General features: G+C 46.0%; 1 protein-coding gene across 1 annotated transcript; it reads right to left on the bottom strand.

The window, feature by feature from the left end:
- Positions 1–12,386: 12,386 nt before the first annotated feature.
- On the bottom strand, positions 12,387–38,038 carry LOC144146431 (scoloptoxin SSD14-like). Its single transcript, XM_077678385.1, has 11 exons — positions 37,890–38,038; positions 36,560–36,682; positions 35,096–35,193; positions 33,336–33,546; positions 31,601–31,764; positions 29,617–29,821; positions 25,058–25,133; positions 23,724–23,914; positions 20,117–20,354; positions 16,764–16,877; positions 12,387–12,533 (listed from the first exon to the last, which is right to left on the bottom strand). The coding sequence occupies exons 1-11, from the start codon at positions 38,036–38,038 to the stop codon at positions 12,387–12,389; spliced, it is 1,716 nt and encodes a 571-aa protein (XP_077534511.1).
- Between the last annotated feature and the right edge of the window lie 18,043 nt (positions 38,039–56,081).

The raw sequence follows: 56,081 nt of genomic DNA, 5'->3' as shown, positions 1-56,081 counted from the left end.
TCAGACTCAACAAAAACTACAGGCAAAGAGAAAACAGCTGTAAATAAAAAAAGTGTGAATGCGGGTCACCACGCGGAAATTTACACGGTCGCATCAAAGGAAACCTCTGCCACAAGTGCGAATAGCAACAGAGAAAAGACGTCGTTCAAAAAGCTGTTACAGCGAGGAGAAATATATAGCTGCACCGAAGCGTTTCCTGTCTCACGAACAATCTCCCGCAGAGTGCCGCAGAGATTGCAAACGTCCGTTCCTTGTATACCTGCAATCAATTTCCCGTATACACGCGTCGCAACTATACACGGAAGACAATGTGCGTATTTTGATCGACGGTTCTTGCAAACAGGTTATCGCTCTCGAGCTCGCGTGGGGCGTGCAGCCTTCAACCGTCAGTCGGCCGGACAATGGGTTCAGCTCAGCTGAGACGAATGAAAAAAAAAAATGATTTTAAAAATTTTCAAGATAAATGAAAAATCGTAGAATGCAGAGACTTGGACAAACGTTACTAATCAGAATGAAATTTTTTCCGCAGAATTATTTCCCGACTGTTGCGGCATCAGTACACTGGACGATTTCCTTTGTCGTACACAACTTCGGTATTGCAGCAAAGAATGGTTAAAATCTCAAGTTCAATTGAACAAATTAAAGGCTCATTTACGTGATTGTTCAGTTACACTACCATGCGATAATCAATTAGCGGGGAAAATAAAGTATACTACTGAAATAAATACCGGAAATATGAATAAAGTAAAGAACGCGACCGAATTTGAAGATAACTCGATACGTAAATAATAAGCCACATTCCTTTCTTCAAGTCTTCAAGTTCTTCAACATGCAGACCTAAACGCGGATTCTGCATTACCGTCTGTGGGCACCAGCCGTGTGCCATATTTTTTTGTATTGTGCAGCTTACCGGCTCATCGCAGTTCTTTTACTACTAAGTATTTTGTAGTTCTTCATAGAATGAAAAATATTTCCAAAATGATAGTATTGAACACGAAAGCTCGTGCTGAGCGCAGTTTCGAATTTAGCACGTACAGCGACCAGACTCCCGAGCAATGGAATCTATCGCATTGAAATGTACGGGGAGAAAACTTTCACGACGAATTACACACAAAACATTCCGAGTCCTGGAAAATCTTTTTAGTCGACTCTTTGCTATATGCGAAATATGGCTTTCGTGCAATGGTTGTACTAGGTGCCTGTGAGGTCGAGATTTAGAGCGAGAAATCTCGGGATGTTTGTACACGGTGACTTCAATCGTGTTATTATAACAAAATGCTTAATGTGCGTGCGTGCGTAAGTAGGCAATTTAACTGTTTTTAAGAAACTAAATTTTAGCGATTTTATTATCGTTTCCCGTGAGGTTTTAGATACTGTTACCCGGCGGGAGAAAGGCTTGTCTTTCACGCATGAAATTCCTTACAAAGGTCACTGGCAGTGTATAGGCGGCACCTATAGAAAGTCCCATTCCAATGATTTGTGGGCTTATAAGTCGCGCTCCCACACACCAACAGCGACGGTGGCCATTGAGCGCCAGAAAGTAAACCACAGGGTATGAATAAAAGAAAAGGATCGCAGCAACACAAGGCCTGGAGCTACACCGTACATTCATAAGGCCGCGCGTTACCCAACGAAAGTGGTGAGTAGGCACAATGCATGTGGCTCTCGCTTTACTGCGCAGCGCAAGCTGTCGCAGTTGTGTGCACGCATCCTGCATGCGACAAAAAAATGTTGCTTGCAGAAAAAAGCACACAAGGCACTACGTGTTTTGTGTGGTTGCTGCGGTGTAGCAGTTGCCAATGAGCACAGGAGAGACCTATATTCGATAAACCCACCTGCGTGTCAAGGACAGGGCCTGTGAGCATGCGTTATCGCCCTCGGATTATACCGACTCCCTGCAGGCTTTGCAGTTTGTAGCTGTTGGCTTTTGATTTCTTAAGCAAAAGTGATGGGCCGTATGAGGCAGGCTGTGATACGTGAAGTGTTGGAGTTTTTTTGCACTAGAAACATTAAAGGCCACTCCGCCCTACGAATGTGGACACCCAGGGCGGCTATATAGGTATATAACAGCTTGGGGTACACGTATGTTCTACCGCTTAGAGCAGAGGCACAGCACCACTCCGTGAGCCTTTCGCTACACAGGCTCTCTGTGATTATCCCCTACCTACTTGCACACTCAGAGTCCTAGAAGTGGACCATGCGTATCAAGGGTTTGCAATTTTTGGTGCAGTGCACACCTTACCCGGCACGGTAAACTTTTGGTGTTCTTGCGCATTGAAAGTCTTTCTTTTCGCGACCCAAATGGCGCTCGACCCCGTTCAAAAAGCGCTTCGATTCCGTTTCTACAACCAATGTCTCAAAGAAAATATCTGGCCATGTTTGTGAACAGGGGCTTGGTCAGCAAAAAATAGCGATGAGCAGTTACTTTTTTTGATGGATGAAGTGAAACAAGTGAAGAAGAAAGAAATGGCGCTCCCCTAACAGCGTGCATCATATTGTCACGAAGCCAAAGACGACGCAGTTGTCTTCAAAGATAACACGTTTATTGGAGCGAACTTGTGCTCCCCTAAAAACTAAAAAAATACACAGGCGGCGAAACAGCACTAAACTCAGTGACATGCGTAGGCGAGCGTCGCGAGTCGACTACCGTGGCGTCTGCTCTGCAGGCTTTTATCTTTTGGCGCTAGTGTTTCTTGTACAATTGATTCACATCTAAATCATTGCAGATGAAAGAATAATATTCTAGGCTAGTGACTTAAGGGCGGAACGCTCTCCTTATCAGAATGAGATAATCCGTGTGGCATAAAAATAAAGAATGGAACCCGCGCTTCGCTTGGGGCACAGATAACGGGGCTTGGGGCCGGGCAGTAAAAACAAAACATAAACCAACTCAATGCATGGTTCGCGGCGATATTTTTAGCGTAGCTAGCTACAGAAAAGTGACACACCAGCGCTTTTCTAAAGCGTTGCCTAATACGAGTACACAATCTGAAGATGCCCTCAGCAATTTTTATTGAAAGGAAGGACATTAGCGAAGCTGGGACAGAACAACCACATGAGTCTAGAGAACTGAAAATCCTGGCATGCTCCATACAAAAGGGCAGCTTGAATTACAAAAGTAAAGCCCGTTCTAGTTGATCGATTGTAGGGTTTAACGCGCCGACGCAACGCAGGTGATGAGGCGCGCCGTAGTGGAGGGCTCCGGATTAATTTTGACCACCTGGGGATCTTTATCGTGCGCCGAAATCTCGTACACACGGGCGTTTTTGCTTTTCGCCTCCATCAGAAAAGCGGCCGCCGCGGCCGGGAATCGAACCCGCGACCTTGTGCTCTAAAGCCCGTTCTACATGGTGTGTATCTCACCTGCGAATTCAGTGGAAGGAATATTCAAATTTGCGGAGTTCGCAACGCCTGGAAATGTCGTCTACATGGCTTGCGGATGTAGCGATTTCCGCATTTCCTAGGCACATTGTCTGCAGACCGAATAACTTTGCCACGAAGAAAGGTTGTTTTGATAAAAAAAAAATAGGTTTTTTTTTTTACTGTCTGGGCAAGGTCTTTCGGACTGTTTTGCAGCAAAGGTGAGTTTATTTGCGGTTTCATATAACAATCTCCAATTATATATCAGTATACGCACACATAGCAGAGAAGACAAACACCGCAAGCAACACTGGCTCGTGTGTTGTACGGCCTAGCACACTTCGGTATACATACGACGGTTTTTCTTGGGTTCTTCTATATTTCTTACTTGCGCGGACACTGATTAAGCATTCGTTGAAAATGGAGCGCGGAGGGCGACATCATGTTGCGAACGCACTCGCGTCTCTTTTGGTCTGCCCGCGCTTATGCCGCGCTCACTCAAGCAGCGCCATCTGGTTGCTAAGCGTGCAGATGGTGATGCCGTAACGTTCACCTAGCTGTGTTCCTAATGGCCGCAGTTCCGGCCACTCTACGACGAACTAGGGACAGTCGCGGGGGATGCTCGGCCGTTCCAAATATTTAGCCCTTTTCCACAGCAACGAAGTAATGTCGTTTTGCCGCACGAGATGCGCCGCATCTGCTAATGCGCAGGGAAAACAGCACCATGCAGAATGGGCTTAAGCTGACGCTTCTCTCGCGTCTCCTATTTTGCCTGTGCTATTATTTCAGATCGGCACAAAACTACGCATTACACCGAATGTGCCAGTATCAGTAAACAAGTTCTTCAAGTTCTTTCGCTGTTATCGGACGTATAAATTCGTTGGTTACATAAAAAGCCCTGCATAAGCGTTTTTCTCGCACATCTTGCTACATGCATGGCAACTGGTGCTTTGGCAGACGAAAATACCACGATTTACGCTCCACTGAGTGGCGTTTGCCGCTTCCCCCACACCGTAGTCACTCGGCTTTAGCGCTACTGCCGTGCCCTATGTTGAGTACAAGCATGCAGCACTCCTACCTTTTTATTAGCAGTTGCATCCTTATCTATGATCGAATACTTCCCGCTTCAGTAGCAGTCAGGTCTGGGTTCAATTTGCAGTCGAGAAAAACATTTAGGTTGAGCTTTAAAATAGATGCAAAATAAGTACAAACCGTTGATTTTTTAGCTCAGAACTTTTGAGGATACCGCCATACGTTCCTCAGTATATTTTGGGTTTTCTTTCTGATTCAAGTTGTCCCTCAGTGATTAGTTTCTTCATGTTCTTGGTCTTTTTATCTTGATGTTTTTAGCTGATTCGCTCTTGTTTTCATTCTAACCGCCAACCTCTAGACTACGGCATGGACACGATTTTCACTTATATGTACTCCCGCACTTTGGCGGCTTACTTTAGGCAGAGTTCCTCAATGATTTTCCGGGGCCTTATTCTTGAGTGCACAAATTCCCAGGGAAGTGGGGAATTGGCCGGAGGTCTTTTCTTATTGGATTTTAATTTTGGTCACGTGCTGCCGGTTGACAAAGCGGTTGTGTGTGCTTTCGTCTTTTTGACGTTTCGCGACGTTTACGGCCAACAGTTTGCCACATTTCTCTCTACGTGAAGTGCACAATCCTTCGCCGGCAATGAAAAACTAGACCCAATTCAACAACAATACTGCTTGTAACACGCGTCCTCTGTGTGATTGGCTGAAAAGGCGTGACGTAAGTCAAACAGTTGGCGGGAATGATCACGTCACTCTTCGGGACGTGATCATTCCGGAATGATCACGTCAATGATCACGAGAGGTGTTTATACCCTCTCCTCCTCCTCGCTTAGAAGAGAGCATTAACTACTAGCAAAGTTATGAATATTTGTCAGGGGTTGCCAAAATTCATCATCATCACTATCAGCCTGTTTGTGTCCACTGTAGGACGAAAGCCTCTTCCACAGATTTCCAGCCGCGCCTATCGAGTGCTACCTGAGCCCATGTTTCTCCCCAAAATTTTAGTAGCTCATCTCATCAACGAGTTCTCGGCCGACCCCTATTTCGTTTGCGGTCTTTTGGCAGCCACTCTGTCAAAACGGATGGTCCACCTGTTGTCCCTCATTCGCTTTACGGGACCAGCCCATGCCCATTTCCTTCGCTTAATTTGAACTAGAATGTCCTCCAGCTTGGTCTGTTCCCCAGTCCATGCGGTCATTATCCTGTCCCTCACTCTGGCCCCAAACATTCGGAATTCCTTGGCCCGCTATGCCGATTTAAGTTTCTTTTCAAGACGTTTGGTGAGACCCCAAGTTTCTGTTCCGTAAGTCATTACTGCATGAACGGATTGATTAAATACAAGCTTTTTGAGTGCATAGGAAGCTTACCAGTCAGGATGTCGGAGCTCGTACCAAAGCCGCCCTCCTCATGCTTATTCTGCGGGTAATTTCCGGTTCATAGTTTGAATCAACAGCTAGGGCTTGCCCAAGATATGCGTATTCGGTGACTGTTTCCAAGTGCCTACCTGGAAGTGATGTACTTTGACGTGCTGATTCGACATTACCTTAGATTTTTTCGTGCTTATTTTTACGCCTGCACTCATACTTGCCGAGCAGAATTGCAAAACCATGCGCTGCAAATCCAGGCGGCTTTGGCGGAACAAGGCAATGTCGTCTGCAAACCTTAGATGGCTGAGAAATTCCTCATTGATGCGCTCTCCGATTTTGCTCCACCTAAGCTGTCTGAAGAGACCTTCCAGACAGACTGTAAATAATGGGGGCGATATTGTGCCCCTTGCCCAACCGCCATTTTGTAAGGGAAATTTGCACGGTCTGTGATGGAGCCGTATAGTTCCCGTACATCTGTGGTATATATCTTTGAATAGCGCGCTGTAAGACTCGCGGACGCCGTGATCACGTAACGCATTTATTACTGCTGAAGTGGGCGCTTAGTCAAATGCCTTTTTTAAATCTGTGATTGCCATATACAGCGGTGGATTATACTGTGAGAACTTTTCGATTGCCTGATGGATAGCGTGAATCTGTCTAAAGTTGAGAAGCCCTTCCTGATAAAGGTTTGTTGTCGTCGCTGTTGAAAGTCCAAGGGAGTACTGGTGGGGTTAAGAATTATCTTGGTAAATATTTTGTAGGTAACAAAGAGTAGGCAGATGGACCTGGAATTTTTTAGCTCTTTGGCACCACCTTTCTCATGAAAAAAAACTAAATTCGCATTTTTAGAGTTCTTTAACACCGATAAGGAGCTGAAGCACTGCGAGAATAGGGCTGCAAGCTTAGTTAGCACAACGTGACCTCCGAGGCACAATATACCTGACGTAATGCCATCCTCTCCTGCAGCTTTGCCTTTCTTCATTTCTTGGAGCGCAGTTGCTACCTAAACTGCGGAACCTGATCCACACCATTTACGGAAAAAGTGTGTCTAAGGCAGGGTAGAAGAGAACAGGTTTCTGTAGAATTCCCGGGCTATTTTTAGTATATGTCATCAATATTGTTCGTTGTGTGACCACTGGCGTCCCGGAGTGCATACATTCTATTTTTGCCAATAGTGAGCGTCCTTCTAGTAGCTTTCAAACACCCTCCGTGTTTCAATGTCGCTTAAATTTTTGCGAAATTGAAAGCACGGATGTCGGCAGTTTTTCTTTTGTTGATCAGTTTGGAGGGCTCTGCCATTTCTATTTGGTCTCGCGTAGTGCGGACTAGTATTTTCCGGCGCTTATCAATAAGTCCATTAGTTTTCTGTGATAAACTTGAATTCAAATGCGAGCTGTTTTTTTCCTATGGCCAGTGCTGACTCCATGACCACATGTGTGAAATGATAACTGACAGAGTCCACATCATTGTTGTCATTAAACAACACAGAGAATTTGTTTTCAAGTAACAAGCGGAATGCGTCCATTTTCGTCCCACGGAGGTCAGGTTAAGCGTCTACCATTTTAGCATCCTTAATCTTTCCCTTCTCAAATTCAGACGGATACGACTACGGACCATTCTGTGATCACTTGTTTCCTGCTGCAATAAAGGCTCTCTCTCTCTCTGTTTTTAATACGACCAATCGCCTGTACATCGTGAATCATGCGGTGAGTTGGAGCTAAAATGAAGTAAATGTCGTTTTTAGCTTCACCATTCGGACCTTTCCGAGGTAATTTTTATGTTCTGCTTTTTCAGCGAGAACGTATTCATAATGCGCAGATGACTCCTCTCGGCAAAAAAAAACATGTCGCCGCGGTTGTTTGTAGACCCTAGGCAAAATTTCCCAACCGAATGCTCCCCTATCTTTTGTGCCCCTATTTTCGTGTAGAAGTCGTCCATAATGACTGTACGGAGATTCTAGTTGTCTAATCCCTCATTCAGTTTCTTCGTAACATAACTCCACAGCTTCATCATCGTATCTAAGTGTAGGCGCTTAGACCTCCACCACATGGAATGTGTCCTTTTATTGAGCCTTTACTGTTTTGGAGCTGTTTGCCCTAGTTGGCGTTGTGCCATAAACATCCAACCATCATCATCATTTCATTGAGCCTAATAACGCGAGATGCTACACGCTCATTAATACTATGAAATCCTACCGCATTCCCTGCTTTAGCCCTATGAACCAGAAACCCAACAGCTAAGTGATGTGTTTCAGAGCGCCCGCGATAACAGAAAATATCACCATAGGAAGCACTACAAATCCCTCCCCAACCCTTCTTGCCTTGCCTAACTCTACTATACCACCCATCGAAAATCGGATAACTCGTGTAAAAGAACCGATAAACTAGCTTCGCTAGAAGGAGTTCGAGCAATAAATGTTCAAATGTATAGTTGCAATAGGCGGCCTACCCGGACTCAGAGATTCTTATCCCCTTCTGGTGCATAGCGTGTTTCCGCCGCCTTGGGTAGGGGCAAAGCAGCTGCTGGGAACTGAAGGCCGATAGTGTGGTTGTAAAATCATTAGGATTTTATATAAAGGAATTGCTATTACTGATTAATAAGTTAGGATAAGGTTGGACAAAGGTAAACTAACATAGAATAAGGTATATTAAAATGACATGATGTGGACCAGTGATTGATAAGTGGTTGATGGTAACGATCACTATGGTAACGTTAGGGTCGATTAAAAAAATTAGCGTACTTATGTTGTTATTAAGGTAGGTTAAGACGAACTAAGGTGGAACAAAACGTATCAACGTGGATTAAGTGGGCTTAAGGCGGATTATGATCGATAAAGGTAGATTAAAATCGAATAAGGTGGATTAGGATGGATTAAGACAGCTTAAGGACGGTAAAAAACGCGTGGGAGCAGTGTCGACGAGCGTACGCGTATACAAAAGCTACCTTTCATAATATTACGCCAAGCTTCTGCCTCCTAAGCCCGTAAGCAGACTTAAGTGCTTTTATAAATTTTTCGAGGCGTGCTTTAGCTGATCATATTGCCTGCCCCTGTTGCGAGGACGTGTATCAACTTCTTACTATGAATTCGTCTACAGGGCTTCGGGAAAATAATTCGAACTGGAGCTCTAGTACCTTGATGCAGCTTTGCTTTCAAGCGGTCAAGAGAATGGGGGTAACGATTTGCTTTAGATCTTTTGCGGATGATTTGCCTTCGCCAAAACCTTTCACGCACAAGCGTTTTAATCCTCGTTAACGTCGGAGATACAGCCTGAAGTTAGAATTATTAGATTGATGTTAGTGGTTAGGGTAATAATTAAGGCGGCATTGACTTGGGTTTCCGGGTGTGCCATCGCAATGAATAACTGTACCGCTGTTGAAAAGGCGGAAGCCTGGAGGCAAAACCGAACCAGCCTATATCCAACTTTGTGTCTCCACAGTAAATGTACCCAACCAGGTATAAACATGCATTTTTAGGTATAGACACGCTCCCACTATACCAAACCTCATGCCAATGCGCCATATCACCACTAACACCACACATGCAGCATCCCAGCACAGCGTGGTCGGATCACGTTTTGATACAGCGTGTCAAGCACGCGGTAAAAGCCAGCGGTGCCCCGGACTACGGGCCCCACAAACAACAGGGCCACCACGCCATTTGGAGAAAGCAACAAAGAAAACAAATTTTATTCAATCCAACCTTAGCGTGAATCGTAATCCAACATTTTTCGATGTTGTTGAATCCGCGATTACAGGGACCACGCAAAAATGAGTCCAATACTATGGGTATCCATCCCGTTCATGATGTATTACCTGGCAATAGGCACTGGCTTTTTACTGGCATGTAGCTACGGGAAACAGCAACTTAAGTTATTTGCTACTTTAAACAGCCAGACTGTGTAAAATCTCAATCATCACGAAAAAACTTTTTAGACTCCCCAAGAAATATGGCGTAGTAGTTTTGTTATAATAATTTAAACTTGAAATGCTGTCATGTTGTTACAAGTGCCGCTAAAGGATGGAGCTTCGCCCCTGCCGTTGGCAAAATTAGGGTATACAGCTTTTTTAGGCAAGGGGACCGTACACTGTAAAAATTCCCCGCATTTCCCCGAGGGGAAGAATGTGAAAGTGCGAATGCACGAGTTGAATTTGCGTGGTTCGGTAATGTTCGCGAAAGAGAGATCACACACACACACACACAACTACAAATAAAGAAAGATGCATTTATTCACAGACACCTATTTGTGTTGTCGTTGTACTTGATTGCTAGAGCGGATCTCAGCTTTGAAATTTCGTGTCAGTACTCCTTTAAGCGGGTGCATTAGCCCTTCTCACGCCCGATTCCTGGCCAATCCCCCACGTGGGTATGTGCCATGTCAGCGGCCAGGCAGCGCGCGCCCATCTCCCCCCGTTGCCAAGGAAGACGAGGAGATTCCTGGCCAATCCCCCACGTGGGTATGTGATGCGGACATCGCCGGTGGACGCAGGTTCAGGGTCGCTTAAGAAGTGCATTGCACTTAAAATGATTTACACCCTTTTTGTTTGTAATAAACACATGCACATACTATCCCATTGTTACTGATGTTCTCTTTTTCTCTGTCTGTCTGCTGCGTTTATTAAACTTTTTTCACTTTTACATTGCACAGGAGGTCCCCTTGCAGTCTTCGACTATGGGACCTCCTTCTGTACATCTTGCCCATGTTATGTATTTTTGTAATAATAAACTGACTGATTGATTGATTGATTGACAAAACAACACCCCTTAAAAGGGTGTAAAAAACAATAAAACGCTTTTTTAAGGTCATTGTGTCTTTGCTACGCTGTAAGGGTGGTATGAATGACTATACACCTCTAACTGGTGCTTTTCTAGGTTCTTTGTTACTCTATAAAGATATTACTCGCAGACAGAAAAAATTACCTGTACGGGTGCAAATCTTTTTACACTATCCACGTGTCATTTCGCTTTACGTTTTACAGTATAACGGTTTGCAACGTGTGAGGTATGCCAGTTGGTATTCGAAGCTTTCGCTATCTGTCAGGTGCACAAATTATTCTTAAAAAAGGACAAGGGAGGCCGCCGAACACAAATTACCCCCTCCCCCCAAAATAAATCAGTTCCACTTAAAATAAATGCTGTCGGAAGGGCAGAGCAATGATTCGCCAAATGGGCTGTGGCGCCGTTCTTCGCTCTTTGCTTCCACCCCTCATGCTGTTCCACCCTCTGTCTCACTCTGACTTTGATAAACCTAGCAGAAGTTTGTTCAATGCAATTCAATTTTCCCGCCGTCGCAATGCTCGCGCGCTTCTATTGGGACAGCTTGCATCCTTTCCGATATCGTTTGTTTCTTGTTCTGCGTAGAAGAGCACGAGTCTTTTCTTTTGTGGTTGCTTTCGTCTCGTACGCGCTGGAGCTTTTCGGCGCCATTTTGAACGAGGTTTTGTTCAGCGATCATTTTTTTCGCTTGCTGTCGTAAAAACGCACCCAATAAAGATTCCTAACTAAATGGGCGTGGGTATTGTCTGTTCAGTACATATATTTTGCCTCAAATGTATACGTACAGTTTTATTTGCGCTAAATTACGGGGAAACGTAGGACAAGTGGCAGCGGTTTCACGACTTTTGAATGGCTCTGCGCGTATAAACCTCTTGTTCAAGTATCATCTCAACTATTGGCCGGAAGGCTGAACCAAGGGACAATCCGGTATTTTGCGAAGCCTCTGTTTGGGTGTGTGACGCCGCATAACTGTCGTGACCGCGGACGAGCTACGATGACCTTCCGGGCCCCTGAAGTGCTCCGCACTTAATAAAAGCTTAATAACCTGCACGGAAAAGTAACGCCAAAGCTGCAGCAAGTCCCGCACCATTGGCCGGGAGCGAAGATTAACTCAGCCGTACCTCAAGCAACAGCTATATGCGCAACCATATTTATATCCCAGCTCAGGTGTCAGCAGAAATGTTTATATAGCTGCTGAGATTGCTGCTGCAAGTCCTTCAGGGTATTCTCGAAGCCCTTAGGTTTGAGGCTTGCTTTTACACCCGTTTGTCCTGCTACGCCATACAGGGACGGATGATAAAAATAACAGGAACTGACTCCCATTCAATTCAATTTCTTTAAAAGGCAAGAGGCAACACCAATTGAAACACGACTACAACCATGAACAAGAAGATGACGACGATGATGACGATCATTTCTAAGTGGGTACTGACAGAAAAACTGAACCTTGCCTTTATTAATTATTGCTGCAATATTATCATTGGGCTTGCGGAAACTCTCGCCTTGTGTTGAGACTGCTTGGCAATTATTCTACCTTTTTGGGGGGAGATGTGGCTCTATTCAGGAGAGCATTTGTAATACTTTGATGTTTCTGCGCCACGGCCGATAAAATCTATTCTCATTCTGTTGATATACTCAGGAGTATTGATCGCTGTATTTGAGATGCTTTCAGTCAAATAATAGGTTGGCGCGACACAATGGGCAGAAGCATAGAAGGGAGACAACCTTTTATTTTTAACTGGGAGTGCGGTGGTTGCCATTGTAATGCAGCTGCTCATGATGACAATTCGGCGCGTGGGGTAAGGGTGGCGAAGTAGGCGGGGGCTCACACGTACAGGTCAGTGTTGTCAGCCACCATACACGTCACCACCACTTCGGTAGTCCGCGTTCGCGTACAAGCGGCCGCGTTTCTGCTGCACGCCTGCTACGTTGCTAAACCCTCCTCTAACCGTCTTGATTTTGTGGCCTTTGGCCTTCAGCAGCCGGGCGTATACCTGCAACGAAGCAACATCGTGTGACGCATTTACGCTGTGTGGTGCACGCCGAATTTCACCTCAACTTGTTTATTTGTAAATGAAATCCTGTAGCTTAGCTCTTCCCAGAAACAGGAAAGCTAAACCCATTATCAACGAAACGCATTATCGACACAGCACTACTCCTACGGGCCTTTGTTCGCGAAGTATAAAACACACCTATTATGCGGAATCGGGGCAAAGAGATTTACCTGTACTTCCTCTCTATTGGATGCTGAAAAGGCGCGAAAGTTCCATTACCCGAATTTTGAGTTGCCCAGCATAAAATTCCATAGAAATTGCAAGTTGTACTCAGTGTCACAGAACTGCGTGGTGTCTGCTAACAGAGCCCCAAAGCGAAAGTAGCGGTAGATTTACTACGGAAAAGAATTTAAAAAAAAACCGAAGAAGTGAAGGCACAAGTGAGCCAAAACCCGGCGAAAGAAAACAACAAAAAGAAAAGAAAGTCCCCTAAAAAGAAAAGGAACGCGAGGAACCGGCTACATGCTCCGCTGAGGGTTAAACAGACGATCCTTAGAAATAAAACACACACGCCCTCGAACAAAAACAGGCCAAGTACCTGCGCACTCCCCGGTAAATGTCGTCCAAAGAAGACACCCTTCCGATGGGCCTGCCACGTAATTTCCTCTCTTTTCTCTGCTGCCGACCTCTCAATCTCATTTCCACCCGTCTCCCTCCTCCCACGAAAAAGACCGTGGAGGTTTGTTCTAGTCAATTTAATTTTCCCGTGTTCCAATGGTCGGTTGCTGTTTACTGGAAGTTTTAAATCTATCGTTACTGCTGGTAACTTAATGTTGTGTTGAGGTCTAAGATTCGGAGCGGACTGTTTTTTTTTTTTTTGGGGGAGGGGGGGGGGGTTCAAACATTGCTTTTAACACGTTTCATGTGCTACCGCAAATATGAAGCACACATATATTTTAAATTAAAAAAAAAATTGAGTACCAGTTATGTATTGATATTTTGAATTAAATTTTAATAATGTTTTCATTTCACTCAACAATGCTGGCAAGCATGCAATGTACTTCCAGATTTATAATTTGGAAACATTTTGTGTACATCTACTTCTCCTTCAACAATTCTAGTGAGTTCTGGCCGGGCTGCTGAACTGAGGGAGAGACAGACAGACAGACAGACAGACAGACAGACAGACAGACAGACAGACAGACAGACAGACAGACAGACAGACAGACAGAAAGACAAAAGTTTTGTGGTTCAATCAGCCCAATTAGAAATATCGTGTTACAAAACCCAACAAAGTGCCTTCCCTGCCCTGGCCTGTTTAGGAGAAGCCCATGTGAACTACTATTTAATAATCGTCCTCTCACAATAGAGACCTTTTCCGTACAGGGTATACAGGGTATACATGGTAAAAAAAACATTCAAACTGTGTGCGTATTTTTTTTTGACACTGGAGACTCAAGGCCACGCCGGGAATACGTGAACAGCCGGCCTACGAACACGTGACCAGAACCGGTCGGGTGCGCACCGCATCCCTTGTAGAACGGCAGATGATCAGAAAACGGTAATGGATGTACAAACTCATCCCGGCTCAGGTACGTGCATTATTGCTCGCTCCTTTCATACTTTTGTGTGCGTTAAACCCTGCGACACCAGGCCAAGTGGATAAGGATTCGCACCCGGGAACTAACACCTTTTTGAGTGTGACTTGGCAGTCCCTTGAACTGCTAAGGGACTTGCAAAATACAAACAAAATAGAAACAGTTTGCAGGCTTGCTGCGTCAATGAACCGCTCATCCTGTGAAGTACTTCGTATGCCCCTTTTGATTATGAGCCACAGTTTTGTGAAGCAGGTGGGTTCGCAAAAAGGTGTATGTATAAATAAACTAATCTAATATCTACATCTCCGGAGAAAGTGGTTGACCCGTTATTTGCAATCTATTGGAGTCTCCTAGATGCTGAGAGAGGAACGATTTGCGCTTGCCGTTGCGTAGCCTCGTGTGATTGGCCCGTTGCTTTGTACTTAGCGTTAAACAATGGAGAACGTGTGTGCAGGTATACTGTCCCGGCTACTGTGGAAATTTATCCTTTGGACCACCGCGTTGTTTCAACGCGCCCTGGCGGCCGGGTTTGTTGTCGAGAAAGTGATTATTTTTATTCTCACGACGGAACAACGGCAGGTCAGTAAACTGGTATGCTGCGCAAGCCCCCTCACGAAAACAATAGCCTATATTGTTTACCCTCGTCCGAATAAAACCGAACATCATGAAGCTAATGTCAAACTACAATTCTGAAACTCTGTTCAGGAGTAATAACACACAATGATAATTAAGGGTAATATGTTGTCTTCGTAGATGGGAGCCTGTAGTTTTATGATAACTTGAAAATACACTCTCTCGGTCTTCATCAGTGCCGCAAAGACAAAAAAAAATTAGCGAACTTTTTCATCAAACGTACAGAAAGTCACGGGCACGTGTACGTTCGGTCGGATGTTAGCACAGAAAGGTTAGGTAAAATGTCGCAGGCGCTGCTTCACGTTCTCTACACCAGTGCGAATTCTGCCAAGGGTTTGGGCTTGCATTATCACTGGTATGGTGACAATCGTCAATTCCAGGCGTACGTTTTTTCACTAGCACCCCCGCACAAGCGGCTCCGCTACAAGCTTGCCCACTGGCGAGCGTGCAAGCGCGTGCTAGCCCGCGGAGCTCGCCACGGGTGTAAAGTACTCGCAGCGGCCAAAATCAGCCCGAAAATAAGTCTCGACGAACCACTGTGGGGCAACGCAATCGCCTCCAATAAAAATCCCCTCCGGAAACAGGACACTGGAAGCAGCTCCCTGTCTTTATTGGACAACCGAAGGCCGCCCACTATACAGCACTATGGAATATACAACGACAACACAACGAGTCCCACCAAAATATCGAGATCTGAATCAGTTGCAAGGGCGGCAAGCCACTTGTGAACGAGCTTCAATTAAGGCCACTGGTTCGTTTAACTGTGCGTAGGTTTCCTTGATTATTCCGCTACACTCACATTTACTGTAAACACTACCATGCACCCAACATTCTCACCATAGCTTGTGGGAGCACCGATATTCACTATCACTAACCTCCTACAAAATCCACCCTGAAGCAGTGGGAGGACCATTTGAGCAGGACCTGACGCCCTCAAGACCAGCAATGACTGGTGTACAGTGCTCGTCGAGCAGCAAGGAACAAATCCTTCCTGGGGTAAGGTGCCTCCCAGAAAGAGATAACTACGGTTCAATTAACGTTTATTTTTCGTCCTCCAGATTAAGGGGCCATGCAGACAAAATACAAGTTTGTTTTATTTGAAAGATTTCGTGTTTTATAGTGCCCCAAGCGCTTGCCCCGAAGCAAACGATGCTTTATTCACTGCGAAATTAATCAATTTAAGTTAAAATTTTTATTCTCTCGCCAAGTCGTGTGTTTTAACGACGTCTGCAATGACATCTTTAGAACGGGTATTCACGCTAAACTTAGTATGAAACGGAGACATTTTTACCGTTAGTCAATCTAGATGGCGCCACCATACCCCAGGGGGCTGTTTTCTGCTTTTGCTTTGTTTTTGACCGTACTGGTATTTGGCTTGTTTTTGTTAAGGTAGAAAATAATCGTTTCGTGACACATAATCCCCCCGTGCGAAAAATATCATCCCGAAAGACGCCGTCGCATACGCCATTCGCCCAGTGTTGTCTGAGGCAACCCCAAACAGCCACGCTGCTGTGCAGCTAAAACAATCATAGTGCACGCAGTACCAACACCAGTACGCATCGGTACTTCTATGTTTACGTGTGCTTTCATAACTTCCACTGTTTATGCCACCTTTCTTACTGCTATAAGAAGGATGGGCCCTAAATTTAAGCGCAAAGAGCTCGTTCGGTATGCTTATAAGCTCTGCCTAATTTGCGTTTGCTTCGCCTGCCTCAGCCAATCGCAGAGCTTACGCGTGTGACATCATAGGTTCTGTTGCGGGAAGTGAGGTACCGGTCGCATGGCCATTCCCATTTTTCTTATTGTATGGGTTAGTTGAGTGAAGTTTACGTAAAGAAGGGTATTAGTATGTTTCCAACGAGGCAATCTTTCGAATTAACCAAACGTATGTTTTGTCTGCATGACCCCTTTCGCATACCGTCACCGTAAAGATGAATGAAACTGGCCATGGGCAGTTACACTTGAATTAATGCGTAGAGCGGACCACACAAGCTCTTACCTCCGAAAACGTTGGATCGACCATAATGTAGTCGGGCATCAACTGGTCGTGCACACGAGAAAAGTCAATGGCATCCTTGATATTGTTATCCATCCAAAGAGTACGCATGCTTACCTGCACAGAACAGCACGTGGTTCTACATTGTTACCGTTGCGTGGATATCCCTACTTTGCAAAGTGCAACCACAGAATAGTAATTCGCACCAGACCTTCACACGTTGGCTGCTGGTACCGCACGCAGGCATGCTGCAACGCCGTGTTTTGTTTTCCTAATACAGAGCGCATTCTTCAACAGCTCAATAGGACACATACTGAACACATTTCGCCATTGATTGTTGCCCCTGATTGCGGTTCTTCTCCCTCTTTTTAAGGCAGCTTCCATGTGATAAATAAGGGTGGCCTCCACTCAAACGGTACTCTTTTTAAAATGAGAATGTCCTACACTACAGGGACAATAAAGCGTCACCGCATGATGGCCTATATGAGTAGATTGGAGTGTCGTGAATACAAAAATAAAACTCTCGACAACAGGAGGAGCTTAGTAACAAAGAAAACACGAAAAGCGGAAAAACAGGTGTCGACGTCTCGCTACAGACTGCATTGCGAGCACTTTGGATACAGAATTGGTTGGAGCTTGCATGAGTGTTTTTGTGAAAAAATACTTATGCACCAGTACTCTAAATGCTAGATTTGTGTGAGGCGGAACGTTTCGTGGCCATGCGCTTTTTAAAAGGCACAAACCGCAGCTACAAAACGTAATATATGACGCCTCTTCTCGGCTTTCTTTCAGTTTAAACTTTTTTTGAAGTGTTGGTCTTACATACAAGCGCAGTCAAACAACGCAAGCATGTGGGTGAACCTGAGAGCCCAGCGTGCGCGTATATACAAATTAGGCAGTGGCAAAAGCAGATATCAGCGCAATGTACGAGACGACCGTCTACTTATTTGATCATCTGTACATGCAATTCCGACACGTTCTTCCAGGTATTCTTTTAAAAAGAGCGAGACGTTCTTCGTTACAGATATTTATCCAGATATTTATGTTTACCCCACAATAAGTCCTACAAAAACAAAAATTGTACTCGTCATGCAAAAACGCATACGATGCGTACCACAGAAACAGTACGAAGGAATACCGCCGTGAACACCCGCGCTTACAAGCGTCGATATTTTAGGGCGCAGCCATTTGTCGCCCGTCCCTGGGCTGAGCCGCGTGGCGATCGTCATGACCGAGTGAACGATGGGAAGACCGGGGAGTAAAAGGAAACAAAGGAGGAGAGTGTCGCGAAATTGGGAGGGGAGGTCGGTTCGCCGTGGCGGCGCGAGCCAGCGCTCTACGATAGTATGCGGTGGGGGAGGAAAGGGGGTAGTATGCTATCCCCGCACGAGGCGCACGACGACGCGACGCTTGGCGAAAACGTCACGGTGGCGTGCCCGTGTATATGATGTGCGTTCGCTTAAGATGCTTCGTGGTCCCTCCCTGAGACGCACTTTGCGCCGCCGACGCAGAAGCTCATCATCGCTGCCGTCGAAAGAACCCACGAGTGAGTGCTGCCTCAGCGCACTGCTGCTGCGCCCAAATATCGCATTAGAGGGTATAGTTATCGCCAGCCAATTTTGTCCTTCAAATTGTGCTGTGTCCATCATTTTTACGGTTTAGATATGTGTACGGAAAAGCGCTTAAGCAGCGATTTTTAAAGCCCGTACCCGAAAGACCAAAAATTCCAGCTCTGTCGCTACGGACACCACTCCTGTCGCTATGGCCACTTGTGTCGCTATGATCACCACAATGACGGTGGATTAAGCGTTGCTTATTTAACGTCTTTGAGAGTGTACTTATTTCTTGTTGCCTACGGCTCCCCTGAAACCACCGAGGCACTTTTTCGGAAGGCAAATGATGCTCCCTTCCTAACGTAGGTAATCTCAAAACAAACACACAGAACTTTGCTCCAAAAACGTCTATAACAATGCCAAATGTGTTACAGTGGGTAGGTCAGTAATTGTTTGGGTTTAAGCGTGGAAGGGCTAATCTAAGGAAGAGCTAATCTGCGGGTGGTATACGTGCTTCGTGAGAGACTGGGTTCAATGGGAAATATAGGACCCTGAAAATATACGCAGCTCTCATATTTCCGTCAACCATGCATTCAGTTTGTTTACTTATGCTTTTTGTTTTTACCGTCCTGATGTGCCAGGGTGTGTTATCTGAGTGACAAGCGAATCGCATATTCCATTCTTTCTTTTTTATTCCGCCATCTTAGTTGACAGGGCGAGTGTTTTGCACGGACGTCAGTAGACTAGAATATTTGTCCTTGATCTTCAGTGTTCTCCATGTAATTCGATTGTTCGAGAAACAATCACGCCGACAGATGAATTCGCCCAGTGCAGACGCCGGCGCATGCGGTTCGCCGACGCCAGTCTGCGCACGTCACTTCATTTACTGCTTCTACGCCGAGTTTTCCGAGCTTTCTCAGTTTTCTGAGTTTTTGCGCCGCACAAATTCCCTCGAACATTGGTTCCTTGGAGAATACCTGCGTCTTCCTTCGCGACGTGGCAGTAGTAACGCGCTTATTATAACACAAATTACATTATACTTTCCAACTCAAATAAATCGGAGGCAATCTATGAGCGCCTAAAGGCTTTATGAAAAGCCTTCGAACCCTAGGAGTTTTGCAAATCCCACTTTCAACACTGGGCCTGTTTCAGCTTTGGCTATTGCGTCGCTATGATGCGCGAATTTGTTTCTCTGCAAATTCCGACCCAACAGTGCAGCAGGGAGGGGGTGGCACGCGGTGGTATTTTATTGGTAGTCATGCCGAACCAATAGCTGAAATTAAACAGCCAGTTTCTCTCGTAGACTCTCGCGCGACCCTGTATTACACCTTCAACCGGTTTTGAATTACTTTTTCCTACTCCTCAATGTTCTGCTCGATCAACAAGGAGCACGAGCTGTTCAGACAGTTTTAAGGCTGCAGCATCCGCCAAAGCCATTTTTAGACCTGGGTACCGTGCTATCGCGCTGCGATAGTTAAAACGACAAGCCCTTGGCATGGTACCCCCGCAACCAACGGATGTATACACTGTGTAACAAACACTTGCATGTTAACGTTGAAAACACCTCCAAAAGTCGTTTTGTTGTTTCCTTACGGTCCTAGAGTTGCAAATTACTGCAGTTCGAAACCATCGCACTAAAGAAATAGTTTTTACATGCAACGCTTCTGAAGTGTAGCTTTTAAAGTGTAGCTTTTAAAGTGTAGCTTCTAAAGTGTAGCTTTTAAAGTGTAACGCTTCTAAACTGTAGACATTATGTATATTCTGGATGTAAAAGCCGCGTGAACACATATCAACTTTCCGTACCAGAGCCACGGCGGTGGTAATTTTTGGTCCTCCCGACGCACCAACGACGAGCTCAGCATCTCCATTTGGGTCCAGCACAATTGTGGGGCTCATGGAAGACTGCGGGCGTTTGCCCGGCTCGATGAAGTTGGCTTTTGAGGGCGACACGCCCCAATAGTTGCTCTCTCCAGGAATCGAGAAGTCGTCCATCTGGTTGTTGAACACTATTCCGGACGAGCTCCGCACGAGGCTGCCGAAGCTTCAACAACAGGAGCGGTGTAATACATGAAATAACAGGAGAGTGTCAGAATACAGACCATTTCACGAGGTTTTCTATATGGGTTGCAGGTCACCGCTTTTATTTTTCTTACATGCCCGGGCATCTAGGCCATCGCTTTGAAGATTTGTACCTATTACTTTTTTAGGCTTTTTTCAGATAAAGTCACACGAAATTCGGTGCTACATGGTACTCATAACGCCAAACTTTTTGCTTGTGGAGGCGCATAGTAATGTCACATTAATTATTATACAAACTATTCAAATACTAATAAAAGAAGAATTACATAAAAAACGAATGCAAGGATGCAGGTAGGGTACGACAACTATAAATACGGGTATACTTTGTGGAAAGACACTAACTTTCCTTCTTCAAGATACTGTTCTTAATCAATACTATGGCTATTTATAGAGCTTACCAAATCAGAAACATCAAATTATAAGATAATAAAGCCAGCAAATGTGCCTCAATGATTTCATTTCTACACAGTGAAAAACTTTACGACGCCGTTCTTCGTGGTGCACGTTCCAAGTAGCCAGAACATTCATGTTACGCAATAAATTTGGCGTTAAAGCGAAGCTTTTCTTCTCATTGATAACGTATCTTGCCACAAAAGGGCACTGCAGGAAAGCCAACTTTCCCCAACGGTGATGGTGATTGTGGGTAAAGTGAAAGAAGAAAAAACGCTTCGCGTGGTCGGAATGGAACCTGGGTTCCTCGCATTATGAAGCCGACGTCAATCTGATTGCGCCATGTCGACAAGGTTGAGGCAGTTTGGCATGGGTGGGTAAAATGAGACAAATCATGCCTCCTCCGTCTTAGGACGACGATAGTTGAACGCGAAACTTTCTTTGTTCGAAATAGAATGGCGAAGGGTCAAGTTGAAAGACAGTGCGATCAAAATTCTAAACTGCGTGCAAGGGATAGTCAAAGCTAAATGAGTCTGTACCGTCTAAAAGACTGTACCGTCTGCGAGTCAAAGTCCAAACTCAGGCGACAACCGAAGAATTCCTCACAACAAACCTTCGCGTTCAACCATCGTCATCGTTATAAAGGAGGGGCGCATAATTTGATAGTAATCTTTTCAGACCCTACAATATACCTTATTTGCACACGGTGTAAATATGTCTCATGACGAACGACGCCGTAGTTCCGTGTATTACCAGAGATAATTCTTCGTTTGGTGCTTTGTGCGGAGCTACACCATTTGCGTTTCGCCGTACCATTATATTTTCGCCCGTCACACAGATATATTTCTTGCACGTCACGCAACGCTGATGCAAAGAAAGATTTTTGACTGCATCCAAATGCGTCGTGGCCATGACAAACGTCTGCGTATTCGTCCCCACTTCACACAGCCCCACTTCTTTCTGGGAGTGAGGTTTGAGCAAGTTGGTTCATGGTTTGGAACGTGGTGAACAACGTTAAGTTGGACACACTCGAGAAAAAGGAAATGACAACATGGCGCTGACTTACAACAGCTTAGTTTTCCACGTTAGGGCATACAAATACCTCCACAGCAAAAAACATACAAGGAAAAGCAGGACCAACATGATTGCGACCCTTATTACCAACAGTAGTCATTCAGTACAAACTGCTTTACGCCAAAAACACGTCCTGTACCAACTTAGGGTCAAAAAATGACTTTCTAGGAGAACGTCACAGCGGGCATGCTGACGCAGTTTTCTTTAAGGCGTAGAATTTCCGCAGCTTCAGTTATTTCTCTAGTTCTTGTTGGAATATTTCTCGCTAAAAGAATTGCATCAGGAAAGATATGGCTGCATTCGCAATCCCCACAGCGGAGGCCTACGTGGCCACTGAACGCCGGGTTTACGATGTAGTGGTAGTCTTTTAGTCTTCCATTTAAGCACTTTTCTGCTTGACCTACATATTTTTTCCACAGGACAGATGAACTGAATAGGCTACGCGTTCTACGCGCTTTACAAACGGGTTTACGGGCTTTGTAGAGCAAACCTGCGGCGGTCTTACTGTTTTTAAAGTTTGAATTGCGTATGGTAAAAAATGTGGTTGATCCCTTTTCCATAGGAACCGGTAACAGGAACTGGTAAGTCGGCGTCAATCTTACGCCGTGGTTGTTGCCTTACAGGCTTCTCCGCAGGTTACGCTGCGCGTTCTCCGTACACGTAGGCGCTCTCATCGAGGCGCCAACCATCGGTGCTCATTAGCGTCACGATTCACTACTTTGCTTCACCTCTCCTAGACGGCAGCCCCATCTGAAGGGAAGGATATAAAACGTGTTCGTCGTCCTGTTAACGCGTCTGTTCCTAGCGCAATCGGGAGTGCGTTTTGTACCTTCCGCAGCGGCGAAAGAGTTCATTGTTCAAATCCTGGCGCAGCCGCGTCAATCAAAGTTTTTCTGGCGATGTAATTTCCGTGACGGATAGGACGTCAGTCAGATCTTGGATGGCCCCGGCATAAAACACTTTCGTGTTAATTAAAACATTCAGGTTTTTATATCTGAAGAATCGGTTTTCTCCTAATCATATATGCTGGGCGTACGACCCCCGCGCCATTAAGCCGCTTGTTCCATTTCAGTCATCCAATTCAAAAACCGTAAAAGGTTGATTGTTACAAGGTGCTTAAGAAATGCCTTAAGTAAATCATGTATTCACTCTATGCCAGACAGTTTCAGTAAGCAGATGGACATACTTCAGAAAGCGGGGTACCCCAACCAGCTGCTATCTTCCGTAGCGGAATCGTATCAGCAGAAATGAAGGAACACGCAGGGCAGCCTACAAGCATCACAACGCTTGTATTCCCATTCGAAGATCTGTTTACGTAAATTATGCATCTTACCCGTTCCTTCGAGGCCAACAACGTAGCGCTTGGGATCTTAAGTTTACCTCTATCACTAATTGCGAAATCTGCCACGGGGAATTTTATTTGCTAGAAAAGGTTTACTTCCGTTATAAAGGCTGGTGATAGTATGCCCGTGCGATGGAGAGTACATGCAACCGATGAAGGTTTCTGGTCTGGTCTCCCTCGTCTTAATAAATTGCGTAAAGCTTGTGTCCAGAGCCCATCCGATGCTGGTAGAGGCATTGACAAATCAAGCACTAAACTGTCTGAATAAATTAATAAATTTCTGTTCATTCAAGCATTTCCTTATACCGCTTGTGCGCGTTTTTAGCTGTAACGTTTTTAAACAAAATAGCACATTTTTCCTATGGGTGCTTTGCAACCGAGAATGATGGCTGTCTCCTTTTATGCTGTTTATAAAACTCCCCCTACCCCCCCCCCCTCCGAGGTCAGAAATGCCCAGGTAATTTACGAACCGAATGACAAAGTTAGCATTACCACAACTGAGGCAGGAAAAATATTGAGGCCTACTATGAGTTGATGGAGCTGGTGACGCTGATCGCGTCTCCGTCTCCCCACATCGAGAGATGCGCCGTGCCTTTACTGGGCGGCGAAATCTGGCCCACATATCCGTAGTTCTCTGGGTCGTGGTACGTTTGATCGTCGTCGATTTTCCATCGCGTGGTCTCAGCGTAGTCTGGCGAGGTCAGTTTTCGTACTACCTGCATTTCATGTGAAAAATTACGCGCACTGTTTCATTTCTTTTGTCTCGAAGCGATATCGCAAGTAACAGACACATGGGCACAGTGCCAACACGCCGCGGTGGTTCATCGGCTAAGGCGTTCTGCTGCTGAGCCCGGGGACGTGGATTCGATAGCCAGCTGCGGTAGCTGCTTCGTGTAGCTTCGGCGCCTAAAACCCCACAATTTCAAAAGTACAGCGCCAAAGCATGGCACTAAGTGCCTTTTTGTGTACATTGCACGCAGACAGCCGCGGCTGCTTAACACAGCGCCTCACGAGTGTTCCATTTCTTGATAGCTCACAATAGGCCGAGTAGCAGCCAACATTCCAGCCACCTGGCAAACAGAAAGAAAAAAAAACATGACCGGACGTTCAGCGTTTAATAAGTGTATCCTGTGTAGTCTGTTGTGTGTGCGTGTGTGCACTACCTGCCCCGATAGCTCAGCTACGGCGTTGAGGCGCACGTTGGATGCCTGCCGTTGCGGCAGTTTTTATGGTGAAGGCGAAACATAAAATTATCCCTGCGTCCGTATTTTGACGCATGTTAAGAATCCTCACGTGGTAAAGACAACCCGGATCCCTCCGCTACGACTAGCCTATTAGCCCAGATGGCGCTTCAGTGCGTTACCCCACCCCCACCACTCTGCCCCACCAAAACTATTTTGGAGTTCTTGCGTGTTCCCATGTCTGTGTGTCTGCGTGCGTGCATTTTCGTGTGTTAGTGCCGACCTCTTGCGTCAGAAATTTGGCTTTTTAAAATTTTATTAACAACTTAGAAGCAACTGCTTTGCACGTGAACGCTATTTCACAATAAATGGGTGGCTAACCAATAATCGTGGCACCCATCCAAGGTTAGATATTTAAGTGTTTAATGTTTGTGTGCCGCGAGCGTCCGCGAGAGAACAAAATCACTCGTGCGAAGCCGTTTGCCAGGTGTATATCTGCTACATAAACAATAACACTCTAAAAGATAATCGCGCGAATTACGATCATGGTCATTTTTGAGATGCAGAAAATGTTTGCCCTGTCTCTGGATACATGAAATCAGAAATGTTCGTTGCGTCGTAACAATCAGCTGTCCCTACTTCAGCAGCCGAAAGGGCGGCAGCAGGTTCTATACTTACGTCTGCTACGTTCACGAACCGGGGGTCTCCAAGGAGGGCTCTCTTGGCGTACGCGAACTTGCAAGCCTCGACGAATCTACAACCACACACAAATGAATCGCATTTATTCCTAATGTATGCTGTATGGCAGCGGGCGCACACGTTGCAAACAACGGTAAGTAACTGCTTTGAGCTTCCAATGAGGACCCTGAAATTTCACTTACGATTGAACGTTGGGGAATGCGCTGGCAGTGAAATCTTTCAGAATGTGTACACATAGTTTCTGCTTCTTTTCGCAGTTTGGTTTTCCCAGAGCAAGTAAAAATGTTGCGGACTGCTTTTCTGATTTTGTTATTTTAGATTAACCGCTCGAAAAGTACTCATATATTGTTTCAGGAACAGACAAGCATGGCCCTTCAGGTGGAATGCAAAGCATGAATCAAACGTGATTATATGCCCTATTCACCAGTAAACATGCATAAAGAATACCAAATCACATTTTCATCTCCAAACAAGATACCATTTCCTAAGCGAAGAGGAGGAACACCGTTTTATTGAGAATGCGGAAACATAAGCTAACAATCTATTTTACAGGGAAAATAATCCCGTGCAGTAAAATATTCACCTTTGCTTCTGCTGGAAGGTGGGCCTTTCGCTTCAAAACCAACGATTATACCCAGAAGTTACTGAGGCCGTACAGCAGCGTTCTTATAAGTGTAACTCAAAATAATAGGGGTGTTCTAAGCCAAACAGACGACGGCACTGGGTGCGTACAGCAGACCCTACGTATATGCCTCTGTGGGAAGCCAATGTCCCTAAAATGTTTAGTGAGCGTGTTGTGGCAAATGACTATTCGACTTCCTACATTGTCTCTTTCCACAGCCAAGCGCTGTGCTGAGGGAGGTGGTTTGAAGTAAAATCTTCTTAATGCGCAGCATTCCTTGCCGAGTACCCCCACAGGCAGGACCGTGTAACGCCCTGCATTTCCACGAAAATGGAAACATCGCGGAAGTTCCACCTGTCATCGCTATAATGGCGTAAATAACTTGTGCAAATAGCTGGCCGCACGAAATTTACAAAAACTAAAAATTAAGAAAAATATAAGAAATTACGGTTAATGGCCAAACGAATAACGCCCTGCATTTCCACTATAATGCAGATTTCGCGAAAGTTCCACCTATAATGGTTATAATAGCGGAAATGAAGATAATTGGTCGAACGAAATTTTGAAAAACTAAACATGTAAGAAAAAATATGAAATAGTAGCGGAAATTTTCGAAACCTGTAACGCTCTGCACTTCCACTATACAGGGTGTCCCAGCTATCATGCACCAAGATTTAAAAAAAAGAGCAATGGCGTTACTCAAAGAAAACCTAGTGCGCAATGTTTGCAGTACTGTGGAGAAGCGAACAGTAATGTTTTCGTTAATGATATTTAACTAATTAATTGTAATTAATTATCTAACTCAAGAATTACAGTCCTAATCACTGAAGTGTCAATGAGGCACTTGTAGGTACCCACAAGGGGCATCTAACTGCGGAATTTTCAGCAACGAACTGATTGCGTACTCAGTTATTCTGACTGATAAAGAAAACCCGCAAAATATGAAAAATACCACGTGACGGCGCCTCCGCGCGCTTTTGCGCACCTCGTAAAGCAACGCCCTCAAACAGGCTGCCTCAGAGTTAGCCAGAATGCAATAAACAAAAGAAAGAAAGAAGAAATCGCGACCGAGTTCGTGTCTTATCTGCACAGGCGCCCCGCGAATCTTGCTGCTGCTGCTCCTTCCATGCATGCCTTTATCAAGGTGATGCGCTGTCTCTTGGGGCGGGTGACAGGCGAAGCAGTTGCTTTCAATCAGCTTGTTTGGGGACGCTGCTTTATAATGCGCGCGGAGGCGCCGTCACGTGGTATTTTTCATATTTCGCGGGTTTTCTTTATCATTCAGAATAAATGAGTACGCAATTAGTTCGATGCTGAAAATAACGCAGTTAGATGCCCCTCGTGGGGACGTACAAGTGCCTCATTGATACTTCAGTGATTAGGACTGTATTTCTCGAGTTAGATCATTAATTATAATTAAATAGTTAAATATCATTAACGAAAAAATTACTGTCCGCTTCTCCACAGTAGTGCAAATATGGCGCACTAGGTTTTCTTCGAGTAACTCCATTGCTCTTTTTTAAAATCTTGGTGCATGATAGCTGGGACACCCTGTATAGCAGATTTCGCGAAAGTTCCAAATGTAACCCTTATAATAACCTAAATCAAGATAATTGGTCGGACGAAGTTTTGTAAAATGACAAAAAAGAAAAAATATAAAAAAAAATTATGGAAAATGGCGATCCGTGTAAAGCCCTGCATTTCCGCAATAATGCAGATCTCGCGAAAGTTCCAATTACAAATGTTATAACAATGTAAGTGGAGACAATTGGTCGGAAGAAATTTCGAAAAAAAAAATAGAAAATAAAATAATTACGGGAAATGGCGAAGCATCTAATGCCCTGCATTTCCCCAATAAAGCAGATTTCCGTAAAGTTTCAAATGTATTCGTTATAATAACGCAAATGAAGATAATTTGCCACACAAAATTTGGAAAAATTAAAAAAGAAGAAATATATTAAGAAATTACGGAAAATGGCGAACCGTGTAACGCCAAACAATACCAAAATAATGCAGATTTCGCAAAAGTTTCTCCTGTAATCGTTATAATAGCGTAAATTGAGACAATTGGTCGAACAAAATTTTGAAATTTAAAAGAAATAGAAAGATATAAGATATCCACGGAAACTGGTGAACCACGTACCACTCTGAATATCCACAATAATGCAGATTTCGGCTAAGTACCACATGTAATCGTAGTAATAACGTAAATAGAGGTAATTGGTCACACAAAATTTTGAAAAACTGCAAAATGAGCAAAATATCCAAAAATTACTGAAAATGCCAACACGAATAACGCATGGCCTTTCCATAATAATGCAGATTTCGCCAAATTTTCACCTGTAATCGTTATAATGGTGTAAATGGAGATCATTGGTGGAACAAAATTTGGAAAACTACATAAGTACGAAAGATATACAATAATTACGAAGAGTGGTGAACCCTGTAACGCCCTGCATTTCCAGAATAATGCAGATTTTGCGAGGTTCCACTTCTAGTTGTTATAAAGCGTAAATAGAGATAATTTGTCGGACAGGATTTAGAAAACCAAAAACTTAAGCTGAAAAAAAATCACACTCGAGACAGGTGGCATAAGAATGCTAAGCATTAGTAGATAAATTTCTGAATTTCTCCACAGTTTTCTGTTGCTCTTTTATATGCGCATTTTAAAGCGAAGCTTTCTTGCACTCACTCATCGTGGTGTCGTAACCAAATTTCACTGCAGGAAAGCCAACTTTACACAGTGGGATGACCTCTGATTACGATAAAGCACGAATAAAATGCTTCCCGTAGTCAGAATCAAACCTGTGTCCCTAGAATTACGAAGCCCATGCGCCGGTCACTATCGTCGGACCAATTACCGCAGTGACGCCACGCGAATTAGCCAGGTGTTTCTATGCTACCTCAGCCTTCACAAGGTATTTTTTTCCTTTTGCACGTTAAATATCCTTTTTTGGTTTTTTCACAAACGGGCGTCACCCCCCAAAGAAAGTTCCTGCACTTTTGGGTGATTTCCCGTGCGAGCCTGGATAACTTAACAAGCGTTGTAGTCCCACAAAAGGGCCGAGTGCCAGGCCAGGGAGTCGCTTGTACCTTTTTTTCTGGTAGGTGCCCGGCGCCACCAAGGCACACGAATGCACTGGTGCCTTTTTTTTTACTTTTCTTTTTCCTCCCCGGCAATGCAGCAACGCGGCATGATGGCCGCGGGTCCTGCCAGATGGACAAGGGTCAGGGCCCCTTGCAAGGGTAAAGGCAGCTTTCCAGGCGCACCTTCCCCTTTCAAGGGTCCACACTCGACCAGGGATGCCTCTAGCCATTACAGAAACCGGTGGATACCTGGCGATACGTGGATTCGAACCTGGTACCTCCCGCATGCGAGGCGAGTGCTGTACCTCGGAGCCATCGCTGCGGTTTTGAGGGAAGCAGCACTTTCAACACACCTTTCCCGGTTAATGACTAAGAATCAACGTGGAAAACGCAACGCATAGAATATTAAGTACAATATTCATTACGGTGAGGAGAACGGCGAAAAGGCTTATTGAGATCAGATAGCTGTGGTAGAGTTTGCTCTCGCCTTCTCTTTCTGAACGAGCCGAAGCTGACGTTCACTATGCATCAGAAATGGCAGCACTCATACCGACAGCTCTAAAGTTGGTTTCCGTATAGTTTCGATATTCTTACTCTGCTGACAATGCCAGGGCATGTGGTACAGGACCGAAAATGCTCCACATTGAGGGCAAGTGAATGAGTACATCGTGGCGAAAATAGCGTGAAGCCTCGTAGGGTAAGGACAAGTGTTCGTCTATAGCTGCCAATTGCGTGGTAATAAAAACGAATATGTACCGTTCTCAAAACTTGCTGCAACACAACCGCACTATGGAGCAATCAGCAACAAGTTCGGCGAAACGACACATACCTGTGCAGCGTCAGCACGTCGTCCTGAAGATCGGCATGGTCGTCGCTTCTAAAGGCGTCCATGATGCCCATGATGTACGCGTAGACGGCGCCACCTGCTGGCGGCGGAGCAGAGTACGCGATCCGACCGTCTCGAAAGGTGACGCTGACTGGACGTGTCCAGGTAGGCTTGTAGGAGCGCAAGTCCTTGAGGTTTAGAATGCCACCTAGTATAAACATATTGCCGCAGTTTGAGTTTATGACGAAAGACTGCAGAAAACTATTCATAGCATGTCTCGCGGGGGGTATCTGGAAAGCTCGACCGGGAAAACATAGTATTAAGGATAAACGGGGAATACTTGAGCCCTTTCAGGTTTGCGGATCACATAGCCTTGCTGAGTGAGACTTGAGAACACATGAAAATAATGTTTGGGGAACTACAATTAAAAAGCACAGCCATGAGGCTGAAAATAAATATGAATAAATTTAAAGTATTGAGAAATAAGCATGCCAAAATCATCTTCTTCAGCTTAGGAAACGAAATGCTAAAAGAAGTAAAATATTATAATTACCTCGGACAGATGGTTAGTGCAGCCCCAGTTAGGAGAGCGAAATCCGGCGCAGAAAATGTATAGGTTCGAGAGCACTCGGCAAGCACTCCGAAATAATGAAAAGTAGGCAACCTCCCTCACTGAAATGAACAAATCTACAACCACAGCAAACTCGCGGTGATGACATACACAGCTGAAACTTGGCGTCTCACTAAACACCTAAGAAGCAAACTTAGAACGTCTCAACAGGCCATGTAACGAATGATGTTAGGCATAACACTCAGGGACAAGAAACGAGCCATCTGGATTAGAGAACAGACTACAGTTGACGATATTATAGTTCGAATACAGAAAAAGAAATGTCCTTGGGCTGGCCATGTGATGAGACGAACGGGCAACTGGTGGGCAATAAGGGTTACAGAGTGGATACCAAGAGGTGGGTGTAAAAGAAACGGAAGGCCAACACCACGATGGAGGGATGAAATATGGAACTTCTGGGGTAAACTGTGCACCTGAGCTGCGCAGGACAAGGGTGGTTGAAGGTCAATGGGAAAGGCCTTCGTTCTGCAGTGGACCTGAGCAGTCTGATGATGATGATGATGATCAGTGTGCAGCGACTAGTGCGACAGGGCCAATTCCAAAACGCGTTCCCAATCAGTTACAACAAATCGTACTAGCAGAACACTAAAAACCTAGAAAAGTGCGGAACAGGGTCAACAGCCACGAATAATTCCCAGAGCGTCCAAAGACAAAGCATACTCAAGCAAAGTTTTTGACAATATTCTTTCAAATTAAGTTCGTGGTTCAGTGCTTGTTCAGGACAATCTCGCAAATTCATGCGCGGCGATCTCAGTATTCGCTCTATTTAGGGCGCAATTGTTTTCCAGGCGGGAGTGTGCACGTTACTCGTAACATGGGTTTTATTGCATTACATCTAGATTGCCCTGGAGCCGGCAATATATTTCGCAAGAATTGTTCTATACCATTTTCTGCAGCACTGTGCAGTTGCTGGCGTAGTACATTTCAATAAAAGATTTATAGCATTCTTTCTGGAATTTTCTGCAGCACGGGGGCATAGATTACTGAAAAGCTTTGTTGCACTCTCTTACAACTGTGCAAATGGTGACACAAATTGCAACAACTTCCGTATTTTTGTCCCCACAGATTTTAGTGCCGGCTCATATGCAATGCTCGAACCCATCCTTCACAGTGACATTGCGTCTTATTGTGTACCGCCGCAGTTTTTAATTACCGCCGTCTCCTTAGGAATAAACTATGCCAAATTTACCATGTGGGATTCTCCAGTTCATTACATTATTTGTCGCTCTTTGCCCAATATGTACCTCATCTCTCTTAGCAACAATTAAAAACAGAAATCGCCGAACCGAGAAACAATCTCACGTAACCTTAAAAAAGAAGAAATGCTCCAGAAAAGTGCGCAAACTCACGTCGTACCATGTTCAGCGATCTCCCGCACCATCGTTTTAGCAAGATTGCCTTTGTAAAAGTAGTCCGGTCCATGCTTTGCGATCTCCGCCAACGTTCTCGCCAGGTCCTTCTGCACAAGGCGCTCTCCTGCTATCAAGGGCCTCTTTTCTTCCGAGTTCCAGAAAGGTTCCCTGAAGAACGGACAGCGCCGAAGGTAAAGTTCAGCAGGTCGGTCCTGAATCATAAGTGTCAAAGTTGTGAACGACTAAAGAAGCTTGCTTTTTGTTTGTGTTGTTGCTTTAGTTTACAGATCACGCCGTTTATTCCACGAGTTTAAAGGAGATGTCGAAATGCAGCACTGGTCTCACTATTTAAACACTTGAGGCCGCTTACACACACAAACCTGCATTCATCTCAAATGTTTTCCAGCAATATTTTAATACGTATCAGGGTCGTTTCTGCCCGTTTTATAGACGCTGCCGGCTTACTCGGCCTCGAGAGTACCAGAATCGTCTGCAGCGCCAGCAGGCAGTGAGGCGATGGCTCGCGCAAAAACTGCTGCGCCGCTTGTTGGGCAGCGGAGAAAACGAAGGTCAGATCAGCTCTGGGAGCCGTTCACCACGGAGGGGAGTGCGACGTGTAGTGGGCTGGCGCAGCATAGCTGCGCCCGTCCGCTCCGCAGCAGCAGCTAATAGCTAATCCTTTTCCACATTCTACGTGCTCTCGTTCGTTCCCCCTTGTTTGGCGTCCATGCCGCACCCTTAATGACGTATCTTTATGACCCCAGTAAAATACTGCGTAAAATAATTTCTTCTAGCCTTTTTTACAGCGAAGATTGGTGTATCTACCAGCCAAGCGTGGAGGTCCTGTCGTGAGCGTCACCGTCAATAGAAAACTCCCACGAACAAACAAAATAAATTGCTGGCACCACCAGGAATTGAGCCTAAAAAGAATACAGAAACGTAGCGAGAGCTCATTCTCTTTCCAATTGGGCTGCTAGCGCACGCGGAGACAGGGGAGACAGACAGCAGCGGGTTTACCCCCTTCGTTCTCGCTGAATGCCACGTGATAGCGTCACGCCACCTCTGGCCCCACTGTGCGCTCCGCCCACGGCACGTGTAGCGGCCGTTTGCGCGCATTGCGCATGCGCTAGGAGTTAGTAAAAATGAAACGAATCTAACACCGACAAAAGGCATCTCACTGCTCCTCCTTGTCTGCAGCCGATCTGTGGATTACTTGGATTTCAGATATACAGTAAACAGCTCAACGATCGATTCGTATGAAACAAACCAGAAACAGCTTTAATTGTGTTCGTCGCAGTCGATGCCCAGGTGTTACGCAGCTACGCACTAGCTGCTACAAAATATAACTGCGTGAAAACGAAAAGTCTGAGTGTGTATTACACTGACCATCAGACCGTTCTGGACGTCGTGCTGAAGTGAAATAATAAAGAACGCGTTAAAGGTTCACTGTAACTTGTGACTAACGCAAGCGGACCGTAGTCACCCGTGGTAGCTGGTGTATAAAGCTTCGCTTCCCAACCACGTCTACAGGATCCATTGGCCCAAACTTTTTAAGGCAATGTTTAGGCTTCTCTTCGAGTCCCGTTGGAGAACAGCCTTTTCAGCCCTTGAATGAATTATTTTCTTCCAGGGCCCTTCGATGCTTCTTGTACATCAAGTGTTTTGTTAACAACGTATCCCTAAGCCAGAGTACGGCAAAATGTGACATACTGTTTAGAGTAATGAAGTTCGGTTCGCACCATGTGGGATCGCAAGGCCCGTCTCGACATCCGAACAGGTCGCGTGACTCGTAGCAGAGGCTGTAGGCGAGTGAGTTACCGACAGGGAAGCCCTCGCTAGCCAGGCGTATGGCGTCAGCGAAGAGAGCTCGCCAGGGAAGCCTGCCTGCAAAGCGCTTGTGGATCTCCGCATAGCCGCGCAGTTCTCCGGGCACCGCAATGGAGAGTCCACCTGTTCGATTGATGAAGAAAAAGTCGATGGCGACCCCGTCTTCGGCGATAAAGACTGATAGGAATGCGATGAAGATAGAAATAATTGTTCAAAACCTAAAGAAGCTGAATGATAACTTGCGTTTATTTCGGCTGCCCGAAGACGGTAATCGCTAAAGGGCTTCTCTAGGCGCGATATCCTTTGCATAGCCCTCTATTCTGGATTAATCAAATACTGTATTTAGAAAGTTAAAATTGATTAGAAACGAAACCTTCCCTTTTATGTGTCCTACGTGATCCGTCTCTGCGTGTATCCTGCACAGAGGCAGCCAATTTCGCAATTTCTGGATATCGAAATCAGCTAGCCTAACAATACGGCGCTGTTTCACTTGAGATTAAAGATTGAGAAAACTTGGGTCATGTTTAGGTTGGAGGTATTGACTCCGGGCTTGTCAGACGACTGACATGTTCGATGAGATTTGACTATTAATCTTTAAAAGGACAATTAGGTAGCTCAGGTGAAAGTACCCGGGACAATAAAAAGGATGACCATTTTTTTGCAGCAATTTCGGCCAAAGCAAAGCCCAGTGTGAAATAGGTTTGTCATTCACCACTCCGCTAACATCGCTCTGTTTTCATCCCGTTCATATCCTTGCCACTCAGAATTTATTTCCACTATACTAGTAAGGGTATGTTAAGGGGATATATTCACCACTTGGCAGAAAGATAGAGTAGAGCATATACCCTTTACGACAGATGTAAACAATGTCGTCCATTTTAGTATTCCCCTGTCGCACTCCTATTGCCACCGCACTCTAATGTTAAAGTTACAGTCACTATTTTTGCGGGCTGGCAACTGTAGTCGCATTTCTATTTCAATTCATAACCACTGCTCTCATGAAAAACGCGCTTCGGAAGCTAAATTATACCTTCTTCTAAACTGGACTTCCTATAAAACAGACAGATATGTGGCAGTGTTTGCATTGTCACAGTTACAACATATGCTTTCCCACACACCTTCCTTCCTTTGCCTGCCTCATGTATAGGTAAACTCCTACCTACGGGATGCATACATAAACCCATCCTGTAGTATTTACCTTACTGTTTTTGTAGTGACAAGCACTGCGCTCAATCAGTGTAGTACTCATTCTGGTTAACGTCAGTTTTTTTGCCAATATGTACGTAAACTTGGATGTTTCACCATGTGTGTGCATGTGTGTGTGTGTGTGTGTATGTGTGCGTGCGTACGCGTGTGTGTGCGTGTGTGCGTGTGTGTGTGCATGCGTGTGTGTGTGCGTGCGTGTGCGTGCATGTGTGTGTGCGTTCCTGCGTGCGTACGTGCGTGCGTGTGTGCATTCGAATGTTTGCGAGGTCCGTCCAAATTTATATTTTGATGGGACAAGTGAAAGTATTGAACACAGGACAGATTTTACAAAATTAGCGAAAAAACAATATCCCCAACTCATAACTTAGATCAAACATTCAATAACACCGGCAGACACCTAGGTATTGGACGCGAAAATAATAGTTTGATTCAAATGAATCAAAACCACAGAGCAGCGAACGCTCACCTTTGCGGCTAAGTGTGGCGTTTCCGGCGAACATATCCCTCCTTGCAGCCCTTGGAGCAACTTCGCGGGAAATGAGGGACAGGGCACGTCTCTCTCTCCTGCAAGAAATATCTTGATGGGCACGTTCCCATTAATAAGTAAGGTTGATACCATAACTGTGCGTATTTTACTGTTCGAGTTCCGCAGAATGCAATTTTGTCGTATGCCACGTTACATTACCCGCGCCTGCTTACCATGGGAGGGAAAAAGAACGGTACGAAGCGCGGCGAAGTCCTTTGGTTGGTGCACGAAGCTATAGCATGGGCCGTCACACCATAGGTAAAGAGGGAGAGAAAGTATGAAGCAGACGGGAAGGGTTGCCGCGTATCAAGCACTTGTAGGCCTCCGGCAGATGAAGAACATGGTTGCCCTGCCAGGCACGACCCGCAAGCTTCTTAGAAAGGCGAGTATGCGTTGGCACAGTTAAGAGGAAATCTCGGCTTCAACGCTCGTTACAAAATAACCGCACACTGAACCTTTTTTACGCACCCCTCTGTAGACCCCTCTTGCAGGTACGCGATTCGGCGTAGCTCCCGCTGCGCGGCCAATTCATCGGCAGAGCGCTTCCCACCCGGTATCCTTCAGCGCCCATGAAACCACCACTGTACTTATCCCGCACAACACTCCTATTCCGTTTGTTGTGAGCATTCGGTGTTCTTTCAGTCGGGTGCCCTAACGCAGAAAAGAGTCGCTGACATTAGCGAAGTGAAGACATGCGGTCAAGCTGTCGGCCACTTTAGCAAGACTGCCTCCACAAATTACTTGTCGCTCCTTCAACTTGCTCTCCATCATACAACACGGTGTTCAGTATACAACTCTACTGCCAGAACGTCTAACCTAACCCGATGACATAACGAGTTTAAAGGCTGTGTAGCTGGAGTTCGTCGTCGTATTTCGAGGTAAATCTAGACTCAAGTCAGGACGGATGGAGAGGGCGGGAGCTCGAAACTATCGTAAACCACAAATAAAAGAATGGTACGCCTCCTTGTACGTTCCCAGTTCACTTGGTTACGCGGGCTCCCCCACGCCCACACAGGAATAGTTCGGGTAATTGAGTTACCGGAGCATGTTCTCCAACACGCACCTATCGCCACCGAGTTAACACTTTGTAGAATACAGCCACACGTAACGTAGCCGATTGAGGTGTATCCAACCAGGCAGCAAGAACGCGGCGAACCAGGTGTATAACATGCAGCGCAATGCTCCCATTTCGGAATAGAGAAGGGACGGAAGGAAAAGAAAGCACATGATCACGCGATCGGCTAGAGTTGCCGGCCAGTACATAGCGACAACATTTATCCGGTCCTCCTCTCTGTCTGTGGCCCGGGGTAGGTATGCATGCCGTTAACCAAATTAATCTGGCATACGAAACACATCTTGCTGTGCTCTCGGTGCTACTGAAAGCTTGCCAATGATGCGACGCACCTTGAGTAAAAGGTAGCCACAAATCCGCCTCCGATGCCCATAGCCTTCGGTATGACGACACCCATACACAGCAGAGTGGCCACGGCCGCGTCAGCCATGTTGCCTCCTTTTGAATAAATGTTCCTGAGAAACGTACACAAAGGAAATGTGCACAGAAACGTCCCGTACAAAGCCAACTGCAGATAAGTTCAGAAAAAATAAAACAGTCACTGACCAAGTCAGGGGCTTGGCCAGGGACAATTTTATTCTTAACATGCTTTTACCTACCGAGACGGTACTTATCCAAACACAACACTGCAATAACGTCGTGAACCTTGTAAATAAATGTTCGTGCGTTAGCAGTTACACACCTTGCCTTTTTACAGCGACCATAAAAAATTTAAGCCAGTTGGTGATGTTGACGAATGTTGCGTGCCTTATAAAAGCTCTCAAAATAAACGTTTCGATGTGTCCGACCCTTCCGGGGGAGCTGAGAGTATTAGTATATGCCGGCATTGCTTAACAATTGCCAACCCATATTGTGCATCTCGTTCATCGGCCTGATTAAAGTGGCTTTATTTCCGATTTCCATACAATATGTACTACCCGCAATTGGTGGAATTGCAAACGCATGTTCGAAAGCCTGAATCAATGTAACGGTCTACAGGCCCTTGTAGCATGCCTTTGTAGACACGTTATTAGATGCGCAGCATCTCATGCTCGTGGCTGTGTCCCTCCCTCCCTCGTTGTCGTTGTCCGCCGTCCGCACTCTACTGCGCGTGCGCGTCTCTTCAGCGCCGTCAGCGTTAGGCCTGACGTCAACGCAGTCTACTATGAAAAGAAATAGTTAGGCGGCCCCCGGTTTCGATCCCACGACTCTCTGGCCGCAACGGGAGGTACGTGGCGCTCTTCCCACTGCGCTACAAACTGAGACGGGAGGATGTGCTACGAACGCGCCTTATGTCCTTCACTCATTCAAACTACGTCAAGAAGCTACTGATACAACGAAGGCACGCGAAGCTGAACATCAATGGAAACGACGAACTGAAAACTAATGGAAACTTCAGTAGACCCCATGGCTGCTTCGCATACTACTCAGGGTTCCCCTACGGGAAGATGGTGTAATTTTAGCTTTTATTTCGGTTTGTTTCCATTAAGAGAGAGGTAACGGGGTAGGCCCTTGCTTGGTATAAATATTGAAGGTCTGCAATAAAGCAGGTCAATGATTGTATATACAGATCTGTTCAATTAAACCAGCTTTTTACAGCTGTCACACACGCGAGCACTTCTCTATTGCAAATGTTGAAATGTGCACCCAAAGCCTTCAAAACAATCCACGATCACTACCCACCTGGGAACTATGGCGCATTGCCGGGCCTCCGTCGACACTGCCCAGTGTGTGAAATTTCCCAGCGTGGATGTTCCGTGCACGAAGACGCAGTTCTTGTCGTCTTGAGCATGAATGCCGGTAATTACAACAAAAACAGTCGCAAGAGACATGGCTCGGTGTGCCATGTTTCTGAGGTTTTGTGAGCAACTGTTAATCGGATTGACCACGCGAGCGACAGGTAGTGTCACCCCCGCTGGTAAACGGCCCTCATTCTACGGGGGAAGCGCAGCTGAGAGTAGGTCGACATCTGCCTCTTCGAAGTATCGTACGGGAAGTTATTTACGACGTGTTTTCTTATGGTGCATCATATTTCATGCCTTTTTTTGTACTAAACAAAAACGTCCTGTAGGGAGTGTTGCGCCTTTTAGCATATATTGGCTTGTGAAAAGAAAGAAAACAAAAAAAATATTGCAGTCGTAAAAAACTCGCGTGAAATTGCACGCACTTAATCGATTAAAAGCAGAGGAGTGCACGGAGGTTTCCAAACCGACAATGTCCTTTCGGAGACGGTCTATGAGCGACGGTGAATTTTTTCATTAACGAGCTTCCGCACAAAAAAGTAACACCGGCATTTAAAGCCGAAGTAGCGGTTCACTGCTGGCGGTGACGAGCCTATCGTGGCGTCGATGGCTGGATGCAGGGGCGCGGGTTCGATTCCCGGTCGTAGCGGCCGCTGTTCTGATGAGGGCGGAAAGCGAAAATTTCTCGTGTGTTCGAGATTTCGGCGCACGTTAAAGATCCCCAGGTAGTCAAAATTAATCCGGAGTCCTCCACTACGGCGCGCCTCATCGCCTGTGTAGCGTCGGCGCGTTAAACCCTACAATCAAGCAAACCAATCATGATGGCTGGCAGAGTGGGAAGTTCCGATTACCAGTGCAACCAATATTGTGTAATATTTTACAATATTTAAAATAGACTTACTCCTCCAAGAGGAGGGATCACGACTCAGGATGAATTGTTGATGAAAAGGAATAAAGGTTCCGATGCTGTGCTGTGTCAGTGCGGTTATTTTAATTTCGGAAGGTATTTTCCTGCTCGAGCAAGGGGAGACCAACTCTAGAAGAGAAAATGGCTTCAGCAAGGTCTGACAACAAACTGCATTAAAACTTTATTCTTCGTGCATTGCGAACGCATTGTACAAACGGCATTCGGATTACAATGAAAAACTTGTTGACTGATTGTGGGGTTTAACGCGCCGACGCTACACAGGCAATGAGGCGCGACGTAGTGGGAGGTTCGGGATAAATTTTCACCACATGGGGAACCTTAACGTGCGCCGCAAGTAAAACAGGCGGGCGTTTTCCTTTAAAAAAGCAAGTTAAAAGCAGGACTAAGAATACCACACGGGTACTTTTAAGTGCAGCAAGCATAGCGCAAAGCATAAGTAAAAAAGATAATTTCCTTGTATTGGTAACGTTTTTCAATTTCGCGCCAGCAGAGCACGCCCGGAAGAACCTCCAGAGTATCACTAAACATCATTCCCTGCTCTTATTCAACGTGGCGCAATGCCGCATGGGTTAATATTTACCTGCCTTTAATTATTCATCCAGGTCGTCAAAATTAATCTGGAGTCATCTACTACAGCGCGCCTGATAACCCAGGGGTAGCTTCGGCGCGTCAAGCCCTACAATTATTCCCCAATACCAGTTTGAAGCATATTTTCTAACCGAATTAGGTACCAGTCCTTTTTTTCATAGCATTAATGACATTATCAATACCGCAGACTCCCGTTAAGACGAAGTCAAAAAGACCGTAAATATTTGTTCGTATTATCAGAATTTCGTCTTAAGCGGACGTTTTTTGCATTGTGGACATTACAAGAGAGCGAAAACGGTGTCATTATTAACCATAACGATCGTCTTAACCGAGTTCGTCTTACCGGGACTCCGTTGTATATACGTAGAATAGATATTTGAAAGGGTTAGCCAATATTTTTAATGTGTGGTCTGCCGTGTACTGGAATCCCGCCATAATGCTTTCTTGAAAATCTGGCATTGCATGAACCTGGCTTTACCCACAAAGGTGTCAATTGAACGAGCCTACAAATAATGTCTACACAAGTAGACACCTTTCGGTGCAGGCGATTGGCTTGTGCACTTCAGGACAATTTTAGCTCCTCCTAATACCAACTCCCAAATGATATTCAGCGGAAACACTTAGAACTGCTCGCGTGTACGCATGCATACTTTGCATAGTCTCTCAGCCAGAATGGTTACGAGCAATCGTTCTCCATGTGCCACGTGCCCATTAGACGCCCGAGACTGCGGCAGCAGTGCCCTGTTTATTTCCCATATTCTAGTGCGGGAACTTCGCAGGTGGCACATCTAGCGCTATGAAGCTGAAACCACTCATACCTCTGAGGCTAGTCTATTTCGGTGAAACCGGTTTAGGTAGAGCTCTCACCGAGGAAAGCGGCAGAGAAACACCTCTCTTTTGGTCGCCATGAGAACCCGACCGGCCCGTCGCTGCCACTGGCGCACTCGTCGCTCCTTTGCGTGGCTCTTCGCGTGCCCAGTCGCGGCCTAACAACGCAGCTTGGCGCTCCTCCTTTTTTTGATATTCTATTTTTTGGGTGCGGCGCGCTCTTACAGGACGGGCGTTATTTTTATTGTGCATATTACAAAAGACGACAGCGTTGGTCGTATGAACCATGATAATTCGTGCTAATCAAGTTCGTCTTAACGAAAGTCTGTTGTATGAGCGTGCCACGGAAAAAAAGATAGCCACCGAAAAATTTTTGCGTCAGTGCTTCAGTAGGGCTAGGCCTGAATACAGATGCAGAATCTGGAACTGCCTTCTCAATCTTTCGAACGGAAGACGGAGAAGAGCAAATCCTAAATAAAACGGTCACATGGGTTTCAGAAACTGAAAGCAGCAAGAACTGAAAGCAGCAAGATGCTCCAGGCAAAAAGACAGCTTACGTTAAAAAAGGTAAGTTGTCTCCCCATCGTGTCATCCATTTTTTAATCGTGCTGTACTTCTACAGAGCACACATCTATATGTTACGTCTAATGTACTGGTAATTAATTCATCTTGTTCCTATTCGGTAAGAAGAATATTTTAGACACAAAAAACAAATGCATAAATGTTTTATAGACACACCCGGGTGCACGAATGGTAGAACTTGTGTTTTCCCAATGAAAGCCCCCCGATTTATGTTCCACGTATGTTTGCCTATTCCCTAACCCCGTTTAGCACTCGAATGTATAGCGCTACCGCTGTGACATATATGATGAGTGAAAGTGTGGAGGCTGTGCTAGAATGTATTTCCGTGCGGCTGAAAGCACGCTTTCGCATAACGCGCCCATTCACCGTGCATATGCATGTGCGGAACCAGGTGTCGTCACTGACGTCCCACCCGTTCTAATTAAACGGTTGTGGAAATATACGAGGGGCTCTTTTAGCTTGCCTGTCGGCTGGCCTGCCGGCGCCTCTTTTATTTCGATGGTCATGCACAGGTTGCTTCTACGTTGTCATTAGGAGATGAATCAATGTGCAGTCGAATGGCTCCGGCTTGAGAAATAGGCGGAACTGGGTACAAAATTTCCTGTCTTGGACAACTTGAGTTGAACCAAAGTTCTGATACAAGCAGTGCCCTTAAGTTCTCCGCACAGTAAGGGAGTCTGGCAGCGCTGTTTTCGCCCCAGTACATCGCGACATCCACGTCTGACTTCTTTCCCCCTAAAGACTACTTTCTGCATATTCGTCCTCATTATGGACAATTAGACTCTCTCCTCTTTCAGTATTGTTCGTATACTAGTAGCCACCGTTCTAGTCGTCTCCGTGGCCACGAATTTCACTTAGTGGTATGTAAGGAACCTGCCTGCTTGCTTATAATTACTCATAATTTCATCAACACAACAAAAACAGACATTGCACTGGGCTAGTGCGAAAAGCAACCGACAAAAGGCGGAGCATCAACTGTAGCAGCAGGTCGAGCATTCCTAATACTGTTTTTATCCCTGACCCTTACACGATACTGTCATATTCTAGCCGCGACCCAACCGAGCTCGAATAACGGCGAAGCAGGGTTCCTTGTTGGCATCGTAAGATTGGTGTGAGAGACCCGTCTAGATATTCCCTGCTTGAATTCATACATACTTAAGTTGCTTGATTTAATGGATGAGTGTCAGTTTGTAAAAACATCCCCCTCGCGAGGGGCACGATCAAATGCAGAGCATTTCTGCGGGGGGGCACGCCTGCAAGTCGTATGGATTACGTATTGGTTGTTGTTGTAATTGTTGTCTTCCAGCGTAGACATTGTCGATGAAGTCGATGGTGAAACGTGCCGTGAACCCCCTGCCGCGGCTATGACGCAACGTGGAGCGGCTATGACGCAACGTGGCGCGGCTATGACGCAACACAATCCAACACAATCCACTTTAATCCAATCCAATCCAAATACAAGCCAATCCAAGCCAATTCAATCGAATCCAATCCAATGCCCCTCGCGAGAGAGTGTTATAGCGCCGAAATCGCCACCACGCGAACGCGTGATGCTGACGTCACGATCACGCCACAGATGTTAGCTACCGCAGCGCGCGCGACGGACATGTGTGGTTTAAGCGCGAACCGACCGCGGCGAGAGAGCGCGATGCGAGCGCCCCACCTGTTCGTGCGCGCGAACCTAACGCGGCGAGAGAGGGTGTTGCGCACGTCCCCACCTGTTGTGCGCCCGAACCGAACGCGGCGAGAGAGGGCGTTGCGAGCGGAGAGAAGGCGAGGAGGACGCGGGGGAGAGGGCGCACCTCTGGCCGACTATTGAATGAGTCAAGGATATAAGGCACGTTCGTAACCTTCCGTTCTGTGTCGGCTTTGTGGCTCAGTTGGTACAGTACCGTGCACCTTGCGTTCCGCCCGCAGAGTCGTAGGATCGAAACCTGGCGCCGGCAAGTATTTATATAGTGTAGGGGGAGCGATGCGGAAGCGGACTACGGACGCCAACGCGGGTGACATCGTGAGTTACTGAAATGCTCTGCATTTAAAAAGTATTTTGTTTTTGATTTCCGGACTTAAAGCGATTTTTAACCCATTTCAAGTCGAAAATGACGTCAAGAAAAATTTCTGTAGTTTGTCGTATTTTCGCGTGTGGTCTGTGGTCTTGTCGTATTCTTGTCGTGACGTGATTCGGATGTTATGTCGTGTGTGGTATTCCTGACCTCATTTTGATGTTCCCTTGTGCGGAATTCCTGTCTTGTCGTGATTTTAAATGCAGAGCATTTCAATAACTCACGATGTCACCCGCGTTGGCGTCCGTAGTCCGCGTCCGCATCGCTCCCCTACACTATATAAATACTTGCCGGCGCCAGGTTTCGATCCTACGACTCTGCGGGCGGAACGCAAGGTGCACGGTACTCTACCAACTGAGCCACAAAGCCGACCCAGAACGGAAGGTTACGAACGTGCCTTATATCCTTGACTCATTCAACCGTCGGCCAGAGGTGCGCCCTCTCCCCCGCGTCCTCCTCGTCTTCTCTCCGCTCGCAACGCCCTCTCTCGCCGCGTTCGGTTCGGGCGCACAACAGGTGGGGACGTGCGCAACACCCTCTCTCGCCGCGTTAGGTTCGCGCGCAAGAACAGGTGGGGCGCTCGCATCGCGCTCTCTCGCCGCGGTCGGTTCGCGCTTAAAACATATGTCGTTCGCGCGCGCTGCGGTCGCTAACATCTGTGGCGTGATCGTGACGTCAGCATCACGCGTTCGCGTGGTGGCGATTTCGGCGCTATAACACTCTCTCGAGAGGGGCATTGGATTGGATTCGATTGAATTGGCTTGGATTGGCTTGTATTTGGATTGGATTGGATTAAAGTGGATTGTGTTGGATTGTGTTGCGTCATAGCCGCGCCACGTTGCGTCATAGCCGCTCCACGTTGCGTCATAGCCGCGGCAGGGGGTTCACGGCACGTTTCACCATCGACTTCATCGACAATGTCAAACGCTGGAAGACAACAATTACAACAACAACAACCAATACGTAATCCATACGACTTGCAGGCGCGCCCCCCCGCAGAAATGCTCTGCATTTGATCGTGCCCCTCGCGAGGGGGATGTTTCTTCTTTTTATGTCCCTTGGTTTATTATTGCCGGTTGTGAAGAGTAGCGTAAATGGCAGTTTTGTTGAGACTACAGGGATATTTGTTGTTGAGAAAATTGACCTTGTCGTTACGACAGCAATGTGTCTCGCAACAACAGATTGCTTTGTCGTAACAACAGGACTTCTGTTCTCATAACAAAGTTTTTTGTCGTACCACAGGAATTCTTGTTAGGTTTTCGCGGTAGTCCTGTTGTGATTTTAGACTGGGTTTTCCCGGTACTACCTCGTTCGTTCTTTTGACAGGAGAACCTCAAGCTATACGGCTCACTGTTTTATGGTTTATTGTTATGCCTCATTAGCAGAGACAGATTTTGTGGAGAGGGCAGTTTTAATTAATGTTAGCTCGGCCATGTCACGCCTTTACACGCCTTTCTATATCTGCCAAGCTTTGTAATATTTGCCGCGCCCTCACCCAGCTCAATAATTTTCTGTAGCCATTCTTATTTTCTTCTTTCGTGGGTTTTCTCTCTTTAAATCTATCTCTTGCATGACATCAAGCCACCTCTTCCTCAGTCTAACAATGGGTAACTACTGCTAATAGGTGGTGTGACAATGTAAACACATGTGAACGGAAATATGCTCTGAGCGTATGTGGAGCTTTTTTTTCGAAATGAGTCAAATCCAGGAACCGGAGCTAAGTCAGATAAAACTGTAGTGAAAAAAAAAGCTCGGCAACTTTGTTTTAGAAATGAGGTTCCAAGAAATAGTTCAGATAATGCCCGGCGAACGCGAACGCAGAATCTTTTGGTATAGAAAACTTTGTTTTAGAAATGAGGTTGCAAACAAATAGTTCAGATAATGCCCGGCGAACGTGAACGCAGAATCTTTTGGTATAGAAAATGAGCCCGGTCCTGCTGTGACACGGATCAAAATAAGCCAAATCCATTTGCCCAATAGGAGTGCGCTTTTGGCTTGACGTCGTATAACCAGTTGCAGTAGGGTAGAACGTTGGGCAAGCTGGGTTCTCTCCTTTGTTGCATTTGTTTGGCCTTTAATCCAAGAGGATTCATATAAAACAACATAGCAGTATCCTGTGAGTGTTCCAGCCCGACAGCTCTGACTTTCGTGGATAAAGTTTTCGCAAGCCTTTTGCTTTTCGAAGCTGGCTCATCTAGGATACGGATGGCAACGAAGAAACCTCCGAAAAATCTGTCCCCAGACTTCGACGACAAAATGATCGGAAGACAAAGTAAAATGGAGAAAGGGGGGAACGGAATGAAAATGTAGCCTAAAATAATTTCATCCAGTCACTCCAGCCCCTACGGAGCGTTTTCTTTTCTTTTCTCTCTATAATTACCATTCAATTAGTTAATTAAATAGCTGCCGCTACAAGACCTTAAAAATTCTTCCTGGGGTATGAGACACTTCATTAATGGGAGGAAGATGGGATGAGCCTTCTTGTGAAGCATTTCAGAAATTCATGGCAAGAAAATATAGGCTTGCTGACTTCGTGAGTTTCTTAAGGCGTGCTAAAGAAAATGATCTTGCGGAATAATTTGGAGAGAGCAGCTAACGCTGCCTAGACGACTCACCCGCTCTTCGTATACGGCTCTAGTGTTTTAGAAGTTCTGTTGCGTATGTTTAATGGCTTTTCCACAAAACTACATTGCAGAATTCTTGAAAGTCAATTTCAAAAACGTTTTCACAGAATACCGCGTCAAATTCAGTGTTTCTATTCAATACAAGCCAAATATAATGTTATCACCCTAATATTGCTCAAATCCTGTGCGGGCCATTCCCCGTCCAAAGGTGGATAGCCTCACTTTGGAAAACCTGGCGCTCCACCTTACACCTAGTTACCCGGATATCGAATAAATATGGCGGGGCGCACCAAACAGCTTGCACCATGCTCGCCCGTGCTGTGGCGCATGGGCGCTTCACTTGCGGCTTCCCGGTTTATGAATTGCGGCATTCACACGTAAACGCCCTCCACCAAATGAATCGGTACCTTCTCCGTGCGATCAGTGGCCTCCCCGCCTTCACAAGGACAGGCACTTTACACGATGCAGTTCTCCTTCCGCCTCTCGCTAACCTCATCGAAGAGACAAAACTACGCTTCCAATATCATCTGGACCATTCGCTACAAGGAAAAAGACTCCAGAAATGGGACAACCTAAATAGTCACTCTGAGAGCACCGATTTGGCTACAGCATTCCCTCCGTGGGAACGCCCATCCATCGGAATTCTACATCGACGCCCGATCCGCCGCGATAAAAGAAAAGTACGCGAAGAATACGTTCGCACTCTCGCAAATGACAAGGCAGGCGACGAGGCTGACATTTACAATGACGCGGCTCTAAATTGAACGACGGCGGTAATTGCCTGAACATCTGCGGGTCTGCCGGAATTGAATGGATCCAGGCGCATTTCGAACACATACGGTCTCGTAGAAGAGGTATAACTTCTAGGAATTCTGGGCGCCACGCGGAAAATTTATAACCACTCTGACCATCTATCCACAATGAAAGTTCGCATTATCACGGATTCCTATGTTGCTGCCCGAGAGTTAAATTGTCCGTTTTCACCGAACAATACCGCAACCAACATCCTTACCTTGATAAGAGGCCTACAAATTGAAGGCTTCAAAGTTCGCCTTGTTTGGATTCCAGGACACACTACAGGCACAGAAGACAACCGTATGGCACACGAAGCGGTTAGGGAGAGGCTACAATCACCTCCCGCGGTTCCCGCCACGCCCGTCCCCCCTCTCCAAGCAGACTGGCAATTCCATCTTCGCCACCTCAAAAAGAAAAGCTGCAAGCGCTTACAGGCAGACACTCCTGTTGGCATCCTTTCCCCTTTCAAGCGCTTCTCGCGTCCGGGGGAAGCATTCGCCAATAAAGTGTATGCGAATGCAGCGTGCACCACCCCCATTATTTATAAATGGACAGCTACAGCAGGATCCATATTGCGCCGATGCCTCCACTGCAGTCGTGAAGGCACACCAAATCGGTACCACTTAATTTGGCTTTTTCCATTATTCGACAGTAATCGCCACCATCTTTTAACTCTAGCTCCCACCCCTGCAACTGAACAGGAACACGTTAGTCGGGTCCGTGACGATCCCACCACACTAGGAGCAATCACCGAGTACGCCCTTGAAAACGGACTCTACAAATTGGTGTAACGGCCAGGTCGACTTCCCCGTTCTCTCTACAATGTAAACTGTCTATAGCGTGCACTGTTTTCAGCGTGAAGCGCATTGTCTACAGTTAGAAGTGTTCATTTAAGTGTGAACGGTGTATTTTGGTGCCACTGACTAACTTTAATGTGTTCATTTTGTGATTAGGACCCCAAGGCCGCAACGGTGTTCATTGTGCGAGTTGTGACCTTCCCCTTTTCCCCTCATCCTTGCTCCCCCCAGGGCCCCATGGCCTGCCGTTTAATAAAATGTTTAACTCACTCAATTCATTATGAAAGGATGCACGGAAAAAGACGGCGGCGCGGAATAGACAATGCACAGGACAACGCGCTTTCTTCTGTTTCTATTTATCTTCTTTCTTTTTTTCTTTCTTTTCTGCGTCGCCATTTTTTCTCGCTCTTTCTTTCATAATGCATTAATACTAACTACCACAACTTTCTATAGTGGTGGTCGAATCCGCCGCATAATTTTTGATTACTTGTAGCTGTAAAGTTACCGCAGCTGACATGTAAAACATATATGTTTTGCGTTGCATTAGGTTCAATAACAAATTTCGCTTTTGTTCTCAAATTCTGTTAAAGTGGATTTGACTGATTTGAAAATAAAGTACTTGTATACACTTTCCGAAAAGTTTAAGCAGTAGGCAAGAAAAGAAAAAAAATGCACATTGCATTGCCCCGAGTGAGGCTAGAACTCGTGACCTTCGCATTATGACACTGAAGCGCTCCATACTACTCTACTGGGGTGGTGGTTGTGACACATCCTGGACACCCCAAAAATCCCGGACAATCTCCACTAACGTGAAACCTCGGGAGGGGCGAAGCATGCAGTGTATCAGTGTATTCAAAGATTGTAAGTCTCTTTCTTGCCACACTGCGTTCGCTGATTGGGCGCCGGTGGCAGGAACAATCCCGAGCTTGCTGATGCGGTGGCGCCGTCTTTTGCATCGAACCGGATTTAAGCCATTTGCATGCCCCACCTGCCCCAGTTTTGCGATAGTGGCAGGGGTGAAAGCAAGCGTAGTGCAATGCCCGCGGTTCGTCCGCGATGATCAACGTGAACCTGGCACCAGGTAGGGATACCTTTTGATGCCTCGACCGACCACCCGCCCCAATCAGGCCTAGCGTTGACAGCCGGTGGGTACTTGAGTGTAACACAAATATTACCCGTCTACAAACAGCTTGTGTTTGAGATTGACGATTGCTGAAGCGTACAGGGCGCGTTCCTCAAATATTTACATCATGTTAATTTATTTTGAACCCGTTTTACAACAAGAGGCGTTAGAAAAGGATTGTCATAGTGTTTTATTAGTACAGTGACTAGATGAGATGTTGAAGATGACGACAGGAGACGCCGACAGCGCCCCTAATATTGATTGCTGTGACTGGACGAATACAGGCACGGAAGATTCGGCCAAGATTCGGCCCTTAATAGCTTCCACCCCTACTGCACCCTATTTTATGAACTACAATGGCTAACAGAAGTAGTCGGGCTTCTTCGAGCATACGATTATTCCGCGAAGTAGACGTCTTCTTGTTTTAAGGCCAGTCTTCGACATAGACTGTGGCACAGGAGAAAAAATTCCCCAAACTACTAGTGGTGCAGCGCAAGAAATACTGCATCCAGCAGTCACTGCGGGTTGCCTTTTTCATTGCACTTTAGTCATAATAATGCCATGCTGCCACCCTTAATCTATTAGTTACTCCGCTCGAACAACGAGCATGGATGCCTGCACGTGGTAACCGACGACCAGCATCGCACAGGAGCTTGAAAGTTTGTATTTGACCCCGAGGGGAGGAGGAGGACAAACTTTATTCTGAACAGCTGTAAGGTGGACGCAGTCCTCAGCCCAGGACTCTGTTGGTTCTACCCCCGTCTTCGCCCTATTGGTCGACCATAGCTACCTATTCGGTTCAAAGGTCCCAATTTCACGCTTCCAGTGCTCGTGCGCAGGACTGGGTATATGATTCAAGCTTGAGTGTTTTTGGCACTCGTAGGCAGACAATGTGATACAATTCGGGCCCCGTGACTTCGGAAATTCTTATAATTCATCATTCCCCCAGCCTCCCTTCAGTGAGAAAGAGAGAGAGAGAGAGAGAGAGAGAGAGAGAGAACGTCTTTAATGAAAGCTGAAGAGGTCAGCCCCACTAACGGTAGGGCTTGCCACTCCAGATGGGGTGAATACCGTGAGGTGACAGCGAAAAAGAGAGAAAAAGAAAAGGAAAAAAAAGAAAGGGTAGGAAGAAAGGAAATGCACACATATAAAAAATGTATATGCTCAGAGGGTTCACAGAACCTCTTCAAGCCCTGTTTCCGCAATAAAAGTAAGCAGAGTTTTTGTACCCAGCACTGCCTCATCACGATTTCACCAGGGTCCAAGGAAGTGTGAGAGTTCTAGAGGACCTCCGCGTCGTAGTCGCACAAGTACCTTCGATGCTGTTGCCCGCTGACTGGCATATCGCGGGCAGTGGATTAAAATGTGACTGATGTCGTTAGTATAGAGCACACTGTACACAATGGCGACTCCACCCAGCCCAGCTTAAACAAGAAGCTTCGGGTGTATGCAACGTTAAGTCGCAGCCGGTGTAGCACGTCTTCAGTGTGCTTTGGCAGACCCCGTGGATGCCGGAAATCGCACTGAGGGTCTATAGCATGAAGAGACGCATAACTTCTCAGAGGATCCCCCTCCCTTCAAAAATATACATAGCCCTATGGCAGCAAACATTCGCTAATTCCACGCAATAGTGCACGTGCACGGGTTAATGCCGACTGCAGGCAAGTCAAGGACGGAACACCTGAAAAGAGTTCTCGGAGCACGTATCGCTACCCTCTGAACGACCGGAGCGATAGCGACCAGCGGAAGTGACAGCAACCAGTTTGGCCGCCGCCGAGGGCCATCCGTCGCCATCGCTTGCCATCCACCGACCGCAACGGTGCGGTGTCAAAGTTGATCGCGGAGGCCAAGGAAAACCGCTTTTCTTTCAAAAACGTACGATAGGGGAAGCTGGTGTAATCATGGCAACGCGTCCTCTAGAAACAGTTACGCCATGACTTGGGCTAGGTCGTCGAGAGATGGCGCCAGATGGTTTCCTATCTTCGCCAAGGAAGTTGGCGTGGATGCTCTCGTCCTTCTGGAGGAATTTAGCTACGATCCAGGGCACGCTTGCGATTGAGGGATTATCGCATGCCCGCAAACTAGTCCTCTCCGCTCAGCTGTCCACAAAAAAGCAAACAAGCATGACAGACTTCTTGTCAAAGTAAACGTATCGAATCAACTATTTGAAATTATGCGTTTTCTTTATTCATTCGATAATTCGACATTGGGATAATTCGTACATCTTTGTCACTCCCTTGATTTCCGAATTCACCAGATTTTACAGTAGAGAGTAGCGCATTGGTCGCTGTGTTTGCACAGGGGGTTATAGAGGGCGAGGGCGGGGGGGTGTGTGGTGTGTTGTCTTGTGGGGTCTGGGAATGTGTTTGTTAGGAGTTGATGGAGGGTGATTTCTTGTTATTTTGAGAGAGGGTCTGTTCTTTGCGGGTACGCGCTGTGGGATAGCCTGTAGTGTTGCGTTATGTCGCTGAAAGTAGCGAGAGGGTGATCTGCCTGGTCTCCATTCTCCTGTGCTGCTTCCTCACCCTCAGGTGTTTGTTCTTACGGTAATTACTTCTTTTCCAAGTATAAGTCCATGCTGCAAATTCCCCCTTGCTCAGCCGTGGCCTCGGAGCGCGGAAAGGCGGCTACAAATCAGACAGCTCTTTTGCATCCTGAATTCGTTCGCTATGAAAACCTTTTGTGTCCACCGTTACATTCGTAAGGGCCTCTAGGAACCGATGCATATATGGCACCGCGATAGATGAAACCTGAAATACTGCCTAAATTTAAACAATATAGTCTTTGTTGGTGGCTCACGCCACCAGAGGGCACCGCAACAAAAGAGCACGCGGTAAAAGAGCACCGACGATACAGCATGTCGTCAAAAGAGGACGCAACAGAAAAGTGCAGCGCCAAAACAGCGAAAAGTAAAAAAATTCCCGGCGACAAATGAGCACGGTGCAAGACCAGAGCACTTATTTCTCGCAGACTATTTCTTCAAGTGCAATCTGCGCACGACCTCTTCAGTGAAGTTTTTACATAACAGAAATAGCTTGAGTTTTCGCATAGTGTGGCCTTACTTTTAATTTTGGGCAGCAAAAAATTTGCGGGAGCAAAATAAAAATTCCACCAACCTTTCTCTTGCAGTCATTTTGTTTCCTCTGGATTTTACAGTCTAAATCATTTTTTCACTGCAAAGCGAGCGTGATCAATGCTACTTTTTACTTTATTTATATCTTGTGCTTTTTTATCGCCCCTTAAAAATGCAACGTTTGGTAGACAGCAGTTCGGTGGAACCGTGTGATTTCCGCACCGTAAGTTTTGGTACCAATTACAGCGGCACTACGGTACACCTTGATATATCTACACGACAGCCCTTGGAAGAAACCTGGTCGACGAACCGCACCCCATGTAGCGTACTCGCGGTAATTCTGCGCGTCGACGTCGCCCTTTGCCCAACGGGTTAGCGCGCATCGCCAAAATGCAACAAAAAAAAAAAAGAAATGATGCCGAAAAATTTTTGGTGCCTTCAGCTAACGTCCGAAAGCGGAACGCAGATTTCCAGTTTTCGCTCCGCCTCAAAATTTTCGGCCAAGTTCTAGAATTCCGAAGCGTCGCTTCGTTCACCATAACATTCGTTTTTTTTTTCTTGCAGCAGCAATCGGCTGCCTTGAGACAAATCCAATCAAGCTCCTTCTGTTCAAAAGCTATTACCAAAAGCATCCATGGTCTACCCAATTACTATGGATGCAAAGATATTTTATGTCGCCGAAGAGTAGTAACGACGTGTAACGTTTCATCCGATCGCTGGAGCTTCGTATCTGCTGTCTTCGCTGGCCATGCGACCAGAACCCTAGACTTTGACTTGCTGCGATGGGCACTCAGCCACGTGCGCCCGCCGAGCTTCACCTCGTGCTCGCCAGTACCTCTCCAGGTAAGTCCTGGTGTTCTTCAGAGTGGAGTATTGAGCCCTCTTCTGTTTACCATTGCTCTCATTCGTGTCACAGATGAAATGCTTGAAACTGCCAGAGTCCTCATGTACGCTGAGTATATGCATCTGGGCGTCTTCTGTAACTCGGTTACAGTTGCGGGCGCGTATACAGCGAGCCGCACAAATAACGTCTCGGTAGTTACACAATCAAGGACTGAGTTTGTCTCTAGAAAAATGCGCTGTTCTTTTCTTCACAGCCAAATTTAGCGCGGGCAAGATTACTCATTCGTGCGTGACATTCGTGCGCGTCGCGTTTCTTGAAAATGAAGTGGCATTTGCAAATGGGATCTGAGCCGTATAGTTGTTATGCTGCGGATCTCTAAAGCATTTTTATTTGTTTATGTTAATGTTTAATTGTACAATTTGAAGCTACCTTTGATATGCGTTCGTCCATTAATAAAACGCTGTTTAAAATCAGCGTTTGTCGTGTTTTTGTGCTCATGCCGTCGTGTTTGCGCTGTTAAATCATACGTTTTATGGCCACGTTTAATGTTCACAGTATTCACCCAAACTTGCTAAAAGAGAACTTCATAAATGCCCTCTGTTTCGTTTTAGGGCAAAAGCTCCAGTTTCCCATTCCGCCATAAGCCGCCATTGTTGATGTTGTTGTAGTTGTCCGTTAAAAGAATCGCCGCCACTGCAAAGAATGTATAAGAAAAGGATGTGTGGTTCGATGGAACTTGACCCCGGGTCTGCACAGCAGCCCAGTGCTCTATCAAGCCACAGCCGAAAACATGCCAATCTCGTGCCATATTTCTCATTTATCTTCCCCGGCTGTGTACCACAGAGATATACGTTCAGTTAGTGTCTTTCCCTCCTGTCTTTGTTATTTGGATATTATACCACACCACAACGATGCAGGAAAGAAAGAAAATGATAGCTGTAGAAAAAACAAATCAAAGGGTCATAACGTCTTTTACGGGCGAAGCTTCTCTTGCTCGGGCCCTGTCCCGGCCGTACACGGCACATTGTACACGGCACATTGATGATGATTGTGGCAGGATCCCCCTAGGGATTGGCCATCCAAAGATTGGCCGAAGAGTTCATAACGTTCAGCGCGTTCGTTGCTACCCAAAAAGGAGGAGAGGAAGAAGAAGAGGTTGTCGTTCGTCGCCTGCGAGCTGAAGACACGTACCGGTGGTACGCGATACAAGACGCTCTGCAGAAGGCGACGGCCAAGGTGGCTGAAATGTCACACACCGAATTCGCCAACTTACCCATGGAGATTCTCATAGTCCCAAACAAGCCGTACATAATCACAACAAACATCGATGTCGTCGATGAGCTTGTCAACGGAGCGGTGGAAACCTTTACGTGTCGAGTCTTTATATGTGTGGGCGAATGTTTCACGGTTTTACCGATAAGCATTTTAGCTTCGCCCCTCTCATCATCATTCACTTCGTGGAGATGGCGGGATTTTTTTGTTCTGCGTCTTTTACTTTATGTTTATCTTTCGTGCAAGCCTGAATACGCCTCTAGGCACATCACGCATCGACATTATTTTGTTCCCCTGACTGTTATTATGGCAAATGCAAGGCCTCGCGTTCTCCAAGACATGCCCGATGACAGGTGTTTTTTACGCCACAATATATTTGTTAGAAAAATACGTGGTTTGTTCGAATGACTGGCATTTTATTTTCCTGGCGTATTCCACAAACGAGAAAAATCATGGTATTTCTGCGTGCGAATGAGACGTACAGCAAGCTCTTATATTTATGTTTCCAGACCCACAAGGCGCACATCAACTGCGCCAAATTTGCTTCTATAAATCTTTTCTGTATCCAATCGCGTCACTCTTATACTATACACAAAAACAACAAAAGATGCGATACCGTGAGTCATCGTTGTATTCCTAAATAATGAAGGAAGCTCCCACTAACACGAAAAATTCAAGGTAGCGACGCTGAACGCAGCCTTCACGACCATCCCGACGGTTTAAGTCCACGATTGCAGCTGATTTGCCTCTTCTTCGCAGCCGCAACGAACTTTACTCCATCATTGTTTCTATAAGTGTGAGCTTCCTCCATTTTTTAAAGTGATAATCATTGGACATCACCTCGTACAGCCCTACGCTATGACGTGTATTTCTCGTTCTAAGGAAGTGTTCCCGCGATTACGGCGAACGCTGGAGTAATTTTTTCGGCAATCTTGCCCAATCTCCCTTACTGGGTAGGCTTAGCTTGACAAACGTGCGCCGGGGACGCTGGGCGGTCACCGTGAAGGACGCATACGTGAGCGCTCGGCATTTTGTTGGGTTCTTTAGTGCAGTTAAGTGAAACTTTTTTGAGATTGGGGAAGCGATTAACTGCCGGGCGGTAACCGCAATCTTGGACAATCTTCCAAAGTGGGTATGCTTGGCTTCACAAACGTGCACCGGGGAGGGTGGATGGCCGTCGCAAGGTACGCACATACGAGAACTTGGTATTTTGTTGGTACTAATAACTGCCGATCGCTCGTACTCACGTGCGCACGCTCCGCAATGCCTTGACCTTTTTAACTTCGTACGCGAAAAATTACTATTTGCTAAACAGCTACGCTGTTAAAAAATGAAGAATGCAAGAAGGGATCACAGCTAGACCATCAGGGTAACTCACTGGGCATGAAGTTATCTCTATGGAGAGATGAAAGCAGAAAATTAGGCGGAAAGGATTGGATTCGGGTGAGCCAAAGAATGTGGCAGCTGCACATTCTTTTCACAGCGAAATTTCGCGCGGGAAAGAATGATCACTCGTGCGTGACATTTGTTGGCGTCGCGTTTATTGAAATTGAAGTGGCATTTGCAAATGGAAACTGAGTCGTATGGCTGGCACGTTGCGGATCTTTAAAGTATTTTTATTTGTAGATGTTAATGTTTTATTGTACAATGTGCAAGCTACATTGATATGCTCTCGCCCACTAATAAAAATGCTATTTAAAATCAGCGTTTGTCGTGTTTTCCCTTCTCCTGCCGTCGTCTATGAGCTGTTACATCATGAGTTTTATGACCGTGTTTAATGTTGATACTATTCACCTAACCTTGCTAAAAGAGAACTCTATAAATATCATGAGTACCGCTTTAAGGCCAAAACTATGGTTTGGCCTTAAAGACTATGGTTGTTTTAAGAAATAACCCTTCAACCATGACCATTTCCATCTACTTTTCTTGCAAGATGTATTTTATGTTCTATATTTGGTATTAAAAAGGTATAACAGGATTTCTGCTTTAGTTAGAGAGGTTAAAACGTTCCACAGGAACTTCCCGTAGTCCATTTTCAAGAATCAGTACTGTTAGGTTTGTGTCATCCATTGAGTTATAATCACCATTCCGGCATTATTCCTATTATCATCAAGCCGGAGACACCAATGGAAAAGGGTTATTGGCGAGCATTATATTCGCATTCTGTGTCCATTATTTTGCACTTTTCTCCGAGCCAAATCTGAATAGTCTCATCTCCACACGACCTCTGTGTTGTGCGAGAGGGCAGTTTCTAGCTGTGCATCCGCGGACTTTGCTGTGTTCGGGGCCGGGCCGTGTCCCTTGAAACGACGTATTTTCCCCCCTTTTTACAATACTCCCCGGACGCCCTTCAGCTGCCTCATGCTCACTTGGTGTGCCTCCTACAAAAACACGGCCTTGTCGGTCAAAGACAGCATCCTGTTGCCGTTCAACCGCTACCGGCCAATGGTTACGCAGGGATACTTCTCTTATTTCGGGCCAATGGCAGTCCTTCCTGCAATAATAAGGGATGACATCGCTGACACGGCCGAGTATACGGGTCGCTTCTGCGTCGACGAAGACTTGATGAAGCCGACTCAAAAACAGTCCGAGGAAATAGCGGAGCACCCATTCTAT

This window comes from Haemaphysalis longicornis, unplaced genomic scaffold (genome assembly GCF_048455015.1).
Source record: "Haemaphysalis longicornis isolate Haplotype H1 unplaced genomic scaffold, Haemaphysalis longicornis Haplotype H1 scaffold_7, whole genome shotgun sequence".
NCBI lineage: Eukaryota > Metazoa > Arthropoda > Arachnida > Ixodida > Ixodidae > Haemaphysalis > Haemaphysalis longicornis.
Note: the sequence above shows the minus strand (reverse complement) of the source record. Positions and strands in the feature narration are given on the sequence as shown.

Excerpts from the sequence above, each read along its gene's own strand:
- LOC144146431 (XM_077678385.1), bottom strand. The coding sequence starts at position 38,038 with ATGTCTCTTGCGACTGTTTTTGTTGTAATTACCGGCATTCATGCTCAA. Across the intron at positions 31,765-33,335 it reads GGGCCTTGCGATCCCACATG|GGAACCTTTCTGGAACTCGG; the intron begins GTGCGAACCGAA and ends TCCGTTCTTCAG. Across the intron at positions 25,134-29,616 it reads GACGTGCTGACGCTGCACAG|ATTCGTCGAGGCTTGCAAGT; the intron begins GTATGTGTCGTT and ends GTGTGGTTGTAG.